This window comes from Crocuta crocuta, unplaced genomic scaffold (genome assembly GCF_008692635.1).
Source record: "Crocuta crocuta isolate KB4526 unplaced genomic scaffold, BGI_CrCroc_1.0 scaffold45, whole genome shotgun sequence".
In the NCBI taxonomy this organism is placed as follows: Eukaryota; Metazoa; Chordata; class Mammalia; order Carnivora; family Hyaenidae; genus Crocuta; species Crocuta crocuta.
In genome coordinates, this window is record NW_027530544.1 from 5,396,272 (window position 1) to 5,456,004 (window position 59,733).

The window sequence follows — 59,733 nt, forward strand, 5'->3', positions numbered from 1 at the left end:
ACTATGTCTCTTCCTAAATGAAGAATGTTGCTTCTATGTCAACCAATCAGGGATAGTCCAAGATATGGTCCAGCAATGAAGGGAGCGAACCAACAAATGAAGACAGGAAGTAGCAGACCCATGGAACTCTTGGAGCAACATATGGAATTGGGTATCCTGGCTCCTCTCTAGGCTGGTCCTCTCCTAAAGCTTGTCATAGCCCTTCTGTTCAGTCCTTGTATTCTTAATATGCTAACCAGGCTTGTTTCCTCTCATCTAGAAGCTATAAAACCCCAGATGATGCTCCAGTTGGACCATTCTAGCTGTTGCCACTCTCCTAGCTGCCTCACCGCTCCCTTCGACATCCTTCTCCAGCAGGAAGAAGCCAGAACGGTCTTCATCCCTCTTCTCATGGCAGCAAAGGGTTCCCTGCGCCCCTCCAGCCCCCCAGTGGATATTCTCTAAGTCTGCTATAGCAGCTTGAGAATCAAGAGTGGAGAATGAGAAGAAAAGCCTGTAAAAAATGAGATAAAAGGGGCCAGCCAAATGCTCTAGGCTGGATACTCCGTTTGCATACTTTTGGCTTCTATAATTTTGTTTTCCTCCAGTGTCCACCAACTGCCTGGACAGCACCACTGATAAGTGCCCCCTCGCCTTTGTCTTTTGTTTGCCTCCTGCCTCCAGCAACTACCTGTGTAGCACCACTGATAAGGACCCTCTCCCCTTTTTCTTTGGTCTCTCAACCCGCTACCATCCCAGCCATAAAAGGAGGCTGATGCCACGGTTTGGGGCTCAGCCTTTGGAGGTGACTCTGCTAGGTTGGTACTGGTACACAAAAAATAGTCTTTTCTGATTCCCTGAGGGTGTGTGGCTTGTTTCTTCCTGGGCACTGAGTACTTGCTGCAACATTACAACCAAGATCAAGAGAAAAATAAAGCAAACAAACAAGCAAGCAAACAAACAAGCGAACAAACAGAAAACAGAAAAGGAGGCTTTAAAAAAAATCTGAGCCTTTGGTTGTGGCTTTACATACTTTGTAAGACTGGACTTCCCAAGGTCCTGGCACCAAGTGCCATATATATGGCCATTCTAAACACTGAAATGAGGACATCCTCAGAGGGGACAACCAAAATTAAAACCCCATAAGCCATGTCCCTTGTATGGAAACAATTACTAGAGATCTGAATGCCCTTGAGGACTTCTATCTGTGAGGGCTCAGATAACCAATGTCCATGGAAGGGACTAACCGGGGCTTGGAGCTCTTCACAGTGGCTCCCCTAAACCAACTGTCTACCAGAAACCCAGAGTCTCGGGTAACTCTAAATACAGAAGGAAATCTGGTTGATTTCCTTCTTAACATTTTCTGTTCTCCTTTCCACTCCAGGCCAACTATTCAAACGCAGCATGGTGATTAGAGGCATCTCTGGAAAACTTCTAATTAATTTCTTCTCTCAGCCCCTGGGATGTATATGGGGAAAACTAATTTTTTCTCATTCTTTCCTGATAATGCCAGAGAGCCTTACTCCCTTGCTAGAAAGGGACATTATAACCAAATTAAAGACTATGGTGCTACTAACTCCAGGACAGAGAAATAATTATGTGAGTTTTTGGGAATTACTGGATACTGTAGGCTATAAATACCAAGGTTTAGGAAAATAGTTTGCCTGCTATATCAATCATTAATGGAGACTCAATCGCACCTCCTCTCCCCCCCCCCAAATAAACTGGGGTCTGACTCATAGACACTGTCTCCAGCCCTTGGAATGGTTACAAACAGAGCAGGGCAGTTACCAAGCTCACAGAGCTAGAAGATTATTAAAACACAGCATCAGGCCTTTCATTTATGGAGGGACAAAACGTATCAAATGGCCCAAAGGATGCTTACTGGAAAAAAATTTGTCAAGGACATTTCTACAAGTAGTATCAACCTGTGAAGTATGTCTTAGAAATAATCCTTTCAATCATGAACTTGCTCTCCCAGGCAATCGAAAAACTGGAGGCTCTCCAGGAAAGACTAACAATTAGGTTTCACTCATTCAAGGACAAAGAAATTCCAACATCTGTTGCTATGGGTTAATACCTTTGCTAATTGGGTAAAGGCTTTCCCCAACAAGACAGAAAAGGCTCAAAAAGTAATAAAAATTCTTCTTTATAAACCAATACCCAGATTTGGCTTACCTAAAAACTCACAAATTAATAGTGGTAAATGGTTGCCTTGACTCTTTCTCTAGTAGAACTCCTGGCTCTTAGAAAAGTTTTACACCTCAAGATAAAGCACTGTCTGCTTATACTCAGCAAAACTCTAAATAACACCTCACAAGCATTTGATGCTTAAAAAATTTTTTTTAAATTAAGTTAGGGCCAAACTCTTGGAAATAGAGCCACCATTGGTTACTTACTGTTCCTGCTTCTCCATCACCTGGGTTATAAGAGATTCCCTGACATAGGTTGTTTACAAAGTCAGGGGCTCTCCTAGATTGTTTGAAAGGTTTAAAAACTGGAGACACTTTAAGATGCCATATTGTTGGTCAGTATAATCTTTACTTTGTGTTTTTCTCTTTGTGTCTTCTAATGTTTATGCCACCTTATGCCTGCTGCCAACCTTCCTGTAGAACCATACTGTGGGCCACTTGACCGACCCTAGGGTAGCCTCTAACTGCTGTACCCCCACACCATCCCTTATCAGCTTGAAGAAGCCAGAATGGTCATTGTCCCTGTTCCCTAACAGCAGTTACAGGCCCTATTCCAGAGGAGAAATAAAGAGGGAAAGGGTTAACATTAAGCAGGGAGGGATAAGGGGCTTTCGGGGAGGCCGACTGCAGCTGCAAATGGGAGGGTAAAGAAGCAGATGGGGTTCTCTCTTTATAAAATCCTTTATGGGTGCCCTCCCCCTATTATCAAGGGCATAAGGGGGTATCTAAATGAGTTAGGCCAACAAACCCTAAGGCAACAGATGTGGGCCCTTCACTCTACCCTAACCACCTATACCACTGGGTCAGGGAGCAATTACCTGTGAGTCTGACCACAGACGCTCACCTTTTTAAACCAGGAGACATTGTATGGATAAAAGAATAAAGTGTCCAACCCCTAAAGCCCCTCTGGAAGGGCCTGTTCACTGTCATTTTGTCCACCCTTACTGCAGTAAAGGTAGCTGGAGTGGATCCCTGGATTTACTACAGCAGAGTGAAGCCAGCATCTTGAAACTGGGAGTACATTTCTCATCCATCAACGCCGTGCAAGCTGACCATACAGAAGCAGCAATCTGCAACTCCAGGGGCTCCAGGAGACTGCAGCCCTACTTCAGTCACTCCAGAAGCTGACTACTCCATGCACACAGAAACTTGACGAATCAACAGTCTGGTGAAACAAAAGCCTGTCCTTATTTTCTTTCTTTCTTTCTTTCTTTTTTTTTTTTTTTTTTTATTTCTAGGAGAGAGAGAGAAAGACAGCGTGAGCAGGGGAGGGTCAGAGAGAGAGGGAGACACAGACTCTGAAATAGGCTCCAGGCTCTGAGCTGGCAGTCAGCACAGAGCCCGACGCGGGGCTCGAACCCACGAACCACGAGATCATGACCTAAGCGAAAGTCGGACGCTCAACCGACTAAGCCACCCAGGCGCCCCAAGCCTGTCCTTATTTTCTGTATCTGTTTCCTTATTGTGATGTACTGTCATGCCTTGTTTCTCACTATTATTATGATTCTTGCTCTACTCTATGCCATAGGATAGGCCGAGGCTGCCCTTGCTGGCTTAAAACGTGGTGAGAGGTTTCTATTAACACCCTTCTTCCTTTTGTGGGTAGGATACTTCATTGGTACCAACATGGGGAAACAATGGCCATAAGATAATTAGATCCCCACAAACCTTATAGTAAAACAAAATACCCCAGTCCTACTACAGGGTTTGGCTTTTCAAAAGCTCAATTATTGGGAAAAACTATCTTACCTAATGAGGAAAAAGTTCATTGTCATCTCTGTTAAAAACTTGACAGGCCTGTCAAGGCCTGTCAAGGCCTGTCAATTTGCCTTACAAATTGGCAATTAAAAAGATGATAAATGGCTTCCTGAGCATATAATCCAATATTATGGCCCTGCCACCTAGGCAGAGGATGGGTCCTGGGGCTATCACCCTCCCATTTACATGCTAAACCGCATAATCAGACTACAAGGAGTTATAAAAGTTATAACCAATAAAATTGCCAGAACTGTTAACTTATTAGCCAAGCAACAAACCAAAATGTGCAATGCTATCTACCAAAATTGCTTGGGCTTAGATTACCTACCTGCTTCTGAGGAAAAAAGTTGTAAAAAGTTTAACCTAAGCAACTGCTGCCTACAGATAGATAATGAGAAGAAAGCCATAGAAGAGATCACAAATCAAATGAAAAGGACTGCTCATATCCCCGTCCAGACCTGGAATGGCTAAAACCCTGGGGAGTTATTTAGAGAACGTTTTTCAACTTTCAGGGGATTCAAAACTCTCATAAAAATGTTCCTCCTGGGGCGCCTGGGTGGCTTAGTCGGTTAAGCGTCCGACTTTCGCTTGGGTCATGATCTCACGGTTCGTGGGTTCGAGCCCNCTAATTCTGGGAGGTTGCTTAATCCTACCTTGCTTAGTTCCCCAGTTGTATGGTCTGTCACCGGTCTCATTGAGGCCCATAAGTTAAAAAGGACGGCCACTCATGTAATAATGTTATAAAAATGTAAACCTCTAAACCAGGATGATGCTCTTTGACCAAAAATAGAGGGGTCCGAACATCAAAGGGGGGGAATGTGGTAGGGTCACCTCCCTAAGGAAAGAAAAACAAAAACAAAACAAAACAAAACAAAAAGCCTCAAGGCAACCTAACAACATCCCTCACGACCTTGTAACATGAGGCCACTTAATTAGACTACATGTTTGTTTTGAGGAGCCTGAAATTGAGTCCTCCATTAAGAGCAACCTTGGGCTGCACTAGCCCAGTTCCAGGAAAAGCTTCAGCTGAAGCCACCCTCAGGACCACCCTCGGATCAGCCAATCAAAAGAAATGTGTAACATTCCTGTGGTCTGAGTCAGGGCTGGGAACTGCAGGTAGTTACTCTGTACCAACTAGCCAATCACTCACTGCTTGCCTAACCCCAGGTAGGCCCTTTGAGCTCACCTTATAATTGGTCATTTTCAAAGGATTCTCAAAGGTCATGATTGGGTCCCGCCAAAAGTAGTGGACGCCTCACGGATACTGAATGGTCAAAACTATAACCATGGGTGTTGTACAATTATAATTGGTGCTTATGTGATGATGCAAAACGTACAACGTGTGCACTGTAACACTTCCGTCCCTTACCCCATAAAAACCCTGCTCGCCATTGTTCGGGGCTTCTCCTTGCTGCCGCTGCGCCGGTAAATGGGTGAGCCCCTGCTCGAGCTTGTAATAAAGACCCTTATGTACTTGCATTGGTGATGGCTCCTTGGAGGTCTCAGGAGACTCACGATTCGGGCACAACAGTATGTTACCATATATGGGAGACAAAGAAGTGAAAACTATATTAAAAAAACTATGCCACGTGGTATTTGGGGCTCATTTCTTCGGGTACAAACCCAACTGAGTGGTGCCGGCAGGAATAAAGTTGCTTCCCGGAAAGAAAAGCCTCAGTGTCATGACTCTCTGTGTGACAATCCTGTTACAAAATCATTATTCAAAAATAAAGGCATGCAAAAAAATTAAAATAAAAAAATAAAGGCATGCAAATCACAACTTTTTTAAAATGTTTATTTATTTTTGAGAGAGAGAAAGTGTGAGTGAGGGAGGTGCAGAGATAGAGAGGGGGACAGAGGATCCAAAGCAGGCTGACAGCAGAGAGCCTGATGTGGGGCTCCAACTCATAAACCTTGAGATCATGACCTGAGCCGAAGTCAGACACTCAACCAACTGAGCTACTCAGGCGCCCCAGATCACAAAAATTTTTCAAATATGCAAGAACTCAAAAAATATTTCATTCTTATGTACCTTTCTCTAAAAATCTTCCTTTATTCTTTCTATAAAAATTTAAGAGTAGCACCTTCCAGTAGAACTTTCTGCAATGACGGAAATGATTTATATTTTTGCCTTCCATTATGGTAGCCTTTAACCACATATAGTAATTAAGCATATGAAATGCACCTAGTGTAACTGGGGAGCTGCACTTTTAATTTTATTAATTTAAATTAAAATTGCTACATGTGGCTAGTGGCTATTTTTTATAGTGCAGTTGTAGACTATTTCACACTAAAGGGAAAGGAAAATAAATATTTTTTAAGGAACTTTAAAATTAGATGGATCTAGCTATATGCCTCTAGGCCTATGACTAACTCTATTTTCTGTCTTTTCATTTATAAAAATAGAAAAATTCCCATATCAAGGGTTTGTTGTCAAAGTTAAATGTTATGATGCCCATAAAAAGTTGAATACATGGTAAGAGCTCAATTATGGTTATTATTATTTTTTAATCTCCTAAAAAGGACAATGTTCCTGCTACCAACCTTAGAAAATGCAGAATAAGTTAAAAATATCATAGTTTAAAATGTATCAGAGAGCTGTGAAGAAGGACTTATTACCTAATTTTAGGTAAACGAAAATTCCAGAGAGGGGAGAGCCCTTCTAAGGTAAATTGATAATCACTAGCTGTTTTCTTTCCTGGAAACATTTGCTGATTTTAGGTGCAGGCTGGGGATCAGTCTTAATCAAGGCAGAGGCAATTGATGGGGGCAAAGAAAATGCAGAGGAACTTTTAGTGGGCTACTGGGACTGATGGAAAGTAGAAGCGCCCCGGTGCATAGCTATGGCTAGTTTTCCATGTAGGGCATTTTTTGAGTTGAGAGCTGCCTGGGAGGCTGTGGGCCTGAACCAAAACTTAAAAAAAGTCATGGTGCTTAGGAAACCATACCCCATTAGAGGGACATGGCCTCCTCAATCACATGGCTAATCTCTCCCTCAAGACTTCTCTCAATCTCTCCCTCTCTCTCTCTCTCTCAGCTCAGCAAGATATTTCTCATATTTTGAAGTGGAATCAGTTGGAGGCTAAAGAGCTAAGCTCAAAGCCCCAGAGGGAATGAACTGGAAGTACTATAGTCTTTCAGGGCTGAGGAGACAGATTTTCTATCAAAAACTTGGGCTACACCTGAGGGATGAATAAGAGGTAGAATGAGTCTAGGAGGGCAAACTTGCCAAGACCCACCTCAATCCCTGCTTAGACTGTGATGACTAGCCCCTCTACCAGCCTAACAGAGGGAAGGCGGAATCCTCACTGGTGGATGATACTATGTGGTGGCTCTACAATTCTCTTATGTACACAAGAAAACATTACCTACTGAGCATGTGAAGTGGTAGGAAAATGTGACAGATAATCAATAGAGAATAATGAATCACTGAACCAGACCAACAGATGATCAAAAGTGGAAATTAGCAAATAAGGATGGGGGGGTGGTAGCTATGATATGAAAAACAGAAGAAATGGTTAACAAAATGAAAAAGATGGAGACTTTAAAAAATGTTTTTATTTATTTCTGAGAGAGAGAGAGAGCGTGCGGGGGGGGGGGAGAGAGAGAGAGAGCGTGCGGGGGGGGGGGAGAGAGAGAGAGAGCATGAGGTGGGGGGGGACAGAGAGAGAGGGAGACACAGAATCTGCAACAGGCTCCAGGCTCTGAGCTGGCTGTCAGCACAGAACCCGTCGCGGGGCTCGAACCCATGAACCGTGAGATCATGCCCTGAGCCGAAGTCCGACGCTCAACCGACTGAGTGTCCCAAAAGATGGAGACTTTCAACAGATAACTAGAATCTACATAAAATGTAAAAAATCAAAACCCTGAATATACATTATTAAAAATTAAGAACTCTGTACAGATTTGACAAATAACTGAAGATCACAGAAGAGAGAATTAGGAAACTCAAAGGATAGGAAAATAGAAAACATTCAAATTGAAGCATCAAGTGAGAAGAAAGAGGGTACAGAGTGAACACATGATGTACAAGGTCAAATAATCTTACACATGTACTTGGAATCCCAGAGGAAAGGAGGGGAATGAAGCAAAAACTACAATTGAAGAGACAATGCCTGAGAATTTCCTACTGAGCGCAGGGTACCAAGCACCCCACCCTTAATACCCATTTGTATCCATCTCCACACTATTCCAAATCGAATGTTCAGAATTGAATTTATTTCTGCTACTATATTTTCTGTCAAGACATCGTATTATCCATTTATGACTCCCCACAATTAGACTGAGGGCTTCCAAGAGGAAGACTACTTCGTGTTTACGTTAAAACAAATGTTTGTTGAGTGAATAGTGCTTCACTATAGCAGGCTGAAGTCACTTTCCTCTCTTGTAAGTAAGAAAATAATAGTTTTATTGAACACTTGCTAAATAAGCACTTATAGGCCAGACACTGTTGGGTGCTGGGGCTATAACGTTAATAAGACCCAGCTTTGCTTTCCAGGGGAAGTTCCCTGAGGCCCAGCAGAGATGAAGAAGCACATTACTATACCAACGGAAAAGATCACGGGAAAACCAGAAAAGAAAAGCTTGGGCCAAGCCTTAAAGTGCATCCAGAGCAGGAATGTAGTCTTTCGCTTTTGGCCAAAGGGAAAAGGGATTAGCGGAGGGAGCGGCCATATAGTAGTTGTGGTCTGCCTCGGCCCTTTCGGGGTTATAAAGTTGAGAGGCGGCTGAGCAGAGAAATCTCAAAGCAACCCTGCCGAGCCTCTCCTATTTCCAGATACTTTTTCTACCAATCCCCCTCCCCGCAGGGAGGCGCCCGTAAGGGTCCAGGTGGCGCGGCAGGACGCGGCAGGCGGACGTCCCGGGGGCGGGGAAACGTGCCGCCGGAAGGGGAGTGAAGGCGAAGCCACGCCCCCAGCGCCAGGCTGCCACTCTCTCTTCCGCTGCTCGCACGGGGATCGGGCGGGGCTGAGGCGGAAGGGCACGGAAGGAGGTGACGATGTAAGTGAGCGCCGGCGTCGCGGCGGCGGCTGCAAAGGAAGCTCGGTGGCCGTGGCCACTGTGAGCAGGCCGGACGCCTCCTCGCTGTCCGGGGTTCCCTAGAGCTGGCGAAGGCGGGGCCTCAGTCTGAGCTGCCGCAGTATCTGAACCCGTGGTGGGGCAGGTGCCGGCAGCGAGGGACGTAGGTAAGTGGGAGCCCGGGTGTCAAATCGGGATGACTTACGGACCGGGCTTGCTAGCCATTCCCGCGCCAGTGCGCGCCAGCTCAGCACCCCGGCCTGGAGGCCTCGAGCGCTGCCCTCCCCCACGCCCGAACCGGAGGCAGCAAATTTCTCCTTGGGCGCTGCTCTGCTTTTCTGGGGGCGGAAGGGAGCTCGTCCCGAGGGACCGCTGGCCTCTCTTTTTCTCTCCAGTCTGAACTGTACGACGCAGAAGGGGAGAAAGCTAGCGGCCCTCCTGAGGCCGGGGAAAGGTTTGAGGGGCAGAGCTGCTGTTAGAGGTCCTCCCGCTACTGCCGTTTTGAAAGCCGAGAGTTTATATTTGTTCGGACTTTTCTGCTTCCTTCCTGCTTTTGGTTCCTTTCCCCTCACACCCTTAGGATCCTGTTGTAGCGAATGGGTATGGCACAGTTAAACACTAGGATGGGGGGAAGGTTGTTTTCTATCAGGCTTTCTGTTTTTCTGTCTCTGCTGGGCAGTATCAACCCCCTTTCCACTGGGCCACTCTGTTAGGGGAGGAGGGACGCCAAGAGGATGTGGAAATGAAGGTTTTGTACTTAAGAGTCGGAAGAGCGGAGTGAAAATCCTAGCCTGCCATTTGTTAGTGGTTTTAATCTCCTGCTAGACACTTAAGATGTTTTTAACCACATGTAAAGCGGAGCTTTCTTATACCTACATAAATTGGGAGAATGAAGAGAAGTGAAAAAAGCAGAACGTCAGCCATTAAACGTTTTGGATTTAAGAATATCCTCGACATTTAATGGTAGGTTCTTAATTACGTCTTTTACTCAGAATAACTCTGCTTGCTATGGAGGAGGGGGGCAGAGGAGAAGCTAGTATCCTGTGTGGTTAGAACCTAACTGCAGGCTCTGCTTAGGGTTGGGCAGCATTAGGAAGAGGTCAGACTCTATCCTAGCCAGCCAGACATCTCATGTTTAGTGATGAAACATTATTGGTATATGAGGAATAACCTAAATCGGTTTTGCTCCTTACTCAGATAGTTTTGTCGTGGGCCCTTTCTAGGAAGAAAAGCTGGAGGGGCTTTATTTACACTTTAGCCCGTTTTTGAAGAAATTCTTTGCACATCTTTCTGAGGTTCCCCCACTCTTCCTCTAAAACACTTCGTGTTAATTGAAAATGTGCAGAGAATAAAAACAAGAACTTGGCCCTTTGAGTGGCTGGACATTACAGTTCTGAGTTAATCTGAGGAGCTGTATTGGAGAGAGTAGAACGTACACCACTCTGAAGTTTAGTTTTTCTTCTTTTTTTTTAAAAAATGTTTTATTTATTTTTGAGAGAAAGACAGAGTGTGAGCAGGAGAGGGGCAGAGAGAGAGGGAGACACAGAATCCGAAGCAGGCTCCAGGCTCCGACCTGTCAGCACAGAGCCTGACACTGGCTTGAACCCACGAACCGTGAGATCATGACCTGAGCGGAGGTTGGAGGCTTAACTGACTGAGCCACCAAGGCGCCCCTGAGTGGCTGTTGAGTAGACTAAGTTAGAGAAGCGTTTGGGAAGGAGGGAGCAGATACGCAGTCAAGTAATTTGAGTAAATAGCACCTGTTGTTACAATTGCTTGTTGAGACAAATTAAGGATGCTTTCTTTTCCTCAGTGGAACATGACAGTGGCTGCCATGTAGTATGTAGCCAAACGCAATCTTCACTTCCTTTGACACAGAATTGTCACTTGGAAATTTTAACTCAAGGACGCAAAAGGAACCTTGAGGGTCATCTAATCCAGTGGTTCCAAAACCTCACTGGGCACTGGAATCCTGGGTAATTAAAACAAAACCCCAGGTGCCTGGGCACTACATCCGTAGAGGCACATGGGTATTTGTGGTCTTTAAATAGCTTCTCAGGTGATACTCAAGTTTTGAAAACCCAGATGTAGAGCAGGTTTCACATATTAGCTTCTAAACAGACTGAGAGAAGAAATGTAATGCCTTACTAGTTTGGTACCTTCCCTAATTTTTAAATTTTTTTCTTTCTCTTCCTTTCCATAACAAATCACTTCACTTGAATCAGTAGTACTCTTTTGTACTACCTTGAGCCCAGAAGAGAAGTCCTTTAAATCAGTAGCTCTGTATAATTCTGTTTCTATGCATTAACACTCCTTAAAGCTCTTTGATGAAATTATTAACCTTTACAATGAAGTTTCTTACTAAACATTACTTAAAGGGTTTTTTTGGGGCATAATTATATAAAGGTTCTATCACTTTGTAAATCAGCTTTTTAGTAGGCTTTTATGCCAAGCTTTCACAAACCATTGGAAAATTCCAATTTAAGAAAATTTTGCTGTTGTTCTGACTTAATCATAAACCCAGTGAACTCTACACAGGCCTTANTAAACCCCTTCCTCCATCCTCGTATGTATGACCCCTTTGTATCACTAGTCAGCTTCCAGTGGAACACAGTGTGAGAACTGGGCTCTAAATGTCTCTGATTGCTTTATAAATGCCTAATTTAACTAAAGGCTTTTGGTATTTAAGCTTATTCTTGTATTTTTAGTCCCTTTTCCTTTCTTGGTTAAGTTGTAATGTGCCATTGATTTAAATAATTTGATGCGGCACCTAGGTGGCTCCAATGGTTGTGTGTGTGTGTGTGACTGCATGATCTTGCAGTTCATGAGTTCAGGCCCGGCATCTGGCTGCTGTCTGCACGGAGCCTGCTTTGGCTCTTCTGTCCCCCTCTTTCTGCCTTTCTCTCTCTCTCTCTCAAATAAACAAGCATTAAAAAAAAAAAGAATTTGATAGATGCCTGGAAAGGATCAACTGATTAGGCAGTATCAGTATTTCATGTGTATTTTTCTTCTAGTGAAAACCTCTTGACTTTTTTAGGTTTTTTGGGGGGGTAATATTTTCAGAATTACTAAGGTAATCAGAGTTGAACATTCTCTTAGGGAGATATATTCAGTCTCCAATTATTCTTCAGTAACCTCGTTGCTTTAGTATTCCTAATCTGTGTTAGTAGGAGAGCCAGAAATGGACCCTACATCAGAAATCCTATGGAGTAGGATGCTGAATTTCTAAAAGTGACCCTGCTTATAGCATGTTAAATTCCTACAACCAGATGACAAAGGGCATTCTAAATTTGCTAATTTAAAACAAAAACAAAAACATGTTAACAGGGGTGCCTGGCTGGCTTAGTCAGTAGAGCATGCAACTCTTGATCTTGGGGTCATGAGTTCAAGTCCCACATTGCATGCAGAGATTACATAAATAAATAAATATTTTTTTAAAACCCCAGGTTAATAGATACATAGTCTATGAATTCAAATCTAGAGAAACATGATACGTGTCTGAGATGAAAAGCCAAGTTACTGAGTCTCTAAATTTTTTTATTTTTGTGTCTGAAATACCTTAATCCTGAGGTTTTAGAAATTATTGAATTTCAGATTTTGACACAGCAAAATTTTCAAGTTAGAGGCACTTAAGAAGGATAAATGTGAACCCATGGCTCCAATTTTAATCTAAACTGATTACAGATTTAACATAGAGATGGGCTGAGCATTAATAACTTGAAGACCCAGTGAAAAGTGGAGTTTTATAGAAGTCATTTGCTGGTCTTTGAGGCAATCTTCTATGTCTGTGAGGACTTGAGAACATAATTGGATACCTTTTGTTTTTATTAATTAAAAAATTCTTTTTTAATGTTTATTTTTGAGAGAGAGAGAGATAGAGACTGGGCAATCAGAGGAGGGGCAGAGAGAGAGAGGGAAACAAAAAATCTGAAACAGGCTCCAGGCTCTGAGCTGTCAACACAGAGCCCAGTACGAGGCTCGAACTCTAGAACTGCAAGATCATGACCTGAACGAAAATCACGTGCTCAACTGGACTGAGCCACCCAGTCACCTCTAATTAATTAATTTATTTTGAGAGAGCGTGAGCAAGGGCAGGGGAGGAGGAGAGAGGGAGAGAATGAGAGAGAATCTCAAGGAGGCTCTGCACTGTCAGAGAGGAGCCTGATGCAGGGCTACAACTCCCGAACCATGAAATCATGACCCAAGCCAAAATCAAGAGTTGGATATTCAACCGATGAAACCACCCAGGCACTCCAAGACCAAAACTGGATATTTAATCAACTTTTTCTCTGATGGCTGAATGTGATGAAAGTATCGCCAGTAGGTACCAGAAATGTACAAGTCTCCAGTTCTCTGTCTTTTTTATGGTTCATGTACCCTGATGCCAGTGGGTATCATTTTTTTGTTTTCATTTTGTTTTTAATCTTGTTTCCTATCACAAATGATTCATTTTCTCATTTTTCTGGTGTAAGCAACCCCACCTTTATTTGCTGTACAACAACTCTTACTGTCTTAATACCTCTGCTAAAAAGAATTTTTTGATAGCAGTACTTGAGAGTTAACCTGTATAGTGGTTACACTGCAAACTTTTACCTAAAATGAGACCCCTTGTGGATTGTTCAGATTAAGGGCAGTCTTGGAGTACATGAGTATCTTATAAAAGTTGAAAGCTCATTTCTGTTTTCTTTGTGTATTTTGTATTTGAACAAATGTTGGTATTTGGTGAACATGAACACACAACAGCAGTGTCAGGAATACTGGGGCAGAAATGTAGAAGGACCCCCTGTGGAGATTGCTTTTAATTTTAATTACATGTGCTGTGAGTGCATGCTTGAGATTTGTTGATTTTAGGGTGCACTGGATGGACTCTTATTAGAGAACTTAAGTAGCAGCATCTTTGGCTTTCCTTTTGAGCAAGTTAGATTCCTCAAAAAAGTCTTCAGGGGCATCTGGCTGGCTCAGTTGGCGTTGTAAGTTTGCAGCTCTTGATCTTGGGGTTGTAAGTTTGAGCCCCACATTGGGTGGAGAGATTACTTAAAAATAAAATCTTTAAAAAAAAAAAAATCTTTAGGTCTCCTGCTTGGAGTTTATAAGCTGGCTGCCAGCAGTCTGGTAGCTAACCTGAGTGAAGGGATATCTTAGTGTGTAAACTCCTTTATGTTCTTAACTCAACTATTTTCAGTATGATACCCATATTCTCAACTGGGCCTGATGTTTTCCAGTTCAGGAATCCATTGTTTTACCCTCTAGAGCTGCAGTGTCCAGTATGGTAGCCAGTAGCCACTTGTAGCATCTTAAATTTTTTTTTTTAATTTTTTTTTTTTTTTTAATTCTAGGAGAGGGAGAGAGACAGCGTGAGCAGGGGAGGGTCAGAGAGAGAGAGGGAGTCACAGACTGAAACAGGCTCCAGGCTCTGAGCTGGCAGTCAGCACAGAGCCCGACGCGGGGCCCGAACCCACGAACCGCGAGATCATGACCCAAGCAAAAGTCGGACGCTTAACCGACTAAGCCACCCAGGCGCCCCTGTAGCATCTTAAATTTAATAATTAAAATTAAAGAATAAGTTCCTCATTTGAATCAGACACATCTCAAGTGGTCAGTAACTGTATGTGGCCAAAGGCTACCATATTGGACAGGGCAGATATAAAATATTTCTATCATGGCAGAAGTTTCATTGGACAGCACTGTTCTAGTATAGAAAATGATGCTCCATACTTCTGCAAGGGTGAGATAGATAGTTGGCTGGTTTTGTGGCGAGGAGGAGGTTATCTAAATGATGTGACTAGTCTTGTTTTTAGCACCATATTTACACCCCTCTTATAAAACCTGATGCTGCTGATTCCTGACCTGTTTTGAGGTGCTGTTATATAAATTGGATAGCTTTCCAGTTGCGAGCTTGAGATTAACTTTCTTCAGTCTTTAAGTCACTCTGCATTTCCACTTCCAAAAGGTTTTGTTGTTGTTGTCCTCTATTCCATTTTGTGTACGTATGCTTAAAAAAACCCCAAAACCTTTTTTATCTATACATTTCATTGTATATAAATTCTATCTTAATAAAGTTAAAATAATGCTTTATTTTCATGTTAATGGGATTTCAGAGGGAGTAAGAATAAAATGTGTTCAGTTTGCCATCTTGTTCCATAAGTAGAGTATGCTGTCAGCATTTATATGTGAACAATTGTCTCCATTTAAAAACAAAACAACACAAACTCTGCCCTATCTCATATGTACTTGGGCTTCTTGAACAGTTTTATATATTATCTTATTCAGTCCATCTTGGTTTTTGTTCTCTCCATTCTATTAAAATATGACTTAAAAATATCATGAGAATCAAATAGGGACTTGTTAATCCTTTTTTTTTTTTTTTTTTTTTAATTAAAGTAATCTCCACACCTAACATGGGGCTCAAACTCATGACCAAGATCAAGTTTCATGCTCTACTGACTGAGGCAGTCAGGCACCCCAGTCCTTATCTTGCTTGAGTTCTCAACAGCCTAATTTAACCATTTCCCTCCTTCTAGAAACTTTCTCTAGCTTTCCTGATAACACACTAAGCTAGTTTTCTACCTGTCTCCCCAATCATTCCTTCTCACTTTCCTTTGCTAAATAATCTTCCTTTACCTCACTCTTACATCCCAGAGTTCCTCCAAATACTGCCCTATGGTGCATTTGCTTCTACCTTTTACAAAGTCTCCCTAGGTGAGTTTATCAGTTTCTGTAGCTTTAGTTACTATAAGCTGATGGCTTAAACTATCATTCCTGTGGTATCCTCTTTTTAGACTTCCTGATCTATATATCCAACAGTATACGTCCACTTGGATTTTCTACAGTCACCTCAGATCTGCCTTGCCTAAAACTAAAGGCATAGCCAGTATAACCTTCCTCCAGTCTTTCTCCGTTTGTTCCATATAAATTATACGGCCATCTACCCAGTAGCTCATACCAAAACTCTTACTCCCCTCCCCCGACAGTCTTCTAAAAAGTCTTCAGATTGATTCACTTTGCTGTTTCTCTCCATTCTCCCTTAACCTAAGTGTCTTTGCACCTTGCCTACATTTACCTAGCAACAGCTTCCTAATGGGTTTCCTTTGCTATGGCCTTCTCCCAGCCATTTTGTACACAGCAGGTAGAATGATCTTTTTAAGTATACAAATCAGGTCTTAAAATGCCTCTTTGTCTTTTAGTGGCTTGACACTACCTGTATGTTAAGTAGCAGCAACATTAGTTTACATTTTCTATTCTTCGGCTATCTCTCCATGTCCTCTTGAGTGATACTGAAATTTCTTTCAGTTCCTTTGAATCCTGCATTCCCTGTCATGGGCTTTTGTTAATCTGTTCCTTTTGCCTGGTAACTATTTCTCAGCCTTTGTCTCAGGTTAGAAATAACTTCTTCAGAGTCTTCTTCAGGGTCTTTCCTGACCCTTTTGCCAGATATTCTCATAATACTCTGTTGTTATTGTTGGTTTTTTTTTTTTAAATTTTTTTTTTTTTAATGTTTTATTTATTTCTAGGAGAGAGAGAGAGACAGCATGAGCAGGGGAGGGTCAGAGAGAGAGGGAGTCACAGACTGAAACAGGCTCCAGGCTCTGAGCTGGCAGTCAGCACAGAGCCCGACGCGGGGCTCGAACCCACGAACCGCGAGATCATGACCTAAGCGAAAGTCGGACGCTTAACCGACTAAGCCACCCAGGCGCCCCATATTGTTGTTTTTTATGTAGAGAGCACAAATGGGGTAAGGGGCGGTGGAGAGAATCCCAAGTGGGCTCCACACTGTCAATGTAGAGCCTGATGTTGGCCTTGATCTCAGGAACTGTGAGGTCATGACCTGAGCCGAAATCAAGAGTTGATGTCTAACTCACTGAGACCAAGGCGTCTCTTCACATAATACTCTCAATTTTACCTTCTATTCATTACGTTTGTGAATACCTGTTCAAATGACTCTTACATTAGACTATAATTTTTTTAAACACTCACATGTCATCATGTTTGTAAAAACTCATTTATTGAATTGAAATTTGAAAGAAGTTTGTATATTTTTAAAATTTCAGCATTATTGGTGATGTAACCACCACCAAGAAATATGTTAGATTAACTTGTTAAGGTACAGTTCAGATAGTTTCTCTAGTTTGGGCAGGATTTTTAAGATCTTAATTATACACTTTTTACCCCCTTCTTCAATCAAGATTTGTTATGGACTCATAATTATGTGCCTCTGTGTGTGTTTTATAAAATGGACATCTTATAGGGGTACCTAGGATGGCTCAGTCAGTTAAGCATCTGACTCTTGAGTTCTGCCCAGGTCATGATCTCACTGTTTGTGAGTTTGTCAAGCCCTGCATCAGACTCTGTGCTGATAGCTCAGAGCCTGGAGCCTNTCTCTCGCCCTCTTTCTGCCCCTCCCCTGCTTGTTCTCTCTCTCACTTTCTTTCTCAAAATAAACAAACATTAATAAGATTTCCCAGCAATTATATTTAAGTATTATGAAGAATAAAGTTCGAATCTCCTTTTATGTTGGTAATGCACAATGAGAATGTATTTGAATTTCATATTAAGAAGCTTATTTTAAATTTCTTTTTCCACTGATAAAGTAAAGGGGTACTTGGGTGGCTCAGTTGGTTGAGCATCCAACCTTGGATCAGGTCATGATCTCACAGTTTGTGGGTTTGAGCCCCAGGTCAGGCTCTGTGCTGTTAGCACAGAGCCTGCTTTGGATCCTCTGTCCTGCTCCCCCATGCTCCTCCCCCACTGATTCTCTCTCCCTTTCTCGAAATAAATATTTAAATTTTTTCTTTAAAAATACGCATAAATTGAAAAGACAATATAGTATTTTTATTTTATTCTTAAATAATCAGTTACCTAATGCATTGGTTGCACAGAACTCAAACCTTGGGATCATTAGACACTGCTACCCACATTTCCTGTTCCAAATAGATTTTTGCACATTATTATTTTTTTTTTTTTTATCACAGTAACCAACAAAAACCCAGCTTTGCAAAGATAGGATGTCATTAGAAGGAATATACCATCATGTAATTTGAAACTGAATTGTATTAAACTGGTAGTTTGTTGGGTGTTTGATAGGTATGACAGATAAAGAATATCATTTTCTGCCTCTGATTTAGAATACCTTCTGGTATCCTTGTGGATTTACTGTGGAACTCTAGGGTCCTTGGGACACAGCTTAGGAACTGTGGGCCTAAACTGTTACTAGTTTAGTATAAATTCTTTTACACATGTTTTCCCCTATAAATATTTAAAATACATATTTTTCCCCACTAAGCAAAAAATGAGCTCATACATTTGGTTTAGCAACTTTTTTTTTTCATTCATTATGGTAAAGAAATTGGATTGAACATACACCTTTAATTCTACACCAGCCTGAAAACTCCATTAAAAAAAAAAAAAAAAAACTGTAGAGAAGTGAGGAGCCGCCTGAATGGCTCATTCGGTAGAGCATGCAACTCTTGATTTTGGGGTGGTGAGTTCAAGCCCCACATTGGGCATAGAGATTACTTAACAAACTGTAGAGGTTTTGGTTTTTGTTTTTAACCCAAATGACAAAGAGTGGGAGCAGTGAGAATAACAACAAAATTCTGGAAGCTGGAAAGCAGAAAAGACCAGTGGTAACTGATTTACAGACTTGAGGAAGCCAAATCCTAAACCAACAAGTGGAGAAAACCAACAAGTAGTCATGTTTGTGTTTCAGAACCTTTTAAAAGTTTCAAGATTAGTGAGTGGTGTCATGGACTGTGGAAGTGGAGGTGAAGGCGAGACAAAAATATATACACATAAGTGATTGAAAGTCTGTTTTAAGAAAAATCCTTCCAGATCTGACATTTTCTTCTCCCTATACATAAAAGCAGGATAACTAAAGATTTAGTACGTGGTGTGGAGAGGGTAAAACAGCCTCTGGACCAAGGGAACCTTGCCCATTTGAGGTTGGATGTAGGTGCTTTATAAAGGGAATAAGTAGAAAAATACATACTGAAGGAGAGACCTCTAGCCCTCTTCCCTGACTTAGTTCCCAGAATCCTGCCCCTTTCCACCATTTCCTGTTTCCCAGTGACAGCCACTTTCAAGTCTAAGCTGTTCTTTTGGTATAAACAGCATGTCCCTAAATTAGCTTTTTTTAATGTTACTTTTGATTTCCTAGTTTTAGGCTTTATCTATAGACTGTGGAAGCTAAAGATTAACTTCTCTTTCACAATGCTCCCCACTTCTGTATGCATGTACACATCTGTTCCATCTGTCCTCACTGTATAGTGATACCGTAATTTTGGCTAGATGCAGTTTTTCCTCAATAGGGGCAGTGTTGTCATTTTGGATGAGACAGTTCTTCATTATCCTGTCCATTACATGATATTTAGCATTACACCAGGCACTAAATATCAATACCAATTTAAGTTTATTGGAACAACCAAGAATTTCCCACACATTTCCAAATATTGGACTGAGGTATGATATGGGGTATCTAGTTGAGAACAATTTGATTAGAACAATGTGTACCTTTTTATGATTATGTAAATGGTAGTCACAGCTGTGTTATGTAGTACTCTCTGATGTATAGTGACTATTTTTCCTTTCTTGTGCAACTTCTTATCCCTGAAGTTAGTAGTCTTTTTAGTTTAGTGTTCTCTGTACTTAACTACTACTATATCTTCAGGCTCTCTTCCAATTGTATCTCATCTGTCTTTGCATTCAGACATTTTAGAAATTCTATCAGTTTCACATTTTTGAAGATCTCTTTCTTCTGGAATGGTGGTTCTCTAGGCTTGAGGCATAGTTGTCACTCTGACCTTTCTTTACCATTTTCTTGTATTTCTCTTGCTTGTGTATTTTTTTGGATCTCATTTCCTGGGTCTCAGGTCTTTCTTCAGTTACTCCTTTTTTTTGTCAGAGTATGAAAAAATGTGGCCCCCTGAGAAAAAGATACATGGTAGTTCTGTATTTTAATAACTTCATTGCTGAAAACATTTTTTCTACCCTCAGTTTTGATTGATGGATTGGCCGAGTTGCAAGTTCTGTGTTGAAAATAATTTTCCCCCAGACCGTAATCTTGTAGTTAATGATCTTTTTTTTTTCTTTTTTAATGTTTGGTTCTGGGAGAGAGAGAGAGAGAGGGAGAGGGAGACACAGAATCTGAAGCAGGCTCCAGGCTCTGAGCTGTCAGCACAGAGCCTAACGTGGGGCTCGAACCCACGAACCAGGAGATCATGACTTCAGCTGAAGTTGGACGCTTAACCAACTGAGCCACCCAGGTGCCCCTTGTAGTTAATAATCTTGCTGTTAAGTCCATTGCCATTCTTATTCCTGATTTTATATACATATAAACATATTTCTATAAGTATATATACAAATTATAGATTATATTACAATTATAACATAGTTCTAGAAGCCAAACATGAATACGTTAATTTATATGTAAATTACATAAGATAAATACGTTTATATGTCAATCTATATTTATGTATTTAAACAATTTTTTAAAAAATTTTTAACAGCTTTATTGAGATACAACTCACCATACAGTTTACCTAATTAGAGTATACAACTCAGTGGTTTTTAGTATAATCCATAGGGTTGAGCAGCCATCATCATGGTCAATTCCAGAATGTCTTCAGCACCCCAAGAAAACTTGTCAACCAACTAGCAGTCACTCCCCGTAACACCATCACCCCTCCTTCTCCCACCCCAATTCAGCTCAAGGCAGCCACCAATCTACTTTCTGTCTGTAGATGTGCCTCTTCTGGGCATTTCATATAAATGGAACCACGTAATATGTGGTCTCTCATGACTGGTTTCTTTCATTAAAAAATATTTTTTGAGAGAGAGTGCGAGTCTACTTTCTGTCTCTAGATGTGCCTCTTCTGGGCATTTCATATAAATGGAATCACGTAATATGTGGCCTCTCATGACTGGTTTCTTTCATTAAAAAATATTTTTTCAGTGAGAGTGCCATGCTGACAGCAGAGAGCCCTGTGCGGGGCTGGAACCCGTGAACTGCGAGATCATGACCTGAGCTGAAGTCAGACACTTAACAGACTGAGCCATCCAGGTGCACCTTAAATTAATTTTTTAATTGAAATATAGTTTGACACACAATGTTACATTAGTTTCAGGGATACAACTCAGTGATTCAACAAGTTTATGTTATGCTGTGCTCACCAGTGTAGTTAACACCTATCACCATACATCACTATTACAATACCATTGGCTATATTCCCTATGCTGTACCTTTTATTCCTGTGAGTGATTCTTTGCATAACTGGAAGCCTGTATCTCCTACTCCCCTTCACGCATTTTGCCCATTCCCTGTCTCCTTCCCACTCTGGCAACTGTCGGTTTGTTCTCTGTGGTTTATGAGTCTGTTTCTGCCTTTTTTTTTCTTTTTTAGATTCCATATGTAAGTGAAGTCATGTAGTATTTGTCTCTTTTTGTCTTGACTTCTTTCACATCAAAGCATGTGTTATTTGTCTTTCTTTGTCTGACTTTCTTCATGTAGCATAATACTCCCAGGTCCCTCCATCCATGTTGTCACAAATGACAAGACTTCATTTTTTTTTTTTACTTCATCCTTTTTTTTTTTTATGGCTGAGTTATATACTTGTGTGTGTTTGTGAACGCACACATATATACATGTATGTATACCACATATTCTTTGTCCATTCATTTATCAACAGATGCTTGGGTTGCTTCATATTTTGGTTGTTATAAATAATGCTTTTGTAAACATAGGCATGCCTGTATCTTTTCAGATACTGTTTTTGTTTCCTTGGGTAAATACCCAGTAGTGGAATGCCTAGAACAGAGTCTTATGTGGGGCTTGATCTTATGACTATGAAATCATGACTTGAGCTGAAATCAAGAGTCAGCTGCTTAACTGACTGAGCCACCCACATGCTCCTGATTTTGGGGGGACTTTTTATACTGTTTTCTACAGTGGCTGTACCAATTTACGCTCCTAGCAGTGTATGAGGATTCCTTTTTCTCCACATCCTTAACAACACCTGTTATTTCTTGAATGCATGTATGTTTTTTTCTAAGCCATTCTGACAGGTATAAGGATTATGGTTTTGATGTGTATCTCCTTGATTAGTGATGTTGGGCATTTTCAGATATTTCATTTGTAAATATTTTCTCTCATTCCGTAGGTTGCCTTTGCATTTTGTTGATGGTTTCCTTTCGCTGTGCAAATGCTTTTTATTCTGGTGTAGTCCTAGTAGTTTATTTTTGCTTTTGTTTTTCTTGCCTGAGAAGACTTACCTAGAAATATGTTGCTATGGTTAATGTCAAAGAAATTACTGCCATGTCAAAGAAATGGTTTCTTCTAAGAGTTTTATGGTTTCAGATTTCATGTTTAGTTCTTCAATCCATTTTAAGTTAAATTTTGTGTATGGCATAAGAACATAGTCCAGTTTCATCCTTTTGCTTGTGGCTGTCCAGTTTCCCCAGCACCATTTATTGAAGAGACTGTTTTTCCCCTATTGCATATTCTTGTCTCTTTTGTTGTAGATTAATTGACCATATAAACATGGGTTTATTTCTGGGTTTTATTTCTGGTTGATTCTGTCCCATTGATTTATGTGTCTATTTTTGTGTTGGCATCATACTGTTTTGATTACTACAGATTTGTAGTATATCTTGAAATCTGGGATTTTGATACCTCCATCTTTGTCCTTCTTTTTCAGGATTGCTTTGGCTATTTAGGGTCTTTTGTAGTTCCATGCAGATTTTACTATTGTTCTAGTTCTGTGAAAAATGCTGTTGGTGTTTTGATAGAGATTGCATTGAATCTATAGATTGCTTTGAGAAGTAGGGACATTTTAGCAATATTCTTTTTTTTTTCTCTCAAATCTATTTTTCTTATTCTATTCCTATTCTATCTCTATTCCTGTTCTAGAGAGAGCATGTGAGCAGGGGAAAGGGGCAGAGGGGTAAAAGGGGGAGAGAATCTCAAGCAGGCTCTATGCTCAGTGCAGAGCCTGATGTGGGGATTGGTCCCACAACCTTGGGATCATGACCTGAGCTGAAATTGAGTCAGATGCTCAACCACCTAAGCCACCCAGGCATCCCTAACCGTATTCTTTCAATCCATGAGCATGGTGTATCTTTCCATTTGTGTTGTCTTGAATTTCTTTCATCAGTGTTTTACAGTTTTCAGAGTAAGGTCTTCCACTTCTTTGGTTAAGTTTATTTCTAGGTATTTTATTCTTTTTGATACAATTATAAATGGATTTTTTTTTTTAATGTTTATCTCTGAGAGAGAGGCAGTGAGAGAGGGAGACACAGAATCGGAAGCAGGCTTTGAGCTTTCAGCATAGAGCCTGATGCAGGGCTTGAACTCCTGGACCACAAGATTGTGTCCTGAGCTGAAGTTAGAGGCTTAACCAACTGAGCCACCCAGGTGCCCCAAAAGATAATCACTGTACTTTATTATTCTTTTTTTAATGTTTGTTTATTTTTGAGAGGGAGAGAGACAGAGTTTGAGTGGGGCAAGGGCAGAGAGAGAGGGAAACACAGAATCGGAAGCAGGCTCCAGGCTTCGAGCTGTCATCAGAGAGACCAGCATGGGGCTCAAACCTGCAAACCATGAGATTGTGACCTGAGCCAAGTTGGATGCTTAGTTGACTGAGCCACCCTGGGGCTGGAATTGTTTTCTTAATTTCTCTTTCTGCTACTTTGTTATTAGTGAATAGAAATGCAACTGATTTCTGTATGTTGTTTTTATATCCTGAAACTTCACTGAACTCATTTATTCTGTTTTTTAATGGTTTGTTTATTTTTGAGAGAGAGAGCTCAAACAGGGGAGGGGCAGAGAGAGAGAGGGACAGAGGATGTAAAGCAGGCTTCACACTGACAGTGGGTCTCAAACCCATGAATTGCAAGATCGTTACCTGAGCCAAAATCCAGAGTTAGGCACTTAACTGACTGAGCCACCCAGGTACCCCAAGATTTTTTTTTTTTCCTTGAGATAGGCCTCTATCATTATAAATTTCTAACTTAGAACTGCTTTTGCCATGTCCCAAAGATTTTGGACTGCTTGCTGTGTTCTCATTTTCATATATTTCCATGTATTTTTTTGGTGTCTTTGATTCTTTATTCATCCATTGGGTGAACATGTTCAGCCTCCATATGTTTGTGTTTTTAAAATTTTTTTCTTGTTATTGATTTCTAGTTTCCTACTGTTTTGGTTGGAAAAGACACATGATAGAATTTCAGTTTTAAATTTATTGAGACTTGTTTTGTGGCCTAACATGTGATCTTTTTCAGGGCTAGGACTCAATCCAGGATTACATGTTACCTTAGTTATCCTGTCATCTTAGTCTTAGTCCTTTAATCTGGCACAGGTCCTCAATCTTTTTGTCTTTCATGACCTTGATTGGCACATTTTTTTTAATGTTTGTTAATTTTTGAGAGAGACAGTGTGCACTATGGGGGAGGGGCAGAAGGACAGAGGATCTACAGTGGGCTCTGTGCTGACAGCAGAGACTGTGCCACAGTCCTGTCATGGTGGCTCAGTATCGATACTCATTTGGTCTTGGCTTTTTTCACTTAACCTGAAAATCATTCCATGAGAGTTCATGGGAGTTTATCTTTATTCTTACATAGCTTCACTCATTGTGTGGAAGAACCATACCTTATTCAACCACTGTCCTTTTAGGTTTCCAGTACTTTGCAATTAGAATGTCACAATGAATAATCTTGATTTTGTATTTTCACTATTATTGGAGGCGTATCTTACGGATAAATTCCTAAAAGGGGCTGCTAGATTGAAAGGTAAATACTTCCAGGGTGCCTGGGTGGCTTAGTCAGTTAAGCGTCCGACTTTCGCTTAGGTCATGATCTCGTGGTTCGTGGGTTCGTGCCCCGCGTTGGGCTCTGTGCTGACTGCCAGCTTAGAGCCTGGAGCCTGTTGCAGAGTCTGTGACTCCCTCCCTCTCTGACCCTCCCCTGCTCACGCTGTCTCTCTCTCTCTCTCCTAGAAATAAATAAAAAAAATTAAAAAAAAGTAAATACTTCCTAGTTTTGTTAGATATTATCAAATTCTCCTCCAAAAGGACTTTATCAGTTTGTATTCCTATCAGCAAAGTATGAAAGTTTCTTTTCTCCCACCAACAGAATGTGTTGTCACAATTTTTGCTGGTGTTTTTATTGAGGTATAATTAACATATAGCATTATATCATTTTCAATTGCACATCATGATTTGCTATTCATATAAATTACAAAATGATGACTATATTAAGTCTAGTTAACACTTACTACCACTGTACTTAGTAAAGTTTTATTTTTCTTGTGATGAGGACTTTTAAGATTTACTCTTAGCAACTTTCAAATACACAGTACAGCATTATTAATAGTAACCATGCTATATATTACATCTCCGTAACTTCCCATCACTCATTTTGCACAACTCCCCAACCGACCCCTCTTTGCCCATTAATTTTTTTTAAGTTGAACATCTTTTCTTATGTTTAATGGCCATTTAAAAATATTTATGAATTGTCTCCTTATGTCTTTTTGCCATTTTTCTATCAGACTTCCCCCCCGCCCCAATCTCTCAATTTAAGAAAGTTCTATTAGGGATATTAGCCCTTTACTTTTACTGAGCTTTTCAGTTCTTCTCTTTTAAATTTCCAAGGCCCCCTTAGTTTTTGATTGTTTCTTAAAAAAAAAAAAACAACAGAAAACGGTGCCTGGGTGACCAGTTGGTTGAGCATCTGATCTGACTCTTGATTTTGGCTCCAGTCATGATCTCATGGTTGTGGGGTTGGGCCCCATGTTGGGCTATGAGTGGAGTGTGGAGCCTGCTTGGGATTCTCTCTCTCCCTTTCTCTGTCCCTCCCTGGCTCGTGCTCTCTCTCTCTCTCTCGCAAATAAACTTAAAAAACAACAACACAAAACATGCTATTATTTTTCCCCCCCAGTGGATATAACTTTTTTTTTTTTACTTTGACTTTTTCCTTCCCTCTTGTTTTTTTAGTGTAGTAAATACACATAACATAATTTTTACCATTTTATTTTATTAAATGTTTTTACATGTTTATTTTTGACAGAGAGGGGGAATGCACATGTGTGAGGTGGGGACGGGCAGAGAGAGAGAGAGACAGAATCCGAAGCAGGCTGTCAGCACAGAGCCCACTGTGGGGTTCAAACCCACAGGCTGTGAGATCATGGCCTGAGCTGAAGTCGGACACTTAGCCCACTGAGCCATGCAGGCGCCCCAGCTTTTACCATTTTAAACATTTTTAGGTATACAATTGACTGGCATTAAATACATTTACATTATTGTGCAACCATGGCCACAGTCCATCTTCAGAACCTTTTTCATCTTTTTTTTTTTAATTTTTAATGTTTTATTTATTTTTGAGAGAGAAATAGACACAGCATGAGCAGGGGAGGGTCAGAGAGAGGGAGACACAGAATCCGAAACAGGCAACAGGCTCGGAGCTAGCTGTTAGCACAGAGCCCGTCGCAGGGCTTGAACCCACAGACCGTGAGATCATGACCTGAGCTGAAACTGGATGCTTAACCAACTGAGCTACCCAGGTGCCCCCCGTTTTCATCTTCTTAAATGGAAACATGTACCCATTAAACAATCACTCCCTTCCCTCCCCCTCTTAGTTTATTTTTATTTCATTTAAAAATTTTTTAATGTTTTATTTTTGATTTTTTAAATGTTTTTATTTTATTTTGCAAGTGGGGGAGGGGTAGAGAGGGAGCAGAGGATCTGAAGTGGGCTCTGCGCTGAGAGCAGCAAGCTCAATGCGGAGCTTGAACTCATGAACTGTGAGATCATGATCTGAGCCAAATTTGGACACTCAGCTGACTGAGCCACCCAAGTGCCCTCCTCTTAGTTTTTTAAAATTGAGTTATCTGTGAAAGTTTTTGCTTTTTTAAATATTTATTTTGTTCCACCTGTCAACCCTAGAAGTCTGTCGAATCTTGGATTTTTCTTTCATTTTAAAAAATAACCACTAAGAGGTTGCTTGGAAATTTACAACATGTGGTGAGACTTGTCAACTTTGGGGTGCACTGTGGGCCATCCTCGGCCATTTTGGGGAGATATCTATATGTATTTTCTTGTGGACTAATCAGATTCCCCAGAGAAGAATCTTCCGATTTCCTACTTGGATGGCAAAACAAACTGCCAGTGTTCTGGGAAATGAGTGGGAAAGTGAGGGGTTCATATATTTACTGTATCATTCCAGCTTCTTATTATGTCTGGGATCTCCCTGGCTGCAGAGCTTCACTTTTACCCTTTCTGAAGAATAAACTTCCAAAGTTGGGTAGTGGAGGGGGAGTTACCTCCTGTGTGGAGTTGGGGAAGGATTTGGGGATCTCACTGCTTCTTAAACTTTGTGGTATACTGTAATTGTTCAGGCCTGTTTAGTTGAGGCATTCCCCAAAAATGAGTTATCTGCTCCCAGGGCTGATCTCCTCTATAAGCTATAAAGGGGTTGGGGAGAGAATTCACCGTGTAAAGTCCTATATCCTGTTGAACCCCTGCGCAGTTGTGCACGATGTGCCTGACTATCCTGGTTGTCCTCCCAGAAAGTAAAACTTGGGTTATCTGCCAAGGTAAGAGAATGCGCATCTTGAGGTCTGATTCTTATTCAGATTTTAAACAGGTCCCTCCTTTTTGAGTTCCCTTCTGTTTTTTTTAAAGATTTTAGTTTTTAAAAATTTTTTTAATATTTAATTTTGAGAGAGAGAGGGAGACCCCGTGAGTGGGGGAGGGACAGAGAGCAAGAGAGACACAGAATCGGAAGCAGACTCTAGATTCTGAACTGTCAGCAAAGAGCCCGATGAGGGGCTCGAACTCAGATAATGACCTGAGCTGAAGTCAGACGCTTAACTGACTCAGCCACCCAGGCACCCCTTAAAAGATTTTAAGTGATCTCTATACCAGATGTGACCTTGAACTCAACCCTTTGCGTCAAGAGTTGCATGCTTTACCGGCTGAACCAGCCAGGTACCCCTTGAGCTCCCTTCTCTTGACCTTCATAGGTATTGTTACTTTCATTCCTGAGCCTTTCTGAGGTCCTGTAACTTGCTTCTGGGCTTCCCCTACTGCCAGCTTAGATTTTCACTTTTTGGCCTACGAAGTCTATTATCACTTAGTTATGTGTTTTCTTCTTTTAAAATTGTACTGTTCTTGTCTCCTTTTAAATTGTCTTTGTGAGAGTTTTTGCTTTTCTTAAAACCCATTTCTGTCATCTTAATAGGATTTGGAAAGAGAACTGAAGTAAACATGTGCTCAGTCCATCCCCCCCCCGAGAAAACTGATGCGCAGAAAAATAATACAACTTTTCTTAAAGTTGTTTCAGCAAGCTGAAATTAGATGATGGGTTTTTTTGATTCATAGTCTATTATTTCTTCTACCCCACCCATAGCAGCTGGCACCTTTCTGCGCTGGAGAGCCTACAGTAATGCTAGATCTTATTAAATCTGAGGAGGAATCCTGTTTGGTTTTGACTATCAGCTTCATCTATCATTCCTAATAAGTGTGTCCCCAAACTTCATATATATGTATGCGTGTGCTTTTTTACTTATATTCACTTGAGAGTCTGTGTGACTCCCTGACTGTGTGAGAGCACCTGATAGACTCACGTCCCTCCATAGCCACTCAAAGTTTTTGACTGACAAAGAGGAGGCTGGTCTCCCTCTTGAGGTACTGATGTTGCTTGCATTTATTGAATATCTGCCTCTGGTTGTCTATACACAGCAAAAAGTATACACAATAGTATACACAGCTGTTCCTTTCTAAAATTGACATATAAAACACAGTTTTGATATGGAATCAGTTTTAAACGGTATGTGATCCCCTCTCCCTTCCCCATCCTTCATTTTACAAATGATAACACAGAATTTGGGTGACTGACATAAAGTCACTTAGCTAATAAGAAGCAGTGTCAACACTGATGGATTTTCTTCTGACTCTTTACCCGGTTTACTCCATCAGAAACTGGCTGCATATTGGGAAATGATTCTTGAGATTTATTTCTGTTAGAGGCAGATATACCAAATGGGGTCATGTGAGAGTATTCATGTCTTCCCATTTACACTGTGGGGAAAACCTTAGGTAAGGATTTCATTATGTCTGATAGTCTAAATTGAACTTCATAGGCTGTTTTTTTCCTAAGAATTTTCTAAGCTCTATCGCTGTGATTATATCTTTATAACATTTTTAGGGTAAATGTATAACTCTTCTTTCTCTTCACAGCTGCATCAAGATCTCATTATGCATCAGAAAAATGAAAAAACAGAAGAAGATTTTATGGAGGAAAGGAATCCATTTAGCCTTTTCTGAGAAATGGAATACTGGATTTGGAGGCTTTAAGAAGTTCCACTTTCACCAACACTTGTGCATTCTGAAAGCCAAATTGGGAAGGCCAACTTCTTGGAGCAGGCAGCTGAGGCATTTCCAGTGCAGGAAGAAGGCCCTTCAAATCCAGAAAACATGGATCCACGATGCACGCTTTTTTGCTAAGGCAGAGTCCAGTGTGGCTCCTCAAAATGTCAGTACTTTGTCCTCTGAAGTGAAAAGAAAAGACTGTAAACACTTCATTTCCTCCTCAAGGACCCTCCTAAAACTCCAATCAGAGAGGCTGCTGTCATCAACAAAGAACTCTGACCATGAATACTTTGGAGAGAAAAGTCTCTTGAAGGCAGTTGCTGATTTACCAGCAAATAGTGTTTTAGGTCAGGTCAGTGGTCACAGATCTAGGACAGAGCCACAAGCTTCTGACTTTCCCATGAAGTTCAATGGGGAGAGCCAAAGTCCAGGTGAGAGTGGCACAATTGTGGTCACCTTGAGCAACCATAAGAGAAAGCGCTTTTGTTATGGCTGCTACCAAGGGCTGGAGCACCACAGGAATGGGGGACCCCTGATTCCAAAAAAGTTTCAACTGAACCAACATAGAAGAATAAAAGTATCTCCTCTTATGATGTATGAGAAATTATCCATGATTAGATTTCGGTACAGGATTCTCAGATCACAGCACTTCAGAACAAAAAGCAAAGTTTGCAAGCTAAAAAAAGCCCAGCGAAGCTGGGTGCAAGTCACTGGGGACCATCAAGAGACCCTTAGGGAAAACAGTGAGGGTGGTAGTTGCAGTCCATTCCCTTCCCCAGAACCTACAGACCCTTCTTGTCAGCATCAACCATACTTCTCAGATATGGACAGCAATGCTGTGATGAAGGGAAAGAACTCTCATGTGCCTGATGGCCACACTAAAGGAAGCCCTTTCTTGGGCAAGGAACTTAGTTTAGATGAAGCATTCCCTGACCAACAGAATGGTAGTGTCACATACACCTGGGACCAGTCAACCCGTTCCTCTCCGAAGTGGGAGTGTACAGAGCTGATTCATGATATCCCCTTATCAGAACATCATTCTGGTAACGTGTTTATCTCAGAAAACGAAAGAGAAGTCATGACTCTGGGTCAGGAAAATCGGACAAGTACTGTCAGTGATGACCGAGTAAAACTGTCAGTGTCTGAGGCAGATCAGTCTGTGAGTGATGTAGATGGGCCTGTGTCTGAAAAGACTGTTCAGAATGAGAGCTCATGCCAAATGGATGAGGATGGATCTCTCAAGCAGAACATTCTTAGTTCTAAGTTGCTGGACCACCCTTACTGTAAAAGTCCACTGGAGGCTCCTCTAATGTACAGTGGACTCAAACTTGAAAGTCAAGCAGGAGGTGGGAGGAACAGTCAGAAAGCATCTCCCGTGGATGATGAACAGCTGTCAATCTGCCTTTCTGGTATGCACTCTTCCTTCATTCTCAATCTCCAGCCCACACTTGCTGTCCATTATCTTTCCTTTTTTTTTTTTTTTTTAATTTCTTAATGTTTATTTTCTTTTTTGAGAGAGGAGTGGGGGAGGGAGAGAGACAGAGGGGGAGAAAGAGAATCTCAATCAGGCTCTGCAGTGTCCGCATGGAGCCCGCTATAGGGCTCAAACTCAAAAAAAACTGAGATCATGACCTGACCCAAAATCAGGAGTTAGATGATTAACCGACTGAGCCACCGAAAAGCCCATTATCTTTTCTAGGAGAGTCCTGTTTTTTCCTTCTACACTTGGGTTTTCCTTTAAGCATTTAGACATTCTTCTTTGAAGTCTTCTATATTGCTGTATTATGGAGACTTTCCATACTTTTAAGTTTTGGTTGATGACATTTGTGTTGCTTCCAGTTGTTTGCTTCTATAAATGACAGTGCAAGAAACTACTTCTATATGTATACTTAAATAATTTTTTCTCTAATTTGTAGTAGTGAAATTGATGGTGAACAAATACTTAAAATTTTAAGAGAATTGTGAAATTGCCTCCAGAAAGTTGAACCAGTTTACTCTTGTTAAACTTTATTAACAGTCTTCTCATTCTAGATGACCTGAGAGTGTTTTGATTTGCATTTTTGAGTTTAAACTTTGAACATCTTATTCTGTGGTTCTTGGCCATCTTTGGTTTGTATGTAATTTTCCTTTGTCTGTTTTTGGGTTGGATTGTTTGTATTTTATTTATTTAATATGTAAGAAGTTCCTATATGCCAGGCACTGTGCTAGTTCTGAGAATGTGGCAACAAGAAAGAAACACTGATTCCTACCTTGTTAAATTTTAATTATACATATCCTAAGAGTTTAAGTTTTTCCTTCCCCAAAGGTAAAAAGTACCCTGACTTTGCATGTGGTAATTTTGCTTAAAGGGAATTATCAACTCTTCACTGAGAAACTTACCTGTCTTTATGGCTTCAAGTTTTTACGTCATACTTTAAAAAGTCTTCCTGTTAAAATCTACCCCATAAATAAGCTGGTGTAAACATTTTTGGAAGACAATATGGCAGTATTAGTCTTTGACCCATTCCTCTTCTTGCAGTTTATCCAAAATAGGAATATATTTGTACAGGGACATGATTTACAGTATTGTCCTGGTAGTAAAAAAAAAAAGTTTCTATGGTAGTATAAATATAGCACATCTGGGCAGTAGTACATTATGAAGCTGTTAAAAAGTTCAGTCTATAGTTTGAAACTGAAAGCTGTCTGTCTAAAGTGAATAAAACAAGTTGCAGAACAGAATGATGCCATTTTGTTAAGAGATATACACATGTAGCATATGTATAAAAGCGTGAACACACATTTGTATAGGCCACATGTAGAAAGATATAGTAAATTGTTATAAAGGGCTTTTCTGGGGAATTAGGAGAATTACTTCTTGGTGTTTTAAACAATTCTGAACAGTTTTTTTTTTTAACCATTAAGTATGTATAGAAAGTTTTTCTCCACAAAAAGACATGGAGTACAGAGTCCTAGCAAATCTTAAAAAAGAAAAAAAATTCTGTTGTTTATACTGTTTTAGAATAAGGAAAGACAAATTCTCTACTATAAAGTTAGCAGAACCATATAAGACATAAACCTGAAAAAGTGAGCATTTACACTCAGATACCAATTAGAGATGTAGCACTTACAAAAGCAATTGATAAATTGACTAATGGCATACAGTAAGACTGTAGTGTGACATGAGGAAGTAGGCATTTTTACAGAATGCACACTTGGTGATCTGCAGAGTAATTCATTATTTTAATAGGCTGAGAAAAGAAGAACCAGAAGAACCATTTTTGGGGTTTTACTTAGCATCTCCATGCTCACTGAAAAGAGCTGAAGCAGAGCAACAACTACTGCCCATTACAGCCCTCCTCATACCAGCAAAAAAAGACCTGAGTAGAGATAAGCCCACAATCTATCGCCAAATATCTCAGGAAAGCCAGCACAATGAAAAGGACAAATTCAACAAGTAAAGGAACTAAACCTAAATAATCAGGATTAATAGAGCAATAAGGAGTCCATATGAGACATCAGTATAGTTGATGCTCCTTTAACTGACTTCTATAGCATTAGCTAATATTAAGTTCCATGATATGCTGAATGCTGGCTTTTCTCTAATAGTACTACACATATTCGCTGCAGTGGATTGATACATTTATCAAGAGCCAGTTGTACTTACTACAGTTTACGTACTATTTTATAATTGTAAATATTGCATAAAACTGATTTTGGAAGGAAAAAGATTCCTATGTCAGTATATTCCACATGGATTAAAAATTTAACCAGTTAGAAACAAATCCACGCGGACTTGTACACAGATGTTCATATCATTATTCATTATAGCCAAAAAGTAGAAACAATCCAAATGTCCACCAACTGATGAACGAGTAAGTAAAATTTGGTATTTTGTACAATGGAATATTCTGGCATAGAAAAGAATGAAGTACTGCCATATGTTTCAATGTGGATGAACCTTGAAAACATGCTGAGTGAAAACAGCCAGGAACAAAAGGCTACATACCATATGATTCTGTTGATTTGAAATGTCCATGGTAGACAAATACAGAGGTAGAAGGCAGGTTGATAGTTGCCAGGGGCTATAGAGAGGAAGCAATGAGGAGTGACTGCTAATTGGTACAACTTTTCTTTGTGGAGTAATGCACATGTTATTGAATTAGGTGAGAGTAATGGTTGCATAGCACTGAATATACAAAAAAAACCCCACCCCACCAACCTACTGAATTTTACACTTTAGAAGAGTGATTTTTTTTATGGTATGTGAATCCCAGCTCGATAAAGCTGTTAAAAAGAACCCATTTTATAATAAAAAGAGACCATTTTATAATTTCACATTGATAATACATTTAATTTCATTTTTTTGAGAGAATGTGTGTTTGCAGAGGTGGGGCAGAGGGAGAGAGAGAGAATCCCAAGCAGGCTTCATGCCCAGTGCAGAGCCCGGCCTCCCCATAAGATCATGCATGACCTGAGTCAAAATCAAGAGCTGGACAATCAACTGAGCTACCCATGCATCCCAATATTACATTATAAAGCTTGATAGGAAACTCAGAAGCAATATACCAGTTTCACTCCATAAATATTAAAACTGTATGTGTACATAACAAGTCATTAATGAAAATTTAGAACTTTTAGATATGCATATCCTTTGACCCAGAAATTTAACCTTCAGTGGGTGTGTTGTGGGGAAATAGCAGAACCAGGATATATCAAGGGTTTTAGTTGTGACATTACTTGGAGAGCTAAAGAAATTAACAAATGGTTCCCAATAGGGAATTGTTTATGGCATACCCATTTAATGGGTTACTAGATTGTTTTGAATTGGCCTAGGGAAAAAAATTCCATTAGTATATTGAATGGGATAAAGTAACTTCAAGAAAAGGAACTAGAGAGTGCTTATATGTTTTAATAAATGATGTTCATAGTAAAGGGCATAAAAGTTCTAAAGGAATTAGAGGATGGTTGCCATTTTATTTTAAAATGTTTATGGTCATGTATTAGAAAAGTCCTGGGGTGCCTGGGTGGCTCAGTTGGTTAATCATCGAACTCTTGATCTTGGCTCAGGTCATGCTCTCATGGTTCTTGAGTTCAAGCCCTGGAGACGGAGCTGCATTGACAGTGAGGAGCCTGCTTGGGATTCTGTCTCTCCTTTCTCTGGCCCTCCCCTGCTTGAACTTTTCCACTCTCTCAAAATAAACTTAAAAGAAAAAAATCCTAGGGCACCTGGGTGGCTCAGTTGGTTAGGTGTCTAACTTTGGCTTGATCATGATCTCACGGCTTGTGAATTTGAGCCCCACATCAGGCTCTGTGCTGACAGCTCAGAGCCTGGAGCCTACTTTGGATTCTGTGTCTCCTTCTCTTTCTGCCCCTCCCCCACTTGTGCTCTCAAAAATAAAAAAATATTTTAAAAAAACCAAAACCCTGGACACCTTGGTGGCTCAGTCGATTGAGCATCCGACTCATGACTAGGCTCAGATCATGATCCTAGGATTGTGGGATCAGGCCCTACATCAGGCTCTGTCCTGGGCTTGAGGCCTGCTTAAGATTCTCTCCTTCTGCCCTTTTCCCCTCTAAACGCGTGTGCTCGCTCGCTCGCTCTCTCTCTCTCTCTCTCAAAAATTCTATTTAAAATTAAAGCTTATTCCCATTTCAGGTTTATAAAAATGTTCAGCCATGTTTCTTCTAGACTATTGTGTTATTTTAAAATTTTGCCATTTTGAAAAAAGTAAAGATGGATCCCGATTGCATTCTTTTTTTTTTTTTTTTTAATATTTTTATTTATTTCTAGGAGAGAGAGAGAGACAGCATGAGCAGGGGAGGGTCAGAGAGAGAGGGAGTCACAGACTGAAACAGGCTCCAGGCTCTGAGCTGGCAGTCAGCACAGAGCCCGACGCGGGGCTCGAACCCACGAACCGCGAGATCATGACCTAAGCGAAAGTCGGACGCTTAACCGACTAAGCCACCCAGGCGCCCCCCGATTGCATTCTTATATCAAAATGAATTCCAACTGTAAATAAAAGATTTAGTCAATAGTTCTAATATTATTTGAGTGATCTTTTTCCTTGTGGTTTTGAGTTGCTACCTGTTGTTAGGTCTCTTACTGGATTTGGTTTTTTGGTTTTAATGCTATTACTTAATTCTAGTGGCTTTATAATTTTTTTAAAAAGTTTATTTTGAGAGAGAGAGTATGGGGAGCAGAGGAGGGATAGAGAATCCCAAGTAGGCCCTGTGCTATTAGTACAGAGCCCAGTGCAGGGCTCAGACTCCCCAACCATGAGATCGTGCCTGGAGCCAAAATTCATAGTGGGACGTTTAACCAATGGAGCCACCCAGATGCCTCAGTTTTATAATTTGATGGGACTAGGCCCTTCTCCTCTTTTGCCCCACCCCCCCCATTCACCTCTCCTCTTTAATCCTTTTCATAAATTTCTAGGAATTTCTCATGTTTTGGTCCCAAGATGAGTTTTGGATTTGTTTTTTCAATTAAACAAAAATAATGGCTTTGATTGATATTGCATTACATTTACAGATGAAGGGAAAATTACATTCATTATAATATTGAGTATTCAAGAATTACTCCAATTACTGACCTATGTCCTTTCACCAGAATTTTGTGCTTTTCACTTAGGCTTGCACATTTCTTAAGTTTAGTCTTAGATATTTCATGCCTTATTTTGTTATTTTTTTAAGATGTTGTTTTCAAGTAATCTCTACATCCAGTGTTGGGCTTGAACCTACAACCCCAGATCAAGCATTGCATGCTCTACTGACTGAGCCAGCAGGTGCCCCCATGCCTTCCTTATTTTTGACTGGGCCTTTTTGCTATATTTTGCATTTTGTTGGAGAAGCAAATGGCTACATTTCTTGTATGCACAACACAGTGAACCTCATTCCACATTCATGATGGGATGTGACCCATCAGTTGCCTTTAGAAAAAACTGTCCAGCATATTTGGTTTAAGGTGAGCAACTTAACTTCTGAAATAACACCTTAGGTTTTGTTTTCCGTGTTATTACCTTTTGTGTGTGTTTTTTTTAATTCTTAGTTTATTAATCCTCTCAAGAAAAATCTGCACAGTTGCCAGAGATAGTCACTGTAAAATCTTTACTCCTCCTCTTTGCTGACACCAACATTGGCTTTTGCGGTCCCTCTGACTTTCTTCATTCTGTTCTTGTGTTCTGCTGTTTTCTTGAGGTATTTTTCTTCTCAAACAGGCCATGTCTTGCAAGACTATGTTTGGGTTCATTTTTGTTTGCATAATCCAAGGCATCATAAATCATGCCGAAGCCAGTCGTCTTGCCACCACCAAAATGGGTTCGGAATTCAGATACAAAGATGACATCGGATGTGGTCTTGCATATTTTGGCTATTTTTCCCCGAATTTCTCACATAGGTACTTTTGCCTTTCCCGGATGAAGAACATCAGTGACCATTTATTCCTGCTGAAATAATGAATTGGTCATGAACTTGCTGGTCACGACAGTTACCGTGTTGTTCCTGATGGCAGCTGAGCTTCAAACAGCCAGGGAGGAAAAGAGCCATATTATTACCTTTTGTGCTTGCAGGATGGACTCTAATTTGAATTCTAGTTTTTGTTTTGTTTTTTTCCCCTAACATTTTATCCTTTGTTTCTTGGCCACATTGAAGTTTTAATACTATGCCAAATGCGTTTTTCCTTTTTGGATCATGAATTTGGTGAATGGAAGTGGGTAAAAAATAATGGATTTAATTCTCATTTTAAGAAGTTATTTTCTGGGCAATTCTTGGCCAGTGGGTATTAAGAGGAAAAGATACAGTGAAGAACAAGATGCTTTTGTAGAGAAAAGAGAATAGGTATCTCCTGCTTTGGAGGCAGCATAGGATAATGGTTAATGGTTAGCTTTTTGTGGTCCTATACCCTACAATCAGGATCTTGGCTCTGCCGTATGCTACTTCAGGGTCTTTGGGAAAGTTACTTAACCTCACTAAGCTTCCTATCTCCATTTGTAGATTAGGGGTTCTGTCCAACATAGGGTAGTTAAAAGGATGAAATGAAATGTACTGGTGCTTGGTTTACGATAATGATATTTGAATGTGGTTTTACTTCTGGTCCCAGTGAGATGTGTGTATCAATGAGACATTATCATCTAGGCTTCTCCTTGAAGATCCAGGCAGGGCCTTTCTGCTGCATTAGAAATCCATGTTTATCATCTGAAAGTGAAAACAAAAATACAGATAAGAGGAGAAAACCAAACCCCTTACCCTCCCCCGCCAATACTACTACATATATATAGATACATATACATAGATAACACTGTTAAGAGGGACACCTCTTTTCCCATGATACTCATTTGGAATTATGGTCCATATCCCATTGATAGAGGAGACTGCTTTCTTACTTGACGAGTCTGAAGGCTGCTGGGCCTACAGTTAGTCTTTTGTTATTAGGTGCATTATTTTGGTGTGAAATTTGCTCCTCAAATGCAGTTTCTCCAGTGTTGGGATTCCTTATCTTCTGTTAGAGTTCATTCTCCCATGTAGACATAAAGCTGTTCTTAGGTAACTTGTAAACACTTGTAGGCAAATACAAGTTTAGAAACCCCAAATCTTTACTTCCTACTCTTATTAAGCTAGAACAAGGGATTCCCTTTCTGTCTTCTGTATCCTTAAAGCCTAAATCAGAACCAGGCATAAACGAGCCGGCTCTTTCCTGTTTACTATATCCTGACCTTAGTTAGACCTTTGCTCTGAAGCCTTTCAAATTGAGAGCCTTCTGGTGGGAGATTAACAAAAGGAAGATAGGTTTCTCACACCCTTATCTGAACCTCCCTCAAAAAAACCCACTCTGTTTTTGGGACAGTCACTCCTGTTGTGCTCTTTCCTGTCCATTAAAAAAATTTTTTTTTAATATTTTATTTTTTTCTGACAGAGAGAGAGAGAGAAACCAAAGCAGACTCCCAGCTGTGAGCTAGCTGTCAGCACGGAGCCTGACGGGTTCGAACCCACGAATTGTGAGATCATGACCTGAGCCGAAGTCCGACACTTAACCAGCTGAGCCACCTAGGTGCCCCCCTTTCCATTTTGTACTGATGTGTACCAGAGGCTATTCTCAAAGTTAGAAGGGAGCTGGGTAAAATAAGTGGCTAACAGTGCTCATTCTCCCCATCTTAATTCTGGAGACTTGTCAGACTGATGGCTAATTAGGTTTTTGGGCATCAGTGAATGCCCTAAGTCATGTCAGCACTTTTGTAAGGCTCTAAGCTTTCTTTCCCTCAGTTTCTTTGTATTTCCTTAGAAATATGTCCTGGTTTTATTTCTGAAACCTTTTCAGGTACATTTATTCAGTGGGTCCTTTTGGAAGCCATGAAAATGCATATACATATTATTTGACCTGAAGACTGTCCTATTCTGGCCAAGAAGTCACCCTTTAATTGTTTCCCCTTTTAAAATATGCCTCACCAGCTGTTACCTAGTTTAGCTCACGTTATAGGGTTATTCAGTATCAAAAATAAAATAACTCCACCAAATTGTATGATACTAAAAATGTCTTAGAATTTTTCCCTTGCTAGGAGATGTGAAATTTACAACAGTTAACAAATAATAGTGACTGCAGTCTCAACAGATCCCTCAACAAATTGTGGTTTTTGAAAAGATAACTCTTTAGGGGCACCTGGGTGGCTCAGTTGTTTGAACATCCGACTTCACCTTAGGTCATGATCTCAGGGTTTCTGAGTTCAAGCCTGGCATTGGGCTTGCTGCTGTTAGTGCTGAACCCGCTTTGGTTCCTCTGTATCCTTGCCACCCCTTCCCCACTCATGTGCACACGCGTCTGCTCTCTCTCTCTCTCTCTCTCTCTCAAAAATAAAAAGTATTGTAAAAAAGAAAACTCCTTTAGTTGCAAGATGTGATACACATTTAACCAGGTGATTAAACTATTTAGATTTCACTCTTTAGGAGAGAAGATTCTTCTGCAACATTAAGCTACTGAAGGATGTCAATCTTTAGTTTTAGCTAGCCATTTTCTAACAGTGCATCAGTAGTTTAAAAATCCAATGTGAAATGATACTTTAAGGCATTTTTTTCTGGATTGGAATGGTGAGGGCCTAATTGATCTATTTTATTTTTTACAAAACATAACTTTTTAAAGATTTCTTTAAAGTGTAATATATAGGTTAAATGTATGGTAAGTGTTCTGTATAGGTTAAATATTGGAGACTGACTTTTTCTGAAAATGGTTTTTCCACTGTAATTTCTCTTCCTTTATTTAAGGATTCCTAGATGAGGTTATGAAGAAGTATGGCAGTTTGGTCCCACTCAGTGAAAAAGATGTCCTTGGAAGACTAAAAGATGTCTTTAATGAAGACTTTTCTAATAGGTTTGTCAATAATGCTCAGTTTAAGCCCTTGAAAATAAAATTGTTGGCATATGTGACTTTTCTCTTAAAAAAAAGAAAATACTTAGCAGTACATTTAGTGGAACTCCTGTTTCTTTTCTTCAAAATCTTTTTCAGAAAACCATTTATCAATAGAGAAATAACAAACTATCGGGCCAGGCATCAAAAATGCAACTTCCGCATCTTCTACAATAAGCACATGCTGGATATGGATGATCTGGCAACTCTGGATGGTCAGAACTGGCTGAATGACCAGGTTAGTGCATGTAGGTTCTTAGGAAAAGTTGCAGAGGATGTTGGACAATAAAATACAATTAACCTTTGGGTTGGCCTCATAGTTACAGTTTGGAATCAAGGATTCTTTACTGAAGCTACTTCTTCACAAACCCCAGTATCCAGAAGGTTTGATTACTGTTACCAATCAGTGGTACTCATTCTGAGTGGAATGTTCTGAAATGTATAGGGTTAGTAAGCTGTTTCTATGTTGACTTTTTATAGGTCATTAATATGTATGGTGAGCTGATAATGGATGCAGTCCCAGACAAAGTAAGTGAAAAGTTACTCTTCAGGAGAGAGAATTCTTTTGTATTAAAATGAGGTGTTTTTTTTTTTTTTAACTTGATGTGATTATTCCTTCGATTTTTAAAGGTTTCAATTTTATCTTCATCAGGTGCTAACAGGTTGGGCCTAAGTTCTATAAAATATTTCAGCCTAGGAAAGTCAGATTGCCAGTGTTTTTCCTGCGTATTTATTTCAGAGTGGTTATATTGATTTTTCAGGAGGACTTTAAAAAAAATTTTTTTTAAATATTTAATTACTTTTGAGAGAGAGAGAGGAGACACAGAATCTGAAGCAGGCTCCAGGCTCTGAGCTGTCAGTACAGAGCCCAACATGGGGCTCGAACCCGTGAACTAAAAGATCATGACCTGAGCCAAAGTCAGACACTCAACTGACTGAGCCATCCACGTGCCCCACTTGTTTTCTTTGCTTTTCTTATTAAGTTTTAAGTAATCTCTGTACAAGTGGTTCGAATTCACAACCCCAAGATCAAGAGTCACATACTCCACCAACTGAGCCAGACAGGCACCCCAAGGAGGCTTTTTTAAGGTGTGAAAAAACAAAAGTCGGGGTACCTGGGTGTTTCAGTTGAGCATCCCGACTGTGGCTCAGGTCATGATCTTCCGGTTCGTGAATTTGAGTCCTGCATCAGGTTCACTGCTGTCCCCTCTCTCTTCCCATCCCCCCGCCCCCCATTTCGTGCTCACTCTCAAAAATAAAAGTAAAAACAAAATTCAGCTGAGTATATTTAAAGATCTTACTGGCTTTATTCAACTGACTCATGAATTGGGCAGCATCCCATCTAACAAGTAAAAAGGAGCTTTGAAAAGCTGTACAAAATGGAAGACTTACAGGGCAGAAGAGGGCAGGAGAAGGGTGTTACTACCAAGAGTAGATTGATTGCAGTAAAGTCACTTTGCTTTAGGGGAAGACGGGTCTAACAGGCAGGTTACCTAAGTAGTGTTGACCAGGTAATTCTGTTAAGATTACAGTACTGGGAGAGGCTGAAGTTGCAATTAGGTGAGGTATTTTTGGTTTGGTGACATGGGCTAAGCACAAGTCAGCACTAAGTTAGACTCTATTTTGTGCCTGTTGTCTCTTTTTTAATAGTGAGGAGATGCACAAAAAGGGTGTATTATTTGCTTTAAGTTTTTCAATTTAACTTAAAGTCTTATTCTTTTTAAAGATGTCACTTTTTCTTGGATGAATCTTTGATACTCTGTTCAAATACAGGCAGACCCTCCTTAAACTTTAAAATTCCCATAAGAGTTTTGTTACTATTAAGATTTTCTTTGTTACTATTAAAATTTTTTTAACTTAATGCATTAATTTTTCTGACTATTCAGATTACCTGATGGATAACCTTTGATTTCAACATATGAAACCTTTCCAAGTACTTTTACAAATCTAATAATTTAAACAGGTTGAACAGATTCAACAGTGTTGAATCTGAGATTCTAATACTTTATGAATATAGACAAAATGTCTTATAACTTTCCACTTAAAATCACAACTCTGTTTGCATTTTAAATTGGAATCATGAGGCTAATTTGTTGGATTCTCTATTATGTGAACTTCTCGTAATCACCAGAAAGTTTAAACCTAAACACATATTATAGATGATTTTTAACATAAAGGGTATTAATTTCAAGGGTATAATTTACCTTCATTATTTCTATATTACATTTAATTCTGAACCTTCATTAGATTAAAAGGACACTTAAAATCCGTAGATCAGTAGCACCAGCATTTCCTAGGAATTTACTAGAGATGTAAAAGTTTGAACTCTAACCACCCCCCTACTGAATCAGAAACTGGAGGTGAGGCCCAGCAATCTGTGCTTGCACAAACTGTCCAAATTCTGATGTACACAGAGTTTGAAAATCACTTTTCTAGAAATAGCTATTACAAGCTCTTTTTATTGATATCTTAAGCTGCAGAGTTCTCAAAACAATGTGCATTAGGATTTTCTGGAAAGTTTATCAAACCAAACAGCTGAGCTCCACCCTCAGTTTCTGCATTAGTAAATGGTCTGGGGTGGGGCCTGAAAATTTGCATTTTAACAAGTTCCTGGGTGATGCCGATACTGCTGATCTGTTGACCACACCCTGAGAACCTCCGCTAAGGGAACAGGTTTTTCATTTCAAGTGAATCAGAGTTACTGAGTGAACACTTTTAAGACCACAGTATGTTAACTATCTCAGACGAGCTGATCCTAATTTATAAGCCAGAAATTTGATATGTTCCATATGACCAGGTTAATTCTTTAACAGCTGTTATGAAAGCAGGAGTCTCCAAGTCCATATCCTTCAGAAGGGGTTAGTTTTATAATCCATAGCCCTTGAGTTCAAGGTAATATTACCTCATTCTTTCTTATTAGCCTCTTTCAGTTTTATCACCTGATTTGGAGAGATTTGTCAGGTTGCTTCTCTACTTGATTGGATTCAGGTAATCTATTTATTTACTGTCCCATTCCAATTCTATCTATAGACCACAGTTGTAAGGTTATTCTAAGAAAATTTGGAACAGAATCTTCTGTGAATCAGGTAATTTATTTTCTATAGAAGACACTTTTCCTCCTTTTGGTCTGTCTTACATACAAGGGTTTTTAAATTTCCATCTTCTTTTGAAGTTAAATCTGGGTATAGCTTAATATAATTTGGATGCTTATATTTGATGTCTCTTCTAGGTTCACTTCTTCAACAGCTTTTTTCATAGACAGCTGGTAACCAAAGGATATAATGGAGTAAAAAGATGGACTAAAAAGGTATTCCCTTTACTTCTTTTTTACTCTAAACGTGAAATGCAAATAAGCCACTTTGAGTGGAAGAATAACAACTTTAATGTCAATGATACTGATTAGAAACAGACTCTTAAACACTGTTTAATATAATTGTTATTGTTTTTTACATCCTGTTGTTTGAAACACAAGATACTAGTAAAACTCTGAGTCTTCCAGTTGATTGGAATATGCTCTAGAGGAAAGCACTGGGCTGGAAGTGAATGGTTCCAGCATTGTCATTAGCTTGCTGTGCAGCTTGGATAAGACACTTTATTTGGGCTTTATAAAACAAAATGATAAAGTCAGCATAACCCCTAAAGCTCCTTCCAATATTAATTTCTCTCTGTAGTCATTTACTAGTGCCAGAAACATTATTTTAAGAGCCAATTTATATTCTGTTTTTGATATTTTGGCATAATTACTGAGTTTAGGTTCCACAGTTACAGGACTAGAGATACCGTAGCATTTCGTTTTTTTATACTGGATGGGTTATAGAAATTAAGAGTAAGGCTTGTCTTGAGTAGTTGTGGATGGAAATAATTTTTTGCAAAGTACAAACACCTGATTGAACATTGTTATTTAGGTAATATGTGTAAAGCATCATCAGTAATGCCACGATAAGCATGGGTGAACAGTGCAAATCTGGGAGAATAGACAGAATGAACTCAGGACTCAGACCTGGGTTCAGATCCTGCTCCAGCCACTTAACAAGTTGTAAGACCTTGGGCAGATAATACTTAATACCTCTGAGCTTCAGTTTTCTCATCTGTCAAATGTTAGTATCGTTAAGTATTTACCTTGTTGAGAGGATTAAATGAGATAATCTGTGTAAATCACTAAGCACCACAGTAAGTAATAATCATTATATTATGGTGGTAGAAGCACGGGCAGCAACTAGTGTAGCTGGAGTGCAGAGAGCAAAGAAGAAAGTGGCATGAAGTAGACCTGATCTAGAGATATAGGGCCTTAAGGTCTAGGTTTTGAATTTTAATTTTAAACGTATAGGAATCTACTGAAGGGTTTTAGGGGACATCATCCGATTTGTAGTCTTTGCTGTAGCAGCACTGAAAAGGATGGGTGAATGTGGGAGCAAAGCTGATGTGGGTAGAACAGGAGGCCACTGCAAAGTACCATTGGTGGTACTTTGGGTTAGAATGGTAGCAGGACGGCTGGGATATGTACAACATATAAATAAGTTCTAGGAAGTAAAATTAACAGGACTTGGGTGACAGATTGTTTATGGGAATGAAGGAGAGGAAATATGAAAGATGACTTCCAAGTACAGAATATGATTATCTTTTCCTCATCTACATTAACTCTTCTTGGTTAAGTAGCATCCCACTATATGGGTATATTTTTTTAAACTGACCAGCTCCCTAATAGTTATCCTTAATTTTTCCTGTATAAACACCATCACAGCCCATCCAGTGGTACAAGCCACATATAGGCATACCTTCTTTTATTGTGCTTCAATTTATTGTGCTTCACAGATACTGCGCTTTTTACAAATTGATTTGTGGCAACCCTGCATCAAGTAAGTCTGTTGACACCATGTTTCCAACAGCACTGGCTCACGTTGTGTCTTTGTGTCCCATTTTGATAATTCTCGCAGTATATCAAACTTTATTATTATTATATTTTGTACAGTGATCAGTTATCAGTATTGTAATTGTTTTAGGGTGCCATGAGCTGAACCCATATAAGATAGCGAACTTCATAAATGTTATGTGTTCTGACTCCTCCCACCAGCTGTTTCCCCATCTCCCTCCCTTTTGGGCCATCCTGTTCCCTAGGTAACACAGCATTAGGCCAGTAACACCACAGTGTGTTCAAGTGAAAGGAAGAGCCCTATGCCTCTCACTTTAAATAAAAAGCCAGAAATGATTAAGCTTAGTGAGAAAGGCATACTGAAAGCTGAGATAGGCTGAAAGCTAGGCCTCCTGTGCCAGACAATTGTGAACACAGAAGAAAAGTTCCTGAAGGTTACTCCAGTGAACACATGAATGACAAAGTGAAAACAGCCTTACTGCTGATACAGCAAAGGTTTTAGTGGTCTAGATAGAAGATCAAACCAGACAAAACAGTCCCTTAAGCCAAAGCCTAATCTAGTGTAAGACCTTGACTCTCTTCAGTTCTGTGAACACTGAGAGAGATGAGGAAGCTGAAAGGAGAAAAGTTTGAAGCTGTCAGAGGTTGGCCCATAAGGTTTAAGGAAAGAAGCTGTCTCTACAGCATAAAAGTACAAGGTGAAGCAGCAGGTGCTGATGTAGAAGCTGCGAGTTATTCAGAAGATCTGGGTCAGATAATACATAAAGGTGACTAAGCAACAGATTTTCAGTATAGATGAAACAGACTTCTATTGGCAGAAGATGCCATCTAGGACCTTCATAGCTAGAGAAGAAAAAGTCAGTACTTGGCTTCAAAGGACAGGCTGGCTCTCTAGTTAGGGGCTAATGTGGCTGGTGACTTGAAGTTGAAGCCAGTGCTCACTTACCATTCTGAAAATCCTAAACCCTTAAGAATTCTGTTAAATCTACTCTCCCTGGGCTCTAAATGGAACAACAAAGCCTGGACGACAGCACATCTGTTCACAACATGATTTGCTGAATAGTTTAAGCCCACTGTTGAGACCTACTTCTCAGAAAGATTCCTTTCAAAATAAGACTTGTTATTGACACTGCACCTGGTTACCCAAGAGCTCTGATGGAGATGTCTAACGAGATTAATGTTTTCATGCCTGCATAACTTCCATTCTGCAGCCCATAAATCAAGGAGTAATTTCACCTTTCAAGTCAGATTACTTAAATACTTCTCATAAGGCTATAGCTGCCATAGATAGTGACTCCTCTGATGTATCTGGGCAAAGTAAATTGAAAATCTTGTGGAAGGGATTCACCATTCTAGGCACCCCATTAACATTTGTGATTCATGGGGAAAGGCCAAAATATCAAAATAGTTTAAAAGAAGTGGATCCCAACTCTCATGGATGACTTTTCGGAGTTCAAGACTTTAGTGGAAGAAGTAAATGCAGATGTGGGGGAAATAACAAGAGAAGTAGAATTAGAAGTGGAGCCTAAAGATGGGACTGAATTGCTGCAATCTCATGATAAAACTTGAATGGAAGAGGAGTTACTTCTTACAGATGAGCAAAGAAAGTGGATTCTTGAGATGGAATCTGCTCTTAGTGAAGATACTGTGAGAATTGTTATGAGAACAGAAGATTTAGAATATTATATAAATTTAGTTGATAAAGCAGCAACTGGGTTTGAGAAAATATAGTCTAATTCTGAAAGGAGTTCTGTGGGTAAAATGCTGTCAAACAGCATCACATGTTACAGAAGAATTGTTCGTGAAAGGAAGATTCTGTCAGTGCTGTAAACTTCAGTGTTCCCCAATTTTAAGAAATTACCACAGCCACCCAACCTTTAGTACACTACCATCCCAATCAGTCAGGAGCCATCAACATTTAGGCAAGACCCTCCACCAGCAGAAAGAGTACAGCTCACTAAAAGCAAGTTAGCATTGTTGGTGGTTAGCACTTTTAACAATAAAAAGTATGTTTTATTTAAGGTATGTATTTTTTTTTGTAGCCATAATGCTGCACACTTAATAGGCTACAGTTTGTGTAGACAACTTTTATATGTACTCGGAAACCACAAAAACTCATTTGTTTTATTGCATTGGTCTGGTACTGAACCCACAATATTTCCAAGGTATACCTGTATACACTATATATAAGAAACAGAAAATGAACAAGAAAGATTGAAAATAAACTGACAGTTTAAAAGGTACTAGGCAAATGTAAACCAAAAGAAAGGAGCGGTAAATAAAAAGAAGGAATGGCAGTATTAGGAGCAGATGAGGTAGAATTTAAGGTGGAAAGTAAACGGTGTGATAAAATTACAGTATATAGGAGGTGCCTGGGTGACTCAGCCGGTTGAGTGTCCGACTCTTGATTTTGGCTCAGGTTATGCTCTCATGGTTCCATGGACTCAAGCCCCGCAGCAGGCTTCACACTGATGATGCGAAGCCTGTGTGGGATTCTCTCTTCTGCCTTTCTCTCAAAATAAATAAATAAACTTACAAAGAAAAAAAGAGAGTTAAGTCCACTGAATGCCTTTATCATTAAAGAAAAAATGAAAAATAGAATTTAGTGCTCACTGAATTAGACATCAAGATAAATTACAGAATGACCAAGGATTTGAATGCAACGAAAATGAATGAAACAATGGAAGTACTAAGAAAAATCCATAAAAGAACTTAAAAAAAAAATAACCTCAGGGTAACTTGAGTCTACTCTGTGCACAACTTTAAGGTTTATAAAAGAAAAATGAATTCAGTCACATAAAAAGGAAAATAACTCTGCATTCAAAATAGGAGCAATGTAAAAAGACAAACAGTAAACTACAGAAAATATTTGCCGTTAATGTCACAGAACTAATTTTGTTAATATATGAGGGGCTTACACAAATTGACAAGTAAAAGACTCCACCAACTCAGCAGAAAAATGGGTGGGTGATATGGATGAAAAAGTTTATAGTAAAGAAAAGTGTATTACTTGCTGTTCTGGATGTAAATCCTTTGTCAGGTCTATGTTTTGTGATTGTTTCTCTGTCTATAGCTTTTCTACATATTTTCTTAACCAAGTGTTTTGATAAAGATTTTTAATTTTGATGATCCTCCATGTGGATATCCCATTCTTCCAATGTCATTTGCTTGAAGACTTTTTCCTAGTTTAATTGCTTTGGCACTATTGTAGAAAGTCAACTGACCACATATGTATGCGTCAATCTCTGTACTTTATGTTCTCATCCACTGATCTCTTTGTTCTTATGCTAATATCACACTGTCCTGATCACTGTATCTTTATAGTATGTCTTGATACAGTGTAATTTGGCCAGCTTTATCCTTTTTCTAGAATATTTTGGGAATACTAGGTCCTTTGCATTTTTATTTTCATATAAATTTTAGAATCAGCTTGTCAAGTCTTTTTTTTTTTTTTTAATCTGCAGGATTATAATTGGGATTGTGTAATGTTAGTTTGGGGAAAATAGACATCTTAACAATATTAAGTCTTCCAGCTCCATGTACATGATACGTGTTCCCTTTATTTCGAGTCTTTAATTTTTCTCAGCAATATTTTGTAATTCTTAGTGTACAGGTCTTGCACATATTTTTTAAAAATGTACCCTGGGTGCCTCTTGTTAGGCATCTGACTTTGGCACAGGTCATGATCTCATGGTTCATGAGTTCAAGTCCCACATCAGGTGAGCTCGAGCTCTGCTTCTCTCTCTTTCTCTTGATCCCTTATGCTCTATCTCAAAAGCAAAACAGGAGGTGCCTGAGCAGCTGTCAGTTAAGGCATCTGACTTCCGCTTGGGTCATGATCTCATGGATCGTGAGTTCAAGCCCCATGTCTGGCTCTGTGCTGACAGCTCAGAGCTTGGGGCCTGTTTCAGATTCTGTGTCTCTTTCTCTCTCTCTGCCGCTCCCCCACTCACATTCTGTCTCTCTCAAAAAGCATTAAAAAAATTATAAAACATTAGCCCTATTTCATATTTATGAAACTGCTATAAACAGTTTTTAAAATGCTATCTTCCAATATGTTAGCAATAGAAATACAATTTATTTCTGTCAACTGACCTTGTATCCTGTGACCTTGCCAGACTCACTCATTGGTTCTAGGAACTTTTTTGTAGATTGTGAGATTCTCATAGACAGTCAGGTCTCTATGTAGTGTGTGTTTTATTTCTTCTTTCCATTCTGTATGCCATTTTTCTCTTGCCTTATTGCACTGGCTGGGACTTCTGGGAGATGGGATATCTTTGCCTTGTTCTCAGTCTTAGGAGAAAAGCTTTCAGTCTTTCACTACTGTTGAGGATGTCAGTTGTAGGGTTTTTTTGTAGATACTCTAATAGGTTAGAGAAGTTTTTGCTGCTCCTATTCCTAGTTAGCTTGACAGTTTTTAATCATAAATGGATGTTGAATTTTATCAAATACTTCTGCATCTAAGGAGATGATCCTATGGTTTCTCATCTTTATTCCTTAAAGGGGACCCAGATGGAAGGAAGGAACAGCATCTAACTTGAGACATAACATCTCAGGAACACATGATGGCTCTTGAAGCTTCAGCTTGGTCAGGACATAAATTCACTTCTATTTAGAGAGCACTGGTTAAAGCAAATCACATGACTGGACTACTTCACCTGGGACGGACAGTGAAGCCACATGACATCAGGCAGTTCTATATAATCCTTTTATAGGGAGGGCAGTAAATAATTGGAATCAATAATAAAACAGTCTGCCACATATATCATTCTTAATTATATGTATAAAGTTATGTGTGAGAATGTATTAAAAAGAAAATCTGGAAAGATAAACACTGAAGTATACTTTTTATCTATGTTTTCTAATTTTTATTTAAAAATTCTTTTCATAGGGGCATCCAGGTGGCTCAGTCGGTTGAGTGTCCAATACTTGATTTTGGCTTGCATTGTGATCCCACAGTTGTGAGACTGAGCCCTGTGTTGGGCTCTGCACTGAGCATACAGCCTGCTTAAGATTCTCTTTCTCCCTCTGCCCCTTCCCCTGGTCTCTCTCTCAAATAAACTAAAAAAACAAAATTGTTTTTATAATTAAGAAAAAGCGTGTGTTTTTTTTTATGTTCCTTTTTTTGAGAGAGTGTGAGCAGGGGATGGACCAGAGAAAGAGAGAGAGAGGGAAGCACAAAGAGAGAGAGAGAGAGGGAAGCACAAAATCCGAAGCAGGCTCTGAGCTGTCAGCACAGAGCCCAACATAGGGCTCAAACTCATGAACCATGAGGTCATGACCTTGAGTCAAAGTCAGACACTTAATTGAGTGAGCTGCCAGGTGCCCCAAAAAAAGTTTCCTTTTAAGAAGAATTTAAATTTGGTCTCATTTAATACTGTCTTTTAGATGTGATTCCTTCTTTTAGATACTCAGTTTGTGCACTGGAAAGGACCAGCTGTCTCAGGTTTCCTTCTGTTCACCTTACCTGTCAGGTTTATGGATGCAGAAAATGGAAAAGTAGAAGTGCTAAACTGTTTCGCTTCAAGATCATGTTGACTAGTAGAAGATTTCATCTAGAGCAGGACATTATCTGAATATCAGAAAGCAAAGAAGTCTTCAGAAATAGCTTCTTAAGAATCTGATGAATAGCCTTGTGATTGTTTTAACCCAAGGAGTCACTAAAAACTCAAAAAAAAATCACTCTTTCATAGATGTTTATTGAGCACCTACTACTTTATCATCCATTCCACAACTGGGATTTTGAGTGGAATAATAAATATTCCTAGATTGTAAAGGATATGTAAAGAATTATCAAGGATATTTTTCTCAATTGTGACATCTGGGAAACCTGATATGTAATATGTAATATGTGAAAGCAGTTTTTTAATGCATCTTACATGTATTATCACTCTCAGTAATTTCCCAAGGTAAGGGCTGTTGTTATCTGTAGTTTACAGTTGAAGAAATCAAGTCACAAACAAGCTATGAAAATGACCAAAGTAATCTGGTCAGTAAGTGGAAGAAGTGCACTTTGAACTTTACCAGACTTACTTCAGAGCCCATAATCTTTTTTTTAAATGGTTTTTTTTTTTTTAATTTCTAGGAGAGAGAGACAGCGTGAGCAGGGGAGGGTCAGAGAGAGAGGGAGTCACAGACTGAAACAGGCTCCAGGCTCTGAGCTGGCAGTCAGCACAGAGCCCGATGCGGGGCTCGAACCCACGAACCGCGGGATCATGACCTAAGCGAAAGTCGGACGCTTAACCGACTAAGCCACCCAGGTGCCCCCAGAGCCCATAATCTTAACTAGGACACTGAATTTATAAAAAGAAGGCTTATAATGCCTGTGCTGTTTTATAAAACCATGATTCCTTCCTAAATAAGAATTGAGTCAGGTTAAATATGTATACAAGAAAATTAAGCATAAGAGGCTAAGTCATATTAAGCATTTGAAAAGCACAAGTATAGCAGGTTTAAATGTGAAATGGTGCTTTCTGGATCTTCAGTTTTCTTATTGTGTATTATAGTTTAGTAGTTACAAGCATGGGCTTTAGACTCAGACCTAGGTTCAGATTTTGGCTTTACCACTTCCTGCTTCTGTGACCTCAAGCAGGTCAAAGGTCAGTAAATGGAAGCTGCTGCTGCTGTTTGGATAGCCTGTGGTGATGGCTGCATTTCTTTTTCTTTTTTGATCAGGTGGATTTGTTTAAAAAGAGTCTGCTGTTGATTCCTATTCACCTGGAAGTCCACTGGTCTCTCATTACCGTGACACTCTCTAATCGAATTATTTCATTTTATGATTCCCAAGGCATTCATTTTAAGTTTTGTGTAGAGGTAAGTTAATATACTGCGTATATTTTTTCATTTATCTTGTGATCAAATAGTATTTCAGAACAGCAGAACTAGGTTATCATAGAGTATCAGTTTTTGTCATGAAAACCCTCTAAAATGTTGGCAGAGAAAAAGAGCTACAAGAGGAATCCCAGGTGGGGAGAGGTAGCTGTATGTGATACGGATCCTGCTCTGAGACATATGCCCTGTTTGGATTTGGTCACATATCTTCTTGCCTTCCTATAGAGCTGCATTTTGACTGGATACAAATCATTTTCCTTGGTTTTTCTTATAGCTAAAATTGGCTTGTTTCTTCAAAATAACTTTTGTAGAGTGAATTATAATCAAGAGAATCAGCCAGCAAAATAGGAGAGCTCAACTAATGACAGTTCAACAACAAGGTGGGATGCAAAGCAAGAAAAATCCATTGGTTTCCTGTTTCCTGATTTTCTTTCACTAGCAAGGATTGGTTAAAAAATTTAATTGAAAAAAAGATTCCATTTTCAAAATCAATAAGGATGTAAACTGGCCAGGACTATGTACTCCAGCAAAAATAGTGTAAGTTCTTTATGACGAGAGCTCTATATTTAAAGGAAATCTGAGCAGAAGGAAAGATAGGTAGATTCAGTATTGGAAAGAGATCAGTTCTCTAATAATATATACCAGTTTGTCCTAATCAATTTCCCAAGAGGATTTTGAATGAAAACTGATAAGCTCATCCTAGAATTCATACTGTAAAATTTATGGCATGAGCAGTGAAGGAAGGACTACTAGAGATCAAACCATATCACAGAGTTTTAATAATTAAAACTTAAGAATAGACTAGTAGATTGGTGGTACAGTACAGAGAATCTAGGAATAAGTGCTGTATACAAGGGAACCTGGTTTATGATAAAGTTGGGAAAAGAGAGGCTATTCAATATATGCCACTGTGAAAAGTAGCTGTCTGTTTGGATCCCAATACAGATCCTTCATACTATTTATAAAAACAAATTCCACACAAAATAATTACCTCCATATAAAATGCAAAACAATAAAAGTTAGAATAAAATATAGAAAATGTTATGTTCTTGGATAAACTCGGGAAGGGTTTCTTACACAGAACCATAAAAGCAAAAAACATAAAGGAACAGATTGATAAAATGGATCCTACCATAATCTAAAACTTCTACAGGTCATAAAGTTCAAAGAGAAGCGAGAGACCTGGAGAAAAATACTTGTGACATATAATAATCACTACCCAGAATATATAAAGAACTACAAATGAATAAAAGGATTGAGGAGAAAATGGGTAAAGGCTATTAAGTAATTTTTAGGAAAAATGTAAATAGCCTTGAAACATGTGGAGAGATGCTTAATCTTCTCAAAAATACAGGAAATGCAAATTAAAACTATGTCAGGGCTTCATTTTTTGCCCATTAGGTGAGTTTGGTGGTATTCAAATATTCATTGGGTGTAAGGAAACCAGCTTTTATATTTTCTGGTGGACTATGAATTAATATAGCTAGCCACTTAGGGGAGTTGAAATTCTGATCAGTTCTAAGTGCCTTATAAATTTATAAAAGATGTATGTGTATCCTAGGGCTGCCTGGCTGGCTCAGTCCCTGGAGCACACACTCTCTATCTCAGGGTTGTGTGAGTTCAAGCCCCATTTTGGGCATGAAGCCTACTTAAAAGAAAAAAATATAGCCAATTGACTACCAGTTCCATTTCTTAGTATATAAAAATGCTTGCATGTGTTATGTGCACAGTGATAGGGCACGCACCAGGATGTTCACTGCAGCATTACTGACAGTAAAAAAAAACAAAACAAAAAAACCCCCTAAATTTAGCTTTACCAACAGAAGAGCTAAATACACTATAGTACATTCATATTATTAAACTGGCCATAGCAGTTAAGAAGAATATAGATCTCTGTCCTAACATGGAAAGATCTCCAAGACCTATTGGGTTTTAAATAGCCAATTGCAGATTGATTCAGTGTGTGTTTATGGGAAGAAAATACATATATGCAGTTGTGTGTGTGTGTATATAGATCCATGTACACACACACACACACACACTATGCTCCACCTTTGGTGTGGTTGGTTTAATTCCTGTACCTCTGACGTCACCTTTAGAAGTGATGCACAGAGGTAGAGGGCATAAGGGAAAATTTGAAACTCTGATAGGCTTCATCTTGGTAGAGATTTCGGCAGTGGACTTGACTGTACTTAGTATCCAGAATAGGTTTCAGTAGGACTTTCTAGAAACTGCAAGATATCTTTACCTGCAGCCCTCAAAATACAGAGTATATCTAAGGCTGGAAAGTTTTTCATTTAGTTTCAATTACTGACTTCTGCCATGGATCCCTTCTTTGTATTGAGCACTGTCAGTAATCAAATTTTTTTGGTCCTCCCAATGTTTACTTAAATGTCAAATTCAGCAAGTTGGCTTACTGCTGGAAAAGGCTGACCATCTTAAAAAAACTTCTAACTAAAACATTTATTGGTGTCCACAGCCTAAATGCACATTCTGCATACCTGAGTGTAGAAGGCCTGAGTCCTTCTTAACACTATGAAATGAAAGGTCAGAAATAAAGTCCCACCTTTAAACTATTGAGTGCAGACTTTGCTCAGCGGTGAGGCCACAGCCGCCTCCTTTGCTTCTCTCTGCTGTGAGCAGGTTCCATTTTTCACCAACTGATGGAACACAGCATCTGTGTTGTGGTTTCTTTTTAACCAGAATATAAGAAAGTATTTGCTGACTGAAGCCAGAGAAAAAAATAGACCTGAATTTCTTCAGGGTTGGCAGACTGCTGTTACAAAGGTAAGTATGTGATAAAAATGAAAACCCAGGGCATGTCAAGGGGATGGAATTATCCTTAGGGGTGGGTGTCTTTAAAAGCATCTGAAGACTGGTGGTGGAGATACCAGTAAGAGTCTGGAGGCTGCAGGGAGGCAGCTTAGAATAAACCTGTTTAGTACTGATCATCTAGCCAATTAGTTTCCCAGTGCTTCTGGAGAAAAATTTAGTCATTTCATCCATAGGGCAGCTATGATGATATGGTTGCTATATTGGAAAAAAGGGGAAAAAAATATATGTAACTTTTTGCTTTTGATGGCACCTGCCTCTTATTTCCAGATGACCCACATAGACCCAGAGAAATGCTGAAGTGACTATTTGGATCCACTAAGGGGAACAAGTGCACTGGGCTTCTTACCAGGCATCTGGGGAAGACAGTGGCTTGAGTGTTTCAGTATGAAAGCAGCACTATGTTTGCCCTGTGTGCACTCATGCCATCTGTGGGGCAGATTGCCCAGGCAGGTCTTCTCATCAGTATCACAAATACCAGCATCTTACTTTTTATGGTCACTGCTTTATTGTTTTCAGAGCGTTTTTGCATGTATGATCCTTACAGCCTGTGAGGTAGGCAGGTCGCTTAGGGACAGACATCATTTTTATTCTGTAGATGAGAAAACTGAAGCCTAGATGTGACCTTCCCCTGAGGCTATCAAAACTACTGATAGAGTTGGGGTCCTTAAACTCAGGTCTGTGTAGATCACTAACAATCTTAAAGAGGCAGAGTCTTGGGGTACCTGGGTGGCTCAGACAGTTAAGGGTCCGACGCTTGGTTTTAGCTCAGGTCATGACCTCACGGTTTCGTGAGTTCAGGTCCCACATCGGGCTCGGAGCTGGGAGCCTGCTTGAGATGCTCTTTCTCCCTTTCTCTCTGCCCTTCCCCCACTTGCGTGCTCTCTCAAAAAAAAAAAAAGTAGAGTCTTGAAACAAAGCAAACCCAGGGAACCAGATTTATTTGTTCATCCTTTAACTACCACATGCTAAGGTTTAAACTTAGGCTTATGTTTTATTTTAATAACCTAGTCTTTTAGTTGAAACTGGAATTGAACTTGTAAATTTTGAAAATTACCCAACTAACTAGAATATCTGAATGTTCTAGAACCCAACTAGGTATTCTGAATTTAGTCAAGATCCTTCTCATTCCCCCTTTAGGAAATCAAAGCTTTGGGAAACATACTTTTTTTTTTTTTTAAGTTTTTTAAAATATTTTTAAGAGAGAGTGCAAGAAGGGGAGGAGCAAAGAAGGGGGGACAGAGGCTCCGAAGTGGGCTCCGCACTGACAGCAGAGAGCCTGATGCCGGACTCAAACTCCCGAACCATGGGATCATCACCTGAGCCAAAGTCAGGCATTTAATTGACTGATCCACCCAGGCACCCCAACATACTGCTTCTCTTTATCATTTCTTTCAGAGTAAGAGTTACGTAACAGGAGATGAAACGTGAAGACTACTAAGGATTTTTAGTACATATTGAAGAGTCTAGGCATATGCTTTCTGATCCACAATTCCATTTTGATACCATTGTCAGTAACCTGATAGCAAAACTAGTTATCCAAATCAAGTTTTAAATAGGGTTTTGATTTCCTATTTCTCCTATTTAGGCAAAAGGTTTATAAATTACATTTGCTTGCTAGCTCTTTTGATGCCTCTGTAAAATCACACACTTTAAATACCGGAGGTATATACTAGTAGTACACCAGCTGTCCCGGACAGAGACAGGTTTCTTGTCTGTTACTTATTTTTCCATAAAAACAAATAATTTCTTCTCTGAAGATGAGTACTAGGTCTTATTTTAATGATCGTTTTGTTTTCTCTTTAGTGTATTCCACAACAGAAAAATGACAGTGACTGTGGAGTCTTTGTGCTCCAGGTAAAGAAATCTGTTTCTCTAGAATTTGGAATGTGGGAATTGTTGGGTTAGAGAGGAGATGGGAGCCCCTGTTGTTACGTACCTGGCATTAGGCATAGGTACCCGAATATTTCCTCCTCTTCTGTTGTTGGGGAGCTATAGTTTCTGCATTTTCAGATGTTATCATTAGAAGAATCACCTTCTAGGAGCCAGGGATGAACAACTGGTATACATGTCTTGAGAGGTTAGTAAGGCACACTGGACACTCGCCTGAATCTGTTTGCATCATAGACCCTTGGCATTTGCAGAATTAACTATGTTTTTGTTTTTTTTTTTAAACCTGTGGCAGGTGGTCTTTAACCACAGAATAAAAATTATCATTTTAAATAAGGGCCACATTCAAAAACTGCTTTCTCATATGTTGTAGGTTCCTTTAGTGGTCTGTAAGTGTTAGTGAAAATTTTATACATTACATTTACGAAGAAACTGTGTATATAACGTCAGAATTTAGAGATTTCCAAAGATCACAAAAGATGGGCTCATTCCTTTGACTCATGAATGTCTGGGATTGGTAAACAGGCTGAAGTTCTCACTTAGAAGATGACTTCAGGTCTATTGGCAGTCAGCAGGTAACACCTTGGAAAGAATTGGAGGCTCTTCATCAATTTCTGCTTCTCACAGTGTTTGGGGAGAGAGGGGAGACCCCAAGCCATACACTTACCTGGAAAACTGATTATAATCTGGAGGCAAATGTTTCAAAACAATGTTTTTACAGCCAGTTTAAACAACTTTTTAAAAACGCTGCCTTAGGCCCTATTTTATTAGGGCTGCGTCACAGATCTACATGCCATGTAAGTGTCTCTGGGACCCTTTGCAGTACTGCAAGTGCCTCGCCTTAGAGCAGCCTTTCCAGTTTTCCCAAGAGGACATGCCCCGCGTGCGGAAGAGAATTTACAAGGAGCTGTGTGAGTGCCGGCTCATGGACTGAAAACTCAGCAGGGACTCTGGCAGGTCTGACCAAGCTGAAGCAGATGGTTTGTTACTTGAATCTCCAAACACTTATTTGAATTTTTACAGATATTTCAGATCAGTGGCGTTGGGCCGCTATTGTTACCTCAAATTTGTTTTTTGCCCTATTCATTCTCTAGCTACCGTGTACTATTTTTTAATGTTCAGTTTGGTTTCATTTTTAATTTTATGGATTCCGTGTGTTTCCCCCCATATTTAATATTTATTATCCAAACGCATGCGTATAGACAGAGCATGCAGTGCAGAGTATTAAAAAAAAAAAAAAAAAAAAAGCAAANAGTTAGACGTGAACTGAATACAGGTTTAAAATTTAATCCCAGAACATAAAAGTGCAGGATGTTTTTGATACAGCATAACTCTGAGAAGGATCGTTGTTCCCTGGGGTGTAAAGGGTAGCTAGGAGTGGTGGTTTTGACAAAGCCAGTCCTCTTTTACCTGCTTATCTTACACGGACTTCCCTCTCCAAATGAGTCTTGCAGAGTAACTTGCATTCCTTTTGAAGGGTGAGAAGTGGCCATAACCTGACTGGTGTGTTCTATTTAACAGAGGCACACTTAATAAGAAGTGCCTAGTTTGGGAGGAGTTGATTAAAGACAACTTTGGGGGTCCAGTCATCTTAACTCGTGAGAAATTTGGATCTTGGCTTTAAGAATTACAACAAATGCCTAAATCTTAAAGGCTTTTGCTTGAACACTGAATTCTCTGGATTTGTTAAAAAATGTTAGTATCTATCAAGCCAGTAGCCAGTCACATGAGAATTCAGCCTTTCCAAGAGTAATTTATAAGTTGTCACTACCCTTATGTTGTCTAAGATGTGTCAAATACCTTTCTATTTCCAGTGGTGGTTCAAATATAAATCTTCAGAACTAAAGACTGACCTGGGTCTTTTGCAGATGGGTGGGGAGAAGAAGAAAAGTAGTAAGACTTGCTTGCAGGGAGCACAGCAGATGTTGTTACACTTTTTTTTGCTCCTCCCTCTTTAGTGATCTCAGCAGCATGCGGGGCTCCTCAGTTGGCCTCTTGTTGACCAACCCTGAAACTCCAGCACTGGAGTCCTTTTTTCACTTCCATCAACCTCACCTCCTGGGGAAAAACAGAAGCAATCCTGTCCTAATACTTAGCTGCATTAGGATTAAAGTAATGGATCTTGCCACTTTATTCTAGCTTTTTGTGATATTTGAAAGGAAATGAGAAAAGATGCATGTTAAACTAAAGTACCTTTTCTGAACTGGGGCAGAAAATACAACAAAGATGTAGGTAAGAATCTCAGAGCTTACACCAAATACCAAGTAAACGACAGAAGATACTTGGATTTATGCCTGGTTAGATGTGGGGTGTTGGAAAGCTAAAACGTGCAGTTAAACTTGGCCATAAGGCAAGGCTGCCAGCAGTTGAAGATAGAGTCAGAATGTTTACATGCAGGGTTCCCATCCCCTCACATTCCAAGCATCAACACCAGTGTTTACATCGTAAAGAGCCCCAGCATTCTCCACAGTCCTCTAGACTTCGCATGTAAAGCCAGGTCAGTATTTCCTACTGTGCTTCAGGTCACTAAAAGGACTGAGATCAGAGGCACTTTATGCTGCTACAGTTAGACTGGTGTCAGCATTCACAAAGATGGCAATTTAAGTGGGGAGGAAATCTTGAGGTTCTGACATAATTATGCAAACAGATTTTTTTCAAATGTGCACCTAAGACATTTGCCTAACCTTTGGGAGGGGGGCAGTTATGCAAAGTGGCCAGTAAGCAGGCTGTGGATTCACAATGTTTTATACTTTAGAGCTGTATCTCACCTCCTCACTGACAGAACCAAGCATGTAGAAGAGACAGAACTGTGTTCTGAATCTTAATGCCCAAAAATGGAGTTGCCAGTTTCCTCCAGTCTGAGAAATGGTCACTTCCTTGGCGTTGAGGCAAGCAGGGGTGTGCGTAGGTAACTACAGTAAGCTGTCCAAGTCCAGCTTCCCTTTCACTTCCAGCTTCATAGGGCACCTTGAGGTGTACTGTCCAGCTTGCTTTTGCCTAAACGTCAGATGTTCTAAGTATGGCTCAAAATGTTCCTCTATTCATGAAACCTGGTTTTAGCACCCATAGTTGCTTTCCCCCCTTATTCTTGTGATTAGGTGTACACCTCTGTTAGCCCAAGCCCTGTATCAGAGGGGCCTCTGTCCTGATGTTTGCAATAATTGTTCCTTGCAACAGACATTTTTAAAACATAGTCTGGGCTGCGGGTGGAAGAGACAGGCATTGTTTGGGTGCCTACAGAGTGGGCAGACCTTACGCTTTTGGGTTTGAGTGCAGGCCTTGAACAAACTAAAAGCTGCTTATGATGTGCCTTCAAGCTGCCCAGTCCATCAGCAAACTTACTAGTCTGTAGTTGTTTCCAGTGATTTGTCCTTATGTTAAATCTATAGCCACGAATGTAGATTTACTTCAACTTTTAGTTCTCTTAAGGAGAAAGGGAACCTCTTAAGGAAGGGAAAAGAAGCAGTTGCTGCCAGTAATCCCCACTTTTTGGCTTTGCATTGTATTTTCTGCTTATCACTGAGCACGAGTGACTTTGTCATCTTGGATTCAGAGTTGGAACAAAACAAGAGCCCTGACTGGGACACAGCCAGCACTAGTGTAAGAGCTGCCCTTTTCCCCCGCCCCGCAGTT

At 39.8% G+C, this 59,733-nt stretch overlaps 1 protein-coding gene and 1 pseudogene across 2 annotated transcripts; one reads left to right on the forward strand and one right to left on the reverse strand.

Annotated features, from left to right (window-relative positions):
- The first annotated feature begins 8,929 nt into the window (after positions 1–8,929).
- Positions 8,930–57,349, forward strand: SENP5 (SUMO specific peptidase 5). Of its 2 annotated transcripts, XM_077767701.1 has the most exons (10): positions 8,930–9,115; positions 29,174–30,714; positions 39,536–39,641; positions 39,777–39,915; positions 40,158–40,205; positions 42,907–42,984; positions 51,223–51,360; positions 54,082–54,165; positions 56,017–56,067; positions 56,924–57,349. In XM_077767701.1, exons 2-10 carry the CDS (start codon positions 29,205–29,207, stop codon positions 57,032–57,034), a joined length of 2,265 nt encoding a protein of 754 aa, XP_077623827.1. In that variant the 5' UTR covers positions 8,930–9,115; positions 29,174–29,204; the 3' UTR covers positions 57,035–57,349. The 2 variants fall into 2 exon arrangements, with proteins under 2 accessions (XP_077623827.1, XP_077623828.1); XM_077767702.1 differs by lacking the exon at positions 40,158–40,205.
- On the reverse strand, positions 33,615–37,270 carry LOC144234384 (small ribosomal subunit protein eS24 pseudogene; annotated as a pseudogene).
- Positions 57,350–59,733: the final 2,384 nt, after the last annotated feature.

Bases quoted from the DNA above. Each gene is read 5' to 3' on its own strand.
- SENP5 (XM_077767701.1), top strand. From the start codon at position 29,205: ATGAAAAAACAGAAGAAGATTTTATGGAGGAAAGGAATCCATTTAGCC. The intron at 30,715-39,535 runs GTATGCACTCTT...CCTTTATTTAAG, and splicing joins GCTGTCAATCTGCCTTTCTG to GATTCCTAGATGAGGTTATG. The intron at 40,206-42,906 runs GTAAGTGAAAAG...TGTCTCTTCTAG, and splicing joins TGGATGCAGTCCCAGACAAA to GTTCACTTCTTCAACAGCTT.